Below are 72,089 nucleotides of genomic sequence, written 5' to 3'. Positions count from 1 at the left end.
TATTTGTGGGCTTTTAACGCTTTAAAACATTATTTTTTGGTGCATGTTATCATGATTTTATGTTAAAACAAGACTTTTCTTAATTTTCAAGAGAAACAATACCTTTGATAAATAATTAGGTCAATTAACACATTTTAAACGTTTTACAATTGAATTTTATAAGAAATTAAATCTTTTTAATTGACCTATTTCTACAAATAAAAAGAAATCAATAATAAAACATATTTGAGAAATTAATAAAGCATTTTATGCATTAATAATTGTTTTTACACTTTATTTCAATTGTTTTTAAAATAAAAATCATTTTTTTATTTCAAGATTTCTTCTTAAACTCTGATTCCAATTCTTTCATTCTCGAATTTCCTTTATTTTCCAATAGTTTAATATTCATTATTTAAGGTTAAATCATGTTGAATTCAATTGAATCTTTAATCAACTCAATTTAGTTCCTAATTTCCTTAATTAGCAAATCTTAATCAAGATTTGGTAATTTAAGGTATTTTCACGATTTTCAAATTTTGCTGAATTCCCGATTTTCACAAAAATTAAGTCATTTTAAGTGTCTGCTAATAAATAACAGAGATCTAGGAGATTATCAAAATAAGCCATAGGAAGATATTTCTCACGCAATTTGTCTTTCATTTGGGGCCAAGTGTCTATAGGTGTCTCTCGTCGGTTATACATAAAAAATTCAAGATTCTCCCAAAAAAATTTGGCTTGACCCCCTAGTTTCATCTCGGCATACTGAAATTTCTGCCACTCAAGCATGTTGTGCCATTTGAAATAACTGCTAAGCTTAGACTCCCAATCTATATATTCTTTGGGGTCCCTAGATCCCTCATAATACGGAACATCCACTTTGAAACTTCTTTGAATCTTTTGCCAATGATTGTCGTGATCCACACGTCGGTGATCGCGAGGTGGTGCCTGATCCTTGGGTGGATAGGGATCGTCAAGTTCTGGGCGATTCCCATTCTAACCTCGGTGCCTATCGTCAGGCGGATAGGGATCATTCCATAGTGGATGATTCCTATCACGATTTGGGATCCTCTCTTCCGGTAGATAATAATTGTCACGAGGTGGGCAATTTCCATCATGTACGGGGTTTCTATCCGCAAGTGGATAGGGATCGTTCCGCAGGGGACGATTCCTATCATGGCCTGGGGTTCTAGGCTCAAGTGGTTAGAAATCATCTCGACAATTTCTATTGTGGACTGGCATTCTATTCTCGGGAGGAATCAGATCGTCTCAATTAGGACGATTCTGATCACGTCCCCTAGATCTGTTCTCGGGTCGATAGGGATCATCTGGTACGTGATGATTCCTATCGTGATCCTGAGATCAAGGTTTAGGCGGGTACGGGTCTTCGCGATAACGGCGATGTCTATCACGAATGTTAAATGCAAGTCACAAGCATTTTCTATCACCTAAGTAAGGAAAAAATCATATCATTTAAATTTTACTGGTTAAATTCAAAAACCGTAAAATAACGACATTAAACACACATTTTTTGAGCTTATCATATCCCTTGGGGGATGCATCCAGCTTATTCAACATGTCCTCATGAGCATCCCACTACATACACTCGCGGTCCACTCACTATTGCTCGTAGTCCTCCATTTAGTGGAGTGATTGTGTGCATGTTTCTTATGGTCCTGTTACCTAGCGGGAGAGAGTCGCCACCACTGAGTTTCTTGGGAGAAAGCTTGTCGGTCGATGGACGAGGGGGGTCTAGGGATTAGATGTCTTCAAGACATCAAAGACATGTTTAGGAAGAAGATCGTGTGGCGTATGCGTACTACACACTCCCCATTGGGGAGTTTCATCTCAGCCAAGTACGTTGAATAGGCTCGTAGAGAGATGGATATTCGCGGCCATCACAAATGGTGGACTTGGCAGCAACATTGGCTAGCGATCGCCAAGGTCACATTTTGGCATGTCGACTGCTACGAGATTAGTGCATGGTATGATACATGGCTAGTTGATGTGCCCTTAGCCCGTCATCCACACCTCGAGCCTCATCGCCTTCGAGTGACCATGGCATAGCTGCTCTTGGGCTACATGCGTCACCTTTGGGAGTAGCATGGCCTCCCCTTAGACACGTTACCCCAGGCCCAGAGTACTCTCATCGGGACCACTCACGACCATCTTATTTGGACGCTTACCCTCGATGGGTCCTTCTCGTACCAATCTTCTTGGGAGCACTTTTGTGAGAAATCCCCCACCCAGCACTAGGGTAACCGCATTTGGCATCCGGCAATCATCACTTGCTTCCTTTGGAGACTCATGCATCGTGGCCTCCCGAATGATGATCGAGTGACTCGTATCAGTCACTCCCTCAGTTCGCATCGCCATTGTTGCCCTGTATCTCCCCATGCTGAGACTATGGGGCACCTTTTCTTCCATAGTGAGATAACCCTAAATTGGTGGCGCCAAATTACACATCATCGGTGCCCACTACAATGAACCCCTTCTACTCTAACACCGTTAGAGTGTTTTAGCAAGATTTTTCTCTCACCAATGCACTCTAAGCGGAGCCCATTCCTTCACGTCACCATAGCTTACTTACTATGGGATATCTTGAAAGGGAAAAATTCTTCTCATTTTGTAGGGACCCCAATGCGAGCACCGGATATCATGCAACGAGTCCAATTGTGGATATGACACAACCACCATCTCTTACAGCCCTACGCCTGCAGCTCAGCCCTCACATGTGATCTCCTTCACACTTGAGACATTACGGTGACCCTCACCCCCATCACCATTTGGCTACAACTTGTCCATTGGCACCCATCGCCAATTGGCAACCTGAAGTTGAATATGGATGGTGCGACCAAAGGGACCCCAGGGACTAGCTAAAGGGGGCGGTATCCTCCGCGATCACACATAGAGTATTCTCTTTGCCTTCTCGTCCTTTTATGGTATCCAAACTAACACAACAACTGAGGCTATGGCGATATATGATGGATTACTCATCTGCGAGGAACAAAACCTTCACGATATCATAGTAGAATCAGATTCTCAAGTGTTGGTTGGCATGCTTTGTGCAGGTTTATTTTCCTAGTGGCGGATGCAGCGCGTATGGAAGGACATCATGCGGTGCGGCCCTCGCTTGTCTAGTGTTTGTCACCAGCTGCGCGAGGGCAACCAAACGACGGATGCCCTAGCCAACCATGCGGTATGCATATGAAGTCCCTCTTCTCCTTTTCTCTCTTGGCAGGAACTCCCTCAGGCAGCTCATGGATGCTATCGCATTGAGTGCCTCGGCTTGCCGGCTCTTCACACGCATCGCACATTATTGAAGGAGGGCTCGCAAGACTAGCGATTAGCATGGAGCCCTAAAGGCAGGAGAGCTCACCATCTCGCATGATAGTCAGACCTACTGCACACCTAAATGTTGACACCTGCAGACAACGGCGGGGTGGACTGCACACACTCCAAGCATTGCACCCCCTACGAGGGCTTCACATACTCTTACTGTCACGAGTGCTCTTCTCATGGCCTTTACTAGATATCACTCATGTACCTTTTTCCTTTCCTGCACCATGGGCATGGGCAAGTAGGGTATGTGTGTAATCGGGACATGTGCACTCGCTCCACGCATATAGACTCTGATAAAATCTATGTTTAATAAATAAACAACTCTGGGTGGCGTCCAGGTCACAGATGGATCGGTCTACGGGGACAACCTTAGGGTTGGTCCTACCCGGCATCATGTTTTTTGACAAAAAAAAAGAAGAAGAAAAAACTCAAAGAACTGAGTCAAAGATATATTCTTCAAAATAAGCTATCTAGGGAATCTAATTCTAGAATTCAAAAAAATATTGTTATATAATACTTTAAGAAAAAAAAGTTTATTTTAAAAATTTTTATTAAATAAAATTATCTAGTTTGTAAACCAAAACTTTCTTTTAACTCAAGTTCATAATTTGGTCAGTACCTAATTTAAATTAAAATTACAAGGAAGGCAGAACAGGTTTTCTCAAAATCTAAAACTATAGAACAAAATAAATAAATTATCTTACTTCTAGACCTTATGTATATGATATTTAAGATTAAATCATTCTATCCAGAGCGAGCGTAAGAACTTAATCAGTACTAAATTTCAAAATCACAATCATAATAACCAATTATCAAGTGAATCTAGGCAAAGATAGTGTAATAACTGAATTCCAAAAGACTATTTTTAATTACTTTGAAAATAAACACAATTTTTATTTCAAAATTAATAATTAGCTCAGATTCTTGCTTAAATTGTTAATTCTCTCAGTAACTTTTTAAACTTAAAATCAAAAGGAAAACAAAAGAATATGAATGGCTTGAACTAAAGAGAGTGTAAAAACATAATCTATAATAAATTGTGAAAGATAGTGTAAGAACTGAATTCCAAAAAACTATTTTTAATTAATTTCAAAATAAACAAATTTTTTATAACAAAATTAATGATTATCTCAGATTCCAAAAATTAATATTTACTCTGAAAGATAGTGTAAGAACTGAATTCCAAAAAATATTTTAATTATTTTTAAATAAAAAATATACTATTAGGAAATTAGTAATTAGCTCATATTGTTGTTTAAATTAAAATCGCAAGTATAAGAACCAATCATTAAGTGAATCTCGGCAAATGTAGTGTAAGACCTGAATCATTTATAAATTGTGAAAACATGTTATCCCAAAATCCATAATTCTAGAATTTGAAAAATACAACTCGTATCCCCAAATATTGTTTTATAAGGTATAATAATTTTCTCAGTCCCTTTTTAAAATTAAAATCAGAAGGACAACAAAAAATTCTGAATGGCTTTAACTATAGAGAGTGTAAATACTTAATCTGTAATAAAAAAAAATTTAGAACAAGTTTTCCAAAAATCTCTTATTTTATACTTTTAAAAGTAATTATCATAAATTTTAAGGCCCAAATTTTTTTATTATTTAAAGTTTAATAATTTTCTTAGAACCTTGTTTAAATAATCACAAGGAAAAAAAACAACATATGAAATGACTCTACCCAAAAAGTTACTATGATACTATGATATGTAATTAAATTTATAAAGTAAGCTTCCCAAAATCTCAAATTCTATAATTTTTAAAAAAGATTATCTGATTTGAAACCATCATACTACAAGTGTTTTGAACACTAGCTCCCATCCTTCATGGACCCTATAAATCCCACTAATACGCCTAAAGTTGTTGTGCTTAAACGTGAATTTAATCATGGTTTTTAAGGATTCAAGGTTATGCAATAGAATTTATAATTCCATCGTTCATCAAATAAACAGTTTAAGGTGAAAAAAGGAGTCCATCCATTGGGAGAAGGATATGTAAAATCTAACAAAGGAAATCTAGGAAAACATCTAACATAGGGAAAATGACATGATATCTTCAGCAGGTTTGATTATAAAATGAGAAAAAAATTTAGAAACTTTAACATGCACTCTCAAATCATGTTGCTGCTCTCCCTCAATAATTTTCGTACAGCATAAACATTTTCCTCATGATGGGCATTTTGTTAGCCAAAAATAATAAAAATAAAGAAAGGGAGAAGAAACTCAATAGATGAACCCAAAAAATGCAACAAAATTTGACTTCAAACAACTTAGTATGTCCTTCCTGGTCAACAAGCTTTGGAGCAAATGCAAATGTTTTTCTACTCTTTCCTGGCCTCATTTAAATAATCCAACCATGTGGATGGAAAGAAGGTGAAATGAACAAACTAGCCTAAAAATCAGGTCGATCCAACAGTTTGATCCCAAGATATCGAAGTTAAGAAATTGCTGATTTATGGCCACATGATTTATTATACTCTTCTCTCCCCTCAAAAAATTGATTCTTTCCATGCATGTCATTCGCACAAAAATTTGCAACCATGATTGGTACAATAAGTTCCACCTTTAATGGTCACACCAATTGTACACCTATACTATGCACCAATCCGAGGCTGTTAGATAACAAAATAGGTAGATTGAGATATACAGAGAGAGCGAGAGAGAATATATAACTGATCTATAGCTGAAATGTGTCATATTTCCTCATTTTTATCGAGCCTGAGAGGTAGTAAATGCTAAAAGGCAAGTCAGTTACTAGTTAGTTCATGTTATTCTTGGAGCTGGGGTGCATTTATTGCAAAAAAGTCATTCTTTTTTAAAAATTTATGTGTGTAATCCTTCGCCATTTGCACGAATTTCAAGAAATTTTTAACCATGTGTCCTTACGAGGTTCCAAATATGCAAATCATCAGCCTTTAATGTGTCAGTTTGATCTCACAATTCACGAGATCAAAATGATGTGACATAGAATGATTAGGCTAACTAATCTTTGATTTTGTTTTCTGGATAAATCAGGACTGCCATGTGGCAGCATGACACATACTCTGAAATCAAAGAAATAAAAATATTTTAAAAATGAAAATAAATAGTTAAAATGCCCTTTACTTGGAATTATTTTCTCTGTGATATAGTTGCCAGAAATTTTGGGAAAAAATACAAGAAAATTCCAAAAAACTGATTTTTCCTTAGTTATTTCAATAGAAATCTTTATGACCAAAAAATAATTTCTTATTGGAATTGATGTCAGCGAATATGTAAAATTACTTTTAAAACTAGAAAATTATAAAATCACATATAACACAATTTTATGCAATTTTACTACAATAACATGACATGAAAATATTTTACTGGGCAAACTGTTGTCATATGCTTGTTATTTTCCTATCAATAAGCATGTTATCACTGACCCACAAGCTTGAATCTTGCTTAGGCCCCCAGTACTAGGACTAGGTAGAGTATCCATTTTGGCCCACCCCTTCTGCACTCTTCTCCATTGCTTCTCTCTTTCTATCATCCTCTCACACCCACTTTTGTCCCATCCACCCACCCAATTTTCATCTTATCTTCTTTCAAATCACCACCCCATCATATGTGAATTTCAGTAGGGAAGATTTCTCGACAGATCTTTGAGTACATGTTACTTCATTTGATACTTTTCCTTATATGGGACATCAGTTGAACATTACCCCCATTCAGTCACAAGACTATCGATCAAGCTAGTAGGCTCCATGACTCTAAGTCATTTTTCTGGAATTTTTGAGGGCTCAGAAACCCTCTATATCAGACCTCTTAACACCATCGATAAGCACCAACAATGAATTATTGGGGCTATTAAACCTATGATTCAACCATATAATATCCATACCTCGATGAGGAAATTTGGATTGGATAATGTCTACTACCACTCCTGAATAAAATAGGGAAATATGGACCAGAGAATACTAAGTGGGGTACTCGTTGAAGGAGGTAAGTACATTAATATGGATGTGTCATGAGCCAAATAGCCTTACGTAGTCATTTATGCTTCTCATACGCACCTATAATGCGAGGCCCTATGGGGGAAATTACGCAATATAATCGGTATTATCCTCGGATTAATTGATATTACATGATTTCCCATTGGGTATTTTAAAAACATAAAATCTGGGAATGATAAGGTGCCCAATCCCCTAGGGGTTGATCTATGTCGGGGTTCAATAACTTCATAGAGTATTTTACTAGAAAGGTCTAGACATGACAAAGTTAATCACAAGTTATCAATTGTATGTATGAGCAAATTGATCACTATTTTAATAACAACATTGTGGCGATGCAATGCTCCATCAAGGTTACACTTATACGTTCTTACTTCTCCAATCACTCTCTGATCCTCCTCATTCTTGAAGTTTTTTTGAATCATTCAATCTCCTCTCTGGTTTTAGACTATGTGACTTTAATGACCTATCATGTGTTACACATTTCAATCATACTCATTTTAAGAAAATATTGGCATACTTATGCTGCATAATTTATCTATGTTATTTCCAAATTACATCTCATGCATTGATTGATTCATTAAATTATTTTATATTTCCCATTATGAGTTTTAAATGCTTTACAGACTAAATTTATGATAGATATATTATCATGAAGCCATGTTTACTTTGATAGTATGACTTCAACATGTGGCATAAAATTTGTGCCTAATTGTTCTCTGAGTTAATCATGTTTCAGGAGTTGAATTGAAGAGGAAGATCAGGGTGGAAATTTGAGTTATTTTATTTCAGGAAACATAATGGAAGACCATGAGGACATTGAATAATTAAATGATTCGGAAGAATTAATAAATAAGGGGCACATCAGCCCACGGCCAGCAGAAAGAGAGAGAGCGCATTTCCTAAGGCCAACAAGCACAACAATCAAGTACCTAAGACATCACTTAAGCCACCTTTGCCACCAAGAATTGTGCTCAAGCAGGCCCACCATCAGCTCACAATAGGACATAGAAAACAAAGCACTGGGCTCGGTACGGAGCCCAGTGTATACACTAGAGAGGTTTGGTTTCTAAATTTGAAATATATATAATTTGAGATTTATATAGGCTTTTGGAATTCTAAATTTTCCAATACATGACTAATATAAGACTTTGTGCAGACCAGGTAGAGTAAGGCAAAAAGACCAGATCTCAACTGAACTGATATAAGAAAGAAGGTTTGAAAATATAAGAAATAAAGCAATAACAAGCTTCAAGCCAAGTTGACCCAAGCCCCTTAACTCAACAACCAACCTAAAACTATGACAACATTAAAATAACTCATGTTTCCATCATTTTACCTTCTTTTTACATGTTCATAATTGGTAAGTGTCCCACTTAGGAGGATGTCGTGGCCCATACACGTGATGAAGCTGATTGTTTGTGGTTGTAGCAAGGATAGCAGCTGATGAAAAGGATGGAGATCACCATTTAAGATAGGATCCATGTCTGTAATTTAATAGCACCCGTTGGCCCCTCCCATTAGATAGATCGGATGGCCAGAGGTAAAGTCATCCTTCTCTACCCATGGAAGTTATCCTCGTTAGCTAAGCGATATATTCCAGTAATGAGTATGTCATTTAATGATCCTATGGTGCTAAAAATATTACCCATAATGAATACACACTATCAACAGGCAATGAAGATCCCTCCTCAACCCTCAAATATTTTTTCTCATTAAAATGATTTTTTTTTCTTCAAAACTCCATGGGGCGCGATACACACCAAGTAGTTTGAACAGCCTGTTCATGTTTGAAATATATGTGGCCAGCAAGCTAATCACACATTCCACATCTCGTTCCATGTTCATTATTAGAACATATTCATTATAGTGCACATGTGATGCTTATAATGAAGTCCATGAATACATGATCGGACTTAGTGAAATATGAGATCATAATACGGAGATCACTAGTCTTTAATAATGTTTTCTAAACATTCCTATTCGAACGATACACGAGAAGGACATCAAAGTATCCGGATAGAATATCATTATCTAGCCTCACCATATGGTGAGTATGGTCGGTCACGTAGCCATTAGTGTGGAGACACTAAGGATAGATAGTGGGTGCTCTTTAGTGTAAAGAGTTCACTGAATTGATCCGTACGAATCCCTAAATGGTATTATACCTAACTCTCAGTCAGGTTGATTCATGTCACGGTTGTGTAAGTGGTCCTTAGACTTGAGGCACCAAAGACGTCTTGTGGACAGATAGTTATACTTTGGCTATGGCCAACGAGTCTCTAATCATGAGATTCTAAACGGTCTTAGTTCGGGTACAACAAGAAGTTCACGAAGATGATTGAGTGGTCAAGATGGGATCGTCCACCCTCGATATAAGAGGTGACAGCTGAAGGAAGACGATGCGATGAAGTCCTTGGCCAAGGCAATGAAATATCGGAGAAGAGTTATCCGATGATTTCCGAATGCATCAGTACTAACTTGGATGATCGATTAGGGTTTGACAGTTGACCATACCCTAAGTCATCCAAGGAGCGTCAAGCAGATGAGGGATTATACATACACGGGAATCGATGACGAACAGGTTCCATGAGTGAGTTGATACGCACTCCTTTGTATCTTCAAGGACACGAGGTGTAGCTTGGCACCCCACGTGTCGGAGACTTGACCTATCGATTGGGTTAAATCGATCTGACATTAATTAATCTAGATGATGATATAGTTAATTAATTTGGAAGGCCAATAAAGGTTATTGGGCCGTTGGAGTCGTTAACTCGACTCATACATGGGCCTAGAGGATCACACGCAAATGGTCTTTTGGATGTCGGAAGATATACTTAAGTTTTAGGGATTTTTATGAAAAATACCCACTTAGTATAAATAGGGGAAGGCCCTGAACAAAATTCACCAAGGCCAGAATTGTTCAGGGGCCTTTCCCCTTCTTCTCCCATCTCCCAACACCCCTCCCCCTTCTTGACATGATCTGGATGACGTAACAACGCCGATGGAGAAAGAACGGGGCTCGTCAACGAGAAGGAGGAGATCCGACGTGCCGAGGACCGTGTGGATACATCTAGAGGCTGCACACGTGAGCAGCTTGACGCGGCTCACTCTGAGATCCAAGAAATCACGGATATGATCTGTGGAAAGATACTTTGTTTAATGTTTTGTTGATGTCGTTCAATTCGTTCAAGTCTTCCGCTGCGAATCGTTTTCATTTATTCATCCATGTCAAGGCCTCTAGAACCCAATAGTTCATAAGTCATGACAGCTCTATGATGACTCGACAAGCTTGAGAAGGTGTCAAAGAAGCTCTAGGAAGACCAAGATCCACACCAACAAGAAGGAGAGGAGCTAGAGAAGCACGCCACGCCCAGGGGGAAGCAATTGGTTCCCCTGTGTTTTGTTCACTTAATCTAGTGCTATTCTGGTCTATTTCTGATATCCTTGTGGTAGAAGTAGTTTTTGTTCAACTAGATTGAAGTAGTTTTTGGATCAAATAAGTTAAGATGTCCTCATTAAGGCATTTCATCCAACAACTTGGATTAATATGAAATAATGAGGATTCTTTATTATTTTCTACTTAAAGTACCATAAATATATACCTAGATCTATCGATCTATCCACTTTGACTCTTTCTTTAGGAATTCAATACCCTTTATTTTCCAATACCACACAATTAATTATTAATCCCTTTTATTATACCTTTTATCGTTAATCATCTTTATTTTTATTTATTTTATTTTATATCTTATTTGAAATTAAACGAACTCTTACACTATATGTCTCAAATCTCATGATTCTATAAGTAGTCTCCATCTCTACATGTATCCATTTCCTCATTCTTAAAAATAATAATATAAAAATATTTACTGTCTTAGGAATGGTATCACTATTAGTCTGTCATCCCTCTTGATCCTAATTAATTTTATTACAAAATTATCTCAGGCCCTTTCTAGACCCAATTGCTCTTAGAACTATTATTCATAAATCCTTACACCCTAATTACTACTATCTCATTCACATTCTCGCTGAATCATAAATTAGATCTTTATCTAAGGACCGGCACTTATGGGGATGATCTCACTCACCACTAGACCTCCCCAGAGAGTTATATATATATATTTTTTAAAAAAATCAAATTAAATTTAAAATGATGAAAACTTACTTGACTTAATTTGATTCATCTTAAACCTGAAGATTTTTATAGCTTTGTATGTCATCATTCACATTGAGATTTCTACTTCACACATGGAGAGCTTCAGCGACCCTAATAAATTATGTTAACATTGAACTTTACAGGAATTTTATACTCCAATGGTGGAATAAACATGTACTGGGGAAGCATCCTCATGACATTTGGACCAACACATTATGGAAGCACGATGTTTGGTCCTATGTTGGGTTCTATCATTACATACCTTAAAAATTAATGATTGGAGAACTTTTTTGGAGATCGAATATGTGATTTCTTGATTCCGAAAGTGAGATATGTTGAGTTGTTAATTTTTCCAGCCTCAAGATGTATCATGTAATCCTTAGCAGCTCAAATATCCTCTTCCATCTCAGTGAACTTCACTATTGATCCACCATAATTGTTGTCTTTCCAATCACATTGTGATAAGAGAATGCCCAATGAGAGAAGGGAGGAGAAGTATGGGAACCTAAAGAATTATGGTAAGAGTGAATCATGTTTCATGGCTTTTTCCTATTTATACTTAATGGGATCTTAACCATTATGGCATAACCTAATTAATTATAGATATTAATTAACTAAATATAAATTTAACCCAATCAATAGGTTGGGTGTTGAGAATTGTCGCCGCCATAGGCTCAATCAAAACTCAATTGCACCATGAAATATTGAATTGAAAAGCTATGTGAAAACAAAAACATAGGTACAACTGAAAAAATCACCTTTGTTCAAATAGAAACTGTGATTCTCGGTTTTTCAATTGAGCATCTTCAAGCCATTATACTATTTGGCCTCTATACATATTTATGCACTCTTCATAGCTTTGGAGCTCGTCTTCTTTCCTTCAATGCATGCTTCCTGAAATCAAATTTCCTTTCCATATAGTCTCGCTAGAAGCATTACTCATGAAGATGAAGTGAAGAAAGGTAGGGAGACGAAGAAATCACTTGCATAGGTATCAGAAGAGATTGGTCCCCTATATTTATGCCCCAAGGGAAAATTTTCATTAAAATATCAGGGAAAATTTCATAAAAAACCCCATGCCTAAAAAAATTGAAGCGAAGTCAGAAAACTTAACATATATCCACCAACATCAAAAATTCTTATGCTTGTGGCCCTCTAGGCCCATGTATTTTTCTATTTAATCATTTCAGTAGTCTGCTAATTATGATTGGATAACCTTATTAAATAAATTTATTTACATATATGTGAATTAATGAATGATAAAATTAAGTCTATCAATAGGTTGAGTTGCCAACTCATGTGGTGACAACTACATCTCGCTAACTAGATGATATAAATGAGTACGCTAACTCTCTCCTTGTAGTATTTACCATCATCGATAACACCATATGTATAATCCTTAATCTACACAACTCCCAAGCACTCGGGCTATGGTTAATCGTCGAACCTAATCAGTCATTCTAGTTAGTATTAATACATGTTGAAATCATCAGAGGACACCTTCTCTGATATTTCCACTATCGTGGAGATGGATTTAACTTCATCTTCGTCCACGAGCTCTCTCCTCTTGTATTAATGGTTGAAAATCCTATACTGGCCACATAATCATCTTTGTTGGATTGTTGCCTCATTTGAGTGAGGATGGTTTCAAATTTCATCTAAGAGGCTCATAGGTCACAGTCAAAACACAACCGTAGATCCACAATGTGTCTTTGGTATCTCAAGTATGAGGATTACTTCCACAACTGTGACATGAGTCATCATGGTTTGTGTTCGCTATAATACCATTCATCGATTAATTTTTAAAAGCACCCACTATATGTGCTTAGTGTGCCTCGATACTAATGGGTACGAGATCAACCATACACATCATATGAGTGGGACTAAACAATGGTATTACTTTCATATATTTTGATGTCCTTGTCAACTATCCAATGCATAAAAATATTTATAACATGTGTTTAAAGACTATCAATCACCATATTATGATTGCATCATAATTCACTTAATCATTGCATGTATTCATGAACTTCAATTATAGGCATCATATATCCATTTAGAATGAATATCGTGTGTCATTAAATATTTATTGAAATGTGGAATGAGTGTTTGGGTTATTGGCCCCATGTATTTCCAAACATATAGTAGTAGGAGCCGTGAGCAGCTTGATATGGGCATGCGGTAATCTGAGATGCACTACCTCTACAAAAACATATCTAGTGGTTTCAAGAGGGTGATAAAAACACATATTTCTTTCATGAAACGAATTTACACAGATCTAGAACTCGTTACATCCTTGTCAATGACATATAATCAAGATGAAGATTGGTTGGAAGAGGCTGGCATAGAATACCTCCTTAAACTTTTCTTCTCATGGCCTATGATATATGCCTAAGAATATATTGTATAATGTACTAGGAAAATAGTGTCCTGAAGGCCATTCATATGCACACAATGATTAATGAGGTAGTATTCACAAACTAGCATAATCAATCAAATGTCATTATCCAACTTGACATGGATATAGAAAATAATAGAGTTGAATTTACATCCTTACTGAAGCATTCAGACACTTTTTTTCATTACAGAGAATCAAGTTTATCTTCTGGTGAATATAAACTCCACTGATTCTTTACTTCTTGGTGATTTCAACATCAGGCTGATCCTATCTCACCAATCTTTTTTTCCTTTGAGTGGAAGAGGTCCTTATTAGACCACTTTCACGTGTGATCATTCAATGCCTCTTCCATCTATATTTCTCAAAATGGGTGTCAAATTATCTCACTCTCTATTTTGTGGATCATGCAATATTCTTCCCTCATGATTCATAGAAAATCCATCAAGGGACTCATGAGTGTTCAAAGTATGAATGAGAGGGTATTAGGTCAGTTGTTAGCGCTTCTAGAACAGTTTTATGTGAGGCCCATTTATTATTGTAAAACTCTCACACATTATCTAGTAATACAAAATGTACTCACGAGGATGTGAATCCTTTGGCTATCTTTGACGTCCCATACTTTTTGGTCCAACATGACATTGCCATTTTGATGTCTCATTAGGAATGTTGGGAGATAAAATCAAAAGATGAATTCCATTTTGTATCCCTAGTGGGGCGCATTCAACTAATACATCATATCCTCGTGAGCATCTCGCATCACACTCTAGGGATGTACTCAGCGCACCCTCGTAGATCTATGATACATGGAGAACCCTTGTGAGAACTTCATGTGGTATGGAAAATTAGAAAGCACCTATTGCCATCGTTGGATCTCCTGCCATAAAGCGTGTTGAACAACAAACTGGGGGGGGGGGAGGGCTAGGGATCAGATGTTCTCAAGATCCCTAAGACATGCTTCAAATGAAACTAGTGTAGCATATGCAAACACAATTTCTCCATGGGGACTTTCCTTATTGGTTAAGTATTAAGAGTGGGTTCATTGTGAAATATATATTTAAGGTCCAAAGCGCTGGCATATTTGGTAATGATACTAACTAGAGATGCCCATGGTGGTTTTCTATAAAATTGGCCAAGACATGATTATTTGTTTGGTATGACTCCTAGCAGCAGGATACCCTTGTGGCTAGCTATACTATATTTATGCATTATCATGCCCTCGTTGAATCTCGCTTAGTTGCTAACAAGTATCATGGGACTCCTATGGGAGAAAAATGGACTCATGTTAGAATTCTTAGAAGAGGATCTATCAACTGAATTGGCTCCATTCACAATCATCTCATGTGGACTCACATTTGATGGGAATTACTCTTGTTGTTTATTTTGGGAGTACTTTTGAGAGCGTTTTTCCAAGTAAGCTTGAGGGGTTCATAAATGGAATTAGTGATTATCATACACATTTATTTCTTCCTCTAGCTATTTAAGCATTCTAGGCAAGGTATTGATGATCAAGTGGCTCATATCAATGATCACATAAGTTTATTGATTGAAACTATGGAACACTTTTTTTTTCATTGTGAAATCACCACAGAAGGCTAATGCTAATCTATTGTAAATTCTCTTCCAAACTACCCGAGAACCAACAGAGTGTTTCCTTAAGATTTTTGTCTCATTAACTCACTCTGTTATTATCCCTTAACTACATATCACCAAAGCCTACCTACCAAGGGAGATGTGGAAAGAGCAAAACTCTTATTTTTTTCAAGTTTGCTCACGAGTGCATAAGATGCCATGAGACATGTTGAGCAATGACTTCAGTGAACCCATAGCCTATTGCTAAATATGGCTCGTAGGTCACACTCTACTTGTGAGGAGTTGGAAACATGGGGAGTTCCAACCTAATTAACTTTCATTACAATCCAGCTATAGATCTTCCATTCACACCTACTACCACAATGCTTTCACAAGCTCAACATGTACTATGTGGCCAAGGATAATTTGGGAGAATCTTCTTCACTTTTTCCTATTCCTATAGAATTCAGCGCAATAATTGACGTGATGATTGCTCCAATATAAGAAGTGAAATCTCCACAATGTTGTCATAGAATTTGACTCATGATTATTCGTTGACATGATGTGTAGATTGTTGTTCCGACTAGCCTTTCTAGACATTTTGGATAGACATCGTGAGAAGCAAAGAGAGGCTTCCCGGCATCTGCCACATGCAAACAGAACTAGCTGCCGAATGCCCTCACCAACTGCACAATAAAATCTCAAACTCTCCTCTCTACTTGGTGAGACTGACTGTGAGTGCCTTGCATCTTGGAACTTCTAATGTAGAAGCCATCACCTACAAACCTCATAAGTGGCACACTGCTCGAAGAAAGAGAGGCGAGCACAAAAGACAACTCGCATAGGTGGAGCTCCTATGCCGATACTTCATGATGGCAATGACAGCTCACACTTCTCCTTCATGCGCCAGTGTCCACAGGGACGAAGACGATCTCCTATCATCCAATACATACTCAGCAACCCCTCGAGTATGACTGCTGCATGGATTTCTGTTTTGGAGTGGGCATGTACAAGTGCAAACTCTAAGCACGGATGGATCGGTCTACAAGCACGACCCGCACGTCATATCCGACACGTGTTTCTTGCCAATAAAAGAAACTTGCAAGCCCATCATCTAATATTCCTTTCTCTCTCTCCAGGGAGGATCATACCATACATATAGTTCAGGGACGCAGATGAGACAATCTTTTTGTCCCGGGACAAAAAAATAGTCACGTCCAAGGATATGGACGAATTTCGGGACAAAAATTTGTCCAGGGGACAACTGGACGGGACGGTTTTCGTCCCGTGGGATGAAAAAACCATCCGTCCGTAGGTCTCGAACGATGGACGGAAGGCTGCCGACGAAAAACCGCTGGATTGACATCCAACGGTTGAAATCTCGCCAAGTGGCCTCGCTATTACAATTTGCATCAAGGTCCTTGTATCTTTTCGCGCGTGCAAACTGACGCCGCTCAGAATTAATTGTATTTATGTCCATTTGCATTCTCTCTCCTCTATATTTCCCTTAAAAAACTTAGAAAAATCTATATTAATATATTCAAAATATAAAATAAATTTTTTTCATCCGAGACGAATTTCGGAACGAAAATTCATCCCAGGAGGAATGGACGGGACGAAAAGCCGTCCCGTCCTTCGTCCCTGAACTTTCTTTGGACGTCAGACAGGACGAAATTCGTCCCGTCCCGTCCATCGGCCACGTCCGGAACTATCACCATAGATATGGGCCTTTGGGCCACAATGAGGTAAATTGACGATACTGTAGAAAACAAGAACAGTATAAATACTTGGGCTGCAAGGTTTAAGCGATGGGTAGCCGCGCTTTTTCTCTCCTCTCGCAGTCTCCTGCTTCGTCAAGCTTTTCAGCTCATCCCCAGCAATTTCTTCGGGGCGCCCATCCATCGTTGCATTCTAGATTTCCTCTGATGGCGAAACGTTTCGCGGAAACGAGAACGAATGCGAAAAGGAAAGGTAGGAAGGCCTTGCTTTTGATTGCTGGACTTAATTCTACTCTCGCTTACGAGGGTCTCTCTCAAAATTTTCGACTTCTTCGTCTGCTCCGGAAATTTTGATTTTGCATTGCATACATTACTGTGGAAAAGGGGCCCTTTTTTTAGTACTTGCCGTTAGCGTGTTGAAAGCTGGTGTCTTTTGAATGCTCTCCAATGTTTTTCTCCTTAATTAGAACCAGGCGGGGAAAAAAGGCCGAAGAGGCGGGAAAAAACGGAGGATGATGACATCGTTCAGAAGATTCGACGGGGGCACGAAGCGAGTTTATCTGATCCTCAGTTATTGCTCAATTATACAGGTCGATACAGTTACCGAACCTTCATCATTGTAGATTTCTACTGCACCATCATTTGGCTTATTAATTTTTTTAATTCTGATCATATATCTGACAGCTTAAAGTTTTACCAGGAAAAACGATTACTGAAGAAACAGCTTCCACCAAACCACCCGTATATGAAGACCTGCTGGAAGCTCTTTCTTCCGGTAGGCAACGCCGTTTGGACTCGCATAAGCCGAGGTGCCCATTTGTCTGTAATTTTATTTTATTTTGGAAGTATTATTTTTCATCACGGATTTAAATTTACTATGGTTTTGCATTTTTTCTCTTGACAGAGTAGGAGAGAGAGAAGGGGCCAGCGACACAGAGGATGAAAATTCCGACTTTGAAGATGACACTGGTGAATTCGAAGAGGATAGTAGCAGTGAAGAGGGTACGTGTCTTACGAAAAATTTTAAATTAAGCATATATCTGCGTTGTTATCCATTTTTTGTGGTTATTTCAGTGACAATATAAAGACAGAATGTCTAGGTCAGGAGATTATCAGACCAGAGTTATACGTGACAAATTAGTATCATCATACTAACCGCCATTTAAACTTACCTTCTTATTGAAATGTTGCTGAGAAGTGGACGGAGAAAAAAAGATAAGAAGTAAATTTTGAAATATGAATTCTTCAGTGGCAACCGAGAACTAGACGGGTTTGAATCTGTCATCAAGACTATGCAAAAGCCTTGGTGAATCTTGTTGTGTGTTTCTGAAATCATGGTGTTTTGTGATTTTGAAAATTACCTGTAAAAGAAAATATGTATAAATTCGGCTTTGAATTATTCCATCATATTATTTTATGGAGATGTCATGGTATAGATTGTTCTGGGAGAAATGATAATCAGAGATTGATAGTTTAGTTTTTGCCCTTCTGAATTTGTGAACCGTTTACTTTTGCTTGACGCTATTACACAGTTAAGTTCAAAAGGTTCTACATATTTCTCTTCATTGGATCACCCTATCTGGTGAAATGGTTTCTTTTCTTCTAAAAGAAGGCTTTACATTTGAGAAATATTTTTTGATCTGCAGTTTGTACTCGTTACGTTACTCTATTTTTTGAGAAGCACTTTGCAACTCAGCTTTTTAGACTACATTGCCAGAACATGCTTTCGGTCATTTGTTCACCAGAAAGCTTGATTTTACTGTACAATTTAATTTTTTGCAAATTCAAAATTGAGCATTTCTCGCGAGGGATGATTATACATTCTCTTGAATAGTATTGGTGCTTCATCATTTTTCGGCCATATCTGTGGTATAATATCAATCATATTTTATGTCTGGCAGTTGTCAAGTTTCTCAATTTTATGACGTCACTGATTTGTGCTCCAGATCTGCCCAAAAGTAAAAGCGAATCTGCAGTGGAACGTGACGATGACGAAGAGACATCCAGTGATGAATTATCTTCCAGTGATCAGGAAGAGGGTGGCGAAAGTGATGGTGAAGGCAGTAGTGAAAGGTCTTAGAACTTCAGATATTTGCATCTCCTATATTTCTTTTGATTGAGCATGACATAATTACTCTGGTCTTTTTTTTTCATGTTGTAATATCACGGAATGATAAAACTTTCCAAAAAATGTGTTTCATAAATTAGATTTTCTCTTGTTGCTTTCGACGATTTGCTTTTTCCAGAACATAGTTTTCTGTTTTTTCTGAATCAATCAAAGTATGTTACGATTTCAAGGAGGAAAAGCTACACTTGTTCATTGTGGACTTGAGTTTGTTGCGACTTATACTAGTTGGAAGAAAGAGAAAGCGAAAAAGATATAGGGTGAATTTCTTAGTCTTAGTTGAGGCAAGAGTTGACCCTTGAGGTGTGAATGACAGGCACGCTTTCTTTTTCGTTATTGTCTCTTTTCTTGCTACACTCTGTATTCAGTTTATTGTGTGACTACCCTTATGAGATCCATTTAGATCGGATCCACCCTATTGGGTCCTCGGAGACCCCATCAATGTAACCCAGCGTAAGTAATGGGTATCTCTTCTTAATAGAAAAGTAAGCCATTTTTCTGGTTGAGTCTCGCTCTCTCTTGGCGGCTAGACAACAGGGAGAACAAGTCTCACCTGGTGATCCTTCCCCTCACTGATCAGCTGGAAGTTGACAGTGAAGAACTTCAGTCCTTTGCAATAGAACCCAGTAGGTCAATCCCATTGTATCTATATTCCTCCTATATTTTTATTTGTCGATATGTTGCTTAGGTCTCCCTCTCTTGGTTTTGCGACCTGTGAGGTGTAACAATCTGATACGTCTTCAGAAGGGAAGCATTATCATACCTCACTTGTAACTGTGGTTTCAACAGTAATGATGCTTTCAATAGCCAAAATATCCGACGTACCACTGAAAAGAGAATTTGAGTGAGAGGAAGATGAGAGGATAACGGAAATGGCAAGAGGATGCAAAGGATTGTCGACGAACGGTCATTGCTCAGCGGCGGACGATGTTGGGCCTGCGGGCACAAGAGGAGAGGAATTACGACTGGTCCAAGGAGAGGGGAGGATACCCTGGAGAGAATCGCAATGAAATTTCCTGCCCTTACCTCCATAGAGGCCGGGCTTAAGTAGAGGCTGAGGTGGTCTGGGTGGGCTTGTCTGAGTTGGGCAGCTGTCAGGCCTTCTTCCGTTTGCAGACCCGATGACGGATCATATCGTAGTCCTAATAAAATTTCTCTTTGCTGTGTATTTTTTGTGTAAGAATACTTTTCAGCTGACTATGATTTAGAGTTCTTTCGTCCTGTCATTCTGTAAAATATTGCTATTGTTTTGGGGTGGTTCTGATTTGATCAGTCTCAATGGTCTACATTAGCCTTTTTTCTTAGTTGAGTAATTCTTCTAATTTTTTCAGCTCTTCCAACGATCATTTTGGAGTCACACTGAGTGACGAAGATGTCAGTGAGCTGATGAAGAAATGTTGGAAGTTTAAATGGGAGATGCCAATGATTGATTCAGCCTCGTCCAAATGGGTCGGAACTGGAGAAAGCCTTTCAAAGGTACAAATTTAACAATTTTCTTAATCTGTGTGCTTTTCTAATTTATGTTATCCAGATATCTGAATTCTTAAAAAAAAAACGTTATCCAAATTGTTGATTGTACAGATTTCTGGAGGAATAATAGACTGGAGACAGAGTAAGATGAAGGAAAAAACACAAAACAACAACTAATTCATATGCGATAAGGTTACATTTAAATACATGCCCTGTAACGGCTAGTTAACGGCTAGTTTTTACTAGCCGTTACTTGCTCGATAATGGGCTTACCCGATAAGGGTTACTTACCCGATCTGCCAGCTGAAAAGATCGGGTAATGATCTTGTTAGCCCAATACAAAATGACTTATTTACGCCTTGAAGACCGACTTTATACACATATATTCAACACAAATATCTGAAATCAAATCTCTCATCATATTTTATTCAATTTTGTAATGGTCGTGAATATTTTCCTTTATAATAAAATAGATGGATAACACATATGGAGGAAGGAAAGAACGCAAAAAGGGGATGGGGGATGATATGGGTTGAGGCACACAGAACCAGCCCCATGAAACTGGGGCATCTGTTATGCACCAAAGTTTGTGCACAAGTCCATCTGAGCACTACATGTGCCATAGTGAATACATCAGCAAGTTCATTTGAGGATGCAGCAACAGGGAAAAAAAAGACAATCTTATTCTTAACGTCAAAGTGACGATAAACTTTTGTATGGTTTCTCTGCTCATGGAGAACCGAGCTGGAGCAAATCTAGCGCAATTTTATTAGTGAAATACATCTTCATAGCTTGATGTTTTGGAAATCCCAGCTCCTGAAGAAAGTAATGAAGCCATAAAATTCGCATAAACAGGTGCTGCAATACAAAACTTCAAGACAGGAGCAAAAAATGACTGACAACTGATTTTTTCCCCTCTAAATTAGGTTTCCCCAAGAAAGACAACAAGCTTAATGTCACGTTGAGGACTCTCTCTTTGTCACAGTAGAGCTCCGTCGGCTAGGGTTTTTGGAAAAGGAAAAATTTTCTTTTTCCATTGGCCCCTATAGTCTTATGGGGTTACATAGTGGACCCAAAAATAAATGAGCTATGTACACTTAATCTGACAAAATGTACTTAAGAGAAATATAAAAAACAAAAAAAGGACATAAAAGAAACAAAGCTCCAGACGAGGCTCTCTTGTTGACAATCTGGACTTGAATGGTCACTTACATATAGATGATCTTGTCAACTTTGGCAATGTCTGAGGAGAGAGAGGAGGTAGGCTGGTAGACACGGACTCCCCTGGCCTAGGACACAAAGTTAGCGCTTGGAATTGCATAATTTCATGACATTCTGCCTTCCTTAAATGGGTTGGCTACTAGAATCTTGAAGAAAACACCCTACTGAAGTAGGGAATGACCACTATACTCTGCAGTCTGACGTATCTCAGTACCAAGCAAAATAGACAGTGAGGGATTAATTCTTGACATTTATAGCAAACAGTGTCTGATCAGTGAGCGTTGACTATCGAATGATCTGAGGAGAGTTAGGAGGTAGAGCGGTGGGAGGAGCCCATGCCCTTGTAGCACAAGAATAGAAAAGTGGTTCTCTAGAACAGTCATATTTTACTTAACTCTATCTGCCTTGATTAGACAATTAGAGAGAGACTATTTTGCACAGAATCCCTATTAAATTAGGGAATGCTTTTTACCTTCCAATCTGACACCCCTCAAGATGGTGATGAAGTTGTTCATTGCCAGCTTGAAGGTTGTGAGGCAAGCTAGAGAAAGTGAAAAGAAGAATATGCCGATGATGTGGCACCTTCAATGGTGTGGTAGTGCCGTCTGATGTACCAGTCCTTGCTGATATGGGCTGTCTGCTGACATGGCTTGACCACTTTCGCAGCTTCTCTGCCGTCAAGGCTTCTCTGCTTACGTAACTTCTTGTTTCCACAGCTTCTTTGTGTTACATGGCTTCTAATGATGAGGCTCTTGCATGACTGCAACATGTCACTGTCATGGCCTTGCTGCAAATGTGGCTGTTGCTGCACATCTATGACACACAGCTACACCATTCGGACATAATTTTCTGCTTAGTATTACTCTGGCCTGGATTGGCACTCTCTGGAGCTGACTTGGCTCTCTGTGGTGCTTCATCTCCAGTCATATCAGTGGACAACACTATGGTTGGACTTGCAGGGGTAAAAGTGTGATAATGTTGTAAGTGTAAATGTCGTACAGTGTATATTTTAGATAAATGCATTTTGAGATATTGTTTAGCTTCAGAGCAGTGTGCTATGTGCACAAACAGTGATGAGGATTGCACCCACCTCTTCTTTGAGTGTTCTTTTGCCTGAGCGGGGTCGATGTCTTTTCAGAGGAGGCCTTTTGGGGCTCTATACAGATTGGTGGACTCAGGGGGTGAGAAGGGCGGGTTTTGACACCTCCCCACCCTCACCAACACACACACACCAAGCTGGAGCATAAATATTTCTAGTCCCCAGCTTGTCTCTGAGCTGACAAAGGAGTGTACCTGGTATCCGTTTGGTGTGCAGATCATGTCAGCTACCTGATCTGCTGATTTCTCGTATTCCAACTGAATAATCTTCCAATCAATTTTCTCCCTGAGAAGTGTCTATCAATCTGCACGTGCTTGGTTCTGTCATGCTGCACTAGGTTATGTGCAATTTCAATTGCAGCTTTGCTATTACATTACATGATTGGGTTGGTCCTGTTAGAGTTATTCTGGTTTCTTCGAGCATATTTCTGTTCCGCATAGCTTCATACATTCCTTTAGTCACTTACCTGTACTCTGCTTCATCACTTGGGCGTGCCACCACAGGTAGTTTTTACTTATCCTGGTGATCAGATATCCACCTATGAATGAACAGTAGCCTGTAGTAGATCTTCGGTCGACCCCGAAGCCCCCACTATCTGCATCGGTGTACATTTCAAATGAATTATCCAATCTTGCTTGAAGTAAAGTCCATCTGTCTCCCTGGGATGTTGCATAAATTAAAACAAACGTTATGTTAGGCTGGGCACGGTTTAAATAAATGAGTTTGCCAATTGACATCTGATTTTACTCTCGATTCTTGGGGATCTTCTTCATTTTGCCCAATTTTCATTTGGATCAATAGGCATTGATGATGGTGTACACTGAGTCTTGTTCATTTCTCTGAATAGTTGAAGAATGTATTAATGTTGAGAGATAGCAATACCTTCTTTGGAGTAGGCCACTTCTATACCCAGGAAATATCTAAGCCTTCCCAGGAACTTTATCTCAAATGCTTGAGATAGCTTTGATGCTCAGTTGGTGATTTCGACCATCATCATCTCCAGCGATAATTATGTTGTCAACATAGGCAACTGAAATAGAAACTTTTCCCACCTCAGAATTCTTGATAAACAGTGTATGGTGGGCATTGCTCTGGAGATAGGCCTTACACACTTTATGTCTAAGCTCCTTCTCATAGTACCCAGGTAGCAGTTGGATACAAATTTCTTCATGAAGGTCCCCAGGAGTAAGGCATTCTTTACTTTTCACTGGTACAAGTTCCAACCTAAACTGGAAACCAATTCAATAGGAATATGCACAGTATTTAGTTTTGTACCTGGCAGAATTAGCTTGCTATAGTCAATACCATAAAACTGAGTGTAGCTCTTGGCAATGAGAGATACTTTGTATCTCTTCAGAGACCCGTCTGCTTGGTACTTAACTCTATACTTCCAGTTCTGGTCTTCCATTGTAGAATGCCACGTGGTTGGTATCATTAATAGAGTTCCGAGATATCAGGAAATATTATAACTTTGGAGCAAAGTGTTGATGTGTGATAAAATTGGACATAAGGTATTTTCTCCTTTGGACGCATGCTCTCTTCCCTTTTCGCAGTGCAATTGGCCATTCTGTCTCTTTCCTCTCCATTATAATTTGGTGAAATGAGATTGTGTCACTCCTCGGTGTTCTCACATTCTTTTTCAGTAGGTTGGCAGGTTAATGAGGTAGTCGGGTCTTCAGTTTGCTATGGGCTTTCTTCAGAATGGACAAATGATGCTGGGTTCCACTTCCAGGCATGTAGCATCTCTAAGACATGGATAGGTGTCTTCTTATAAAGAAAGATCTTCAACTGATTTACCCGGGAAGAAAATTACTTCATGGTTTCAGGAAATGGGGTATCTGAGAAAAATTTATTAGTTATTAGATGGAAACATTTCTAGCCTACTGGAGTTGACCCAGAGTTGTCAACTTCTGACCAAAACAGTTTGGCCTAGAGAGGTAGTCTGGTAGCTGAGAGAGGGTACTAGAGAGTCTATACAAGTTAACAATTGCAGTTTTTCAAGAATTTTGCCATGGGATGGGTAATATGGAGATACTTAACAGTGCATATCTGTTTCTACTACCTAAAAGACAAGGTGCTGAAAGAATCGAGGATGTCAGACCAATCTCTTTGTCAAACTCCATCTAACTAATCATTGTGAAGGTTTTGGCGAATAGGCCGGGAGAGGTGATTGGTTAACTTGTAGGACCCTCACCGTCAGCATTTATACAGGGTCGCTTGTTGGTGGATAGCGCATTTGCAGCAGGTGAGATCATAGCGACATGGAAACGCTGCGGGACAAAAGCTTTCATGTGGAAAATCGACTTTGCCAAGGCTTTTGACACACTAGACTGGGGTTTCCTTTGGGCATCTATGAAAAGGAAGGGATTCCATAAAGAATGGGTCACGTGGGTGAAAAGGTGCATAACTACACAATCCTTCTCAGTATTGATGAACGGAAGGCCAGAAGTCGGGAGTATACAACCACAAAGGGGAGTGAGGCAAGGATGCCCACTCACACCTTTACTTTTTGTGTTAGAGGTAGGTGCACTTGCCACATGCACTAACCTAGCATGTTCACACGGCCTCTTGAGGGGTTACTGGCATACCATTACTGCAGTACACGGACGACACCACCGTCTTTATTGAAGGCTCTGTGGAGGAAGCAAAAAACCTATCCACACTACTCGATTTGTTTGCAGATTTCTCAGGGCTACAAATCAACTGGGCCAACTCAGCTTTTGTGAGCAGCAGCATTTCTCATGAGGAGGAGACGCAGTGCGTAGATGCATTGGGAACATCAATTGGAAGGCTTCTTATGAGATACTTTGGCCCGCCACTGACCACAGTGACGATGACTCAAGTGGACTGGCAACCGGTGGTAGAAAAGGTCGAGAGGCGGTTAGAAGGATGTCAAGACAAGTTGTTGTCAAGAGGGGGCAGGTTGGTGCTATTGAGGGAAATTTTCTCAGCAATTCTCATATTTCACCTCTCAGTGTCCAAGATGTCAGCTGGGATTGGTCAAAGCCTTGATGGCTTGATGAGATGGTTTTTTGGAAGGGAGACGGAACTGACCAAAGCCGAGGATTGGCATTGGTATTATGGGATACTGTATGCAGGCCCACCAAACAAGGAGGTCTGGGAGTATTGCATACTCAGAGTATTAACACGACACTATTAACAAAATGGGTGACGAGGATCATGCAACCAGCGAGGACCTAGTCACCCAAATACTATGGGACAATTACGGTCGAGGGTTAAACTGGGACAATAAATCAGCCCCAATTAGAGGGGCATTGCCATTCTAGAAAGGCCTTAGACAGTTTTTCCCTCAAGTCCGAGAGTACTACTCCGCCATTCTAGGGGCCAGTTCTGTATTCCACTTCTGGGCAGACCACTGGTCCACAAGCAGTCCTTTGCGGGGAGCATTCCCGTGGCTATTCGTGCTCGCCCAATGCCCTGAGGCCACCCTGGAAGAAAGTTGGGACAACACATGGAGCCGTAGTTTCGACGGTGCCTTGTCAGACCAAACACTAGTTGAATTCTTGGGCATGCAACAAGCTTTGAACCAGATTCTATGACCAGGAGAAAAAGATGGTTTGGTTTGGCAGAACGCCCCCTTTTCAGTTCGCAAGGCATATGAAGAGCCACCAGGGAAACGAGGATGACCACATGACTACCCAGGTGTGTCGAGCCATCTGGCACCTAAAAGTCCCACTAAAGGTAAAAAATTCGGGTGGTTCTTGCACCACAAAAGACTGGTGACCCGTGTTTTTCAAAAGAGGCTGTACCCAGATGCATCGACGACATGTACACTTTGTATAAGTGGCGATGAAGACTGCAACCATCAGTTTTTCGAGTGCCCCATTGCCCACACGATTTGGGCCACTCAAACACACCTGGGTGTGATCACAACATCAGCCAAGGCGTTCTGGGAATCCATATTGAGAGTTATTCCTAGACGAAGAGAAGAAAGGAGCAGAGCACTGGCAGTGCTCTGGGGAGTATGGCTTCACCAAAATGAAGTGATCTTCAGGGGGAGGAGGCCTACAACCGATGGGCTTGCCCATGAGATCAAGGGACTTATGGCATCATGGTTCCCCTGAGAGGCGGACAGAGCGGGGAGAGGATGATGGTGCATGAAAAGGCCTATAGGGTCCGATACAAGTACTCCCTAGATGGTTACCGATTTTTCGGGTGACTGCCTTTTATTTCTTCAAGAAAAAAGAGAATTGCAGTTTGCCTCTAGTGTTGCGAGATGAGATGCCACATGAAGACATGGAAAATTATGGAGATGTCTGGGTAGAATCTTCCTCATCTTCATTTTCCAGCGATCTATGTGTTGTTTTCATTTCCTCTCATCTGCATTCTTCTATCTCTTTTTTCTTCTTGACAGATATCAGTTTGTGTTTCTGGTTTTTCTCCAAGAAAATTGTCTTAGTTTTTTTACATCTCTATCTTCAAATCTATGCTCAGGATATGGACAAAATCGATCATTCTGGGCTTCTACCAAAAATATACAACCATTGGCTAAAAGAGTATAAAGGTTTTGGGAGTGGTAATTTTCATTCGTTGAGACAAAGGCAGTTCTTCTCTCTCTGTAAGGGTTCTGGTTGTATTTTCTTCTCTCATATTCATGTATTTAAGATGTTTATGCATTCCGTGATAAACTCATTGTTACATCTAATAGGTTAGAAGGAATTGCATTTGTTTTAGCATACATCTGCCTAATGTCATTCTATCCAAACAAAAATTCCAGTATGAAGATTTTCTCTTACAATGGGTTTATTGGGAGCATGTATTAGTCATTTGTGTCAGCCGCCTATGATGTTTTATCATGTATCTGTATTTATACGTGTTTGTATTGTCTGTAGACTTATGTCCTTATCGGATATAAGTGAAGCGGATCCAGGCTATCGGGTCCACGATAGCCTGGATGACTGAAACGCCCAGGCTACTTATAAAAAACCCTAGGGCGCCGTCTGATGCATTGAGTTCTACAGTTCTACTCTTAATGTGAGTTTCTTCTCTTTGTTCTTCCATTCTCTACCCTAAATCCGGATTAGGGTTAGGGTTTAACATGGTATCAGAGCAAAGATCACTGGAGACCTTGCTCTCGGTCGGTTTCTAGCTGGCGTTTTTTTTTTCTGCTTTGGGAGCTTCTCAACATTGAAGCTCGTGGCTTCTGGTGAAGGCTTGGGAGTTCCAGTCTACAGAAGGGTTGTATTTCAGATGGCGGCTACAACATCTGTTCCAGATAAGACCTTGCAAATCTCGGAGACATCTCCTCATCAGTTGGTGATACAATCAGTTCCGGAAGCAGTGAAGTATTCTGGCCTCAATTTACTTCATTGGAGCAAGTATGTAGAGATGATATTGGAAGGAAAAGGGCTGAGTCATTATTTGACCAAGGAAGTTAGCTCTTCAGATGCGAATTTCTTACAATGGGAAACCAAAGAACTACACGCAAGCCCATGTCGCCAAGGGTGTGAAGGCTGAAGAAGGTCAAGAAGCTGTCAGTACCTCCGAAGTATCAATGTCTGAATTTCTTCAACTCAAAGAAGAACTCTAGAAGTTGAAGAACATGAACTCTAATGCACCGAGCTCATCCATGGCATGCTCTGGTAAGAGCTTGGCACTCCTCAGATCTACCTCTATTTCTCCAAAATCGAGTTGGCTTTTAGATTCTGGAGCATCCAGCCATATGACCCCTCATCGATCTAATTTTTCGACATATTTTCCTAGAAGTAACCTACCTAAAGTGTTTACACCAAGTGGTGACAGATTACCCGTAACAGGGATAGGCACTGTTTCTATTCATGGGTTGGGATAGATACATAATGTTCTCCATGTCCCACAAATTCAAGCTCAACTTTTTTCTCCTCAACGCTATGTGAAAGATACATCAACTATACTAACTCTGAGTTCTGATGGTTGTTTTGTATGGGACAAGAAGTTGAACCGAAGGATTGGCTCAATTGAGGAGCGAGATGGCCTGCTTCACGTGGCAGATTGCTCGCCCACAGGATTGGCTGTCCGGGGATCGCATCCGTCGAACGACACTGAGCTGCCATTGTTGGAACAAGTTAAATTATTTCATTCTCGTTTGGGACATCCATCTTTTGATCTTTTGGGAAAGATTTTTCCGTGTTTTGCGAAGAAGTGTGACCTTTCTAAAATAGTCTGTGATGCTTGTCAATATGCAAAACATCGCCGAGCAACTTTTAATCGCCACAGTAAGCATCAAAATGTACCTTTTAGATTAATCCATAGTGATGTTTGGGGGCCAAGTCCTACGACCTCTCCAAAAGGTGCACGGTGGTTTATTGGATTTGTGGATGACTGTACTCGTTATACGTGGGCATATCTGTTGAAGCACAAATCAGAAGTGACTGAAATAGTCAAAAGCTTCTGCATCTTAGTGCAAACCCAGTATCAAACACAGGTTAAAATATTCCGATCCGATAATGCCAAAGACTACTTCAACAATAACCTCTCAAAATTCTTCAAGGAACGTGGTATAATTCATGAATCATCGTGCGTGAAAACACCTCAACAAAATGGTGTTGCAGAACGCAAGATTGGTCATATTGTTGCTACAACTCATGCTCTTCTATTTCATCAAACGGTGCCCAAATATCTGTGGGGTGAGGCCTTATCAACTTCAATTCATCTTATTAATCGTCTCCCATCCAAGGTGCTGGAATTCAAAAGCCCAATTGATCTGATGTCCCAAGCATTTCCTAATGTGATGTTTCTTTCTGGACTCAAGCCAAGGGTCTTTGGGTGTGTTGTATTTGTCCATGTTCATGATCCGGTAGATAAATTAAGTCCGAGAGCTTTGAAGTGTGCTTTCATGGGCTATTCTTCTACACAGAAGGGATATCGATGCTATCATCCTCCAACAAAACGGTTGTATGTATCTCTTGATGTTACTTTCCAAGAACAAGAGAGCTATTTTGGTGATTCTCCTCTGTCAGACGAGTGGTTAGTAGATACAGTAAGTACAGACCAGCCGGTGAATAAAGACTGTCAAGCCATAAATATGAACTATTCAATTCCATCCTCTACTATTCAATCGTGTGCAGAAGCTGAAGTCTCATCTATTCAGTCACTACTGGAAGTAGGTGACCAGATGGGAGACCCTCCTGGGGGGGAATCAAGCACTCCTGACAAAACGATAGAAACAATCTCTGGCGAAGGTCTAGAATCAGATTTGGGGTGGCCTATAGCTCTCCGGAAAGGACGGCGAGCATGTACTCAGAATCCTCAGTATATATTCTCTAACCTCGTCACCTATGAAAAGATACATCCTGAATATCGAGTGTTTTTAGCTGCAATTGATAGTGAAACAATTCCACAGACGTGGAGTGAAGCTTCACGTGACCCAAGGTGGCGAGAAGCCATGGATTTGGAGATGGAAGCGTTGGCCAAAAACGGGACATGGGATATGGTGCAACTGCCGGATGGAAAGGAACCAGTTGGGTGTAGATGGGTATATACCATTAAACACAGGGCTGATGGATCTGTTGAGAGATATAAGGCTCGCTTGGTGGCAAAGGGATACACCCAAACGTATGGGATTGACTATGAGGAGACCTTTACGCCCGTTGCAAAGTTGAGTACTGTCCGTATTCTTGTGGGGGCGGCAGCTACCTACAATTGGAAGTTACATCAGTATGATGTTAAAACCGCCTTCTTACATGGAGATCTAGAGGAGGAAATATATATGCAAATTCCTCCCGGATATTATTCTAATTCCCCAAAGGGTTGGGTGTGTAAACTCAAAAAGACATTATATGGGTTAAAGCAGTCACCACGAGCTTGGTTTGTAAAATTCTCCCAAACTATGTTGAAGCTGGGATATGAGCAAAGCAGCGGGGATCATACACTCTTTGTTAAAGCTAATGCTGACGGAAAACTTTCTGCCCTTCTAGTATATGTTGACGATATTATTATCACAGGAGACGACGAGGCTGAGATACAACGATTAAGTCAGAGGTTATGTGAACATTTTGAAATTAAATCTCTTGGACTGCTCAGATATTTCCTGGGTATTGAGGTAGCTTATTCTCCTGATGGTATCTTTATTTCGCAACGCAAATATATTTTGGATATCCTACGCGAAGATGGAATGGAAGACTGCAAGCCTTCAAATGTTCCTATTGATCAAAATGTTGTGTTGGGACTGTGTGAGGACTCACCTTTGGTGGACCCACTGAGATATCGAAAACTAATTGGGAAATTAATTTATCTGAATCACACTCGACCAGATATCGCTTATACTGTTAATCTATTGAGCCAATTCATGCAAAGTCCTCGAGAACCTCATCTGAAAGTTGCTCATAAACTGTTGGCATACTTGAAGGGGACAGCTGGACATGGCTTATTATTTCGCCATGGAGGGCAACCAATCTTGGAAGCCTATACTGATTCAGATTATGGTGGTTCCGTGGTAGACAGTCGATGTACTGGTGGATATTGTACGTATTACGGTGGAAATCTTATTACATGGAGAAGCAAGAAGCAGAGGGAGGTGTGTCTTTCAAGTGCTGAAGCAGAGTTTCGAGCCCTACTTAAGGGGATTTGTGAAGTTATCTGGATTCAAGGCATATCGGAAGATCTTCATATTCCACAGAAAACAGCTACCAAAATCTGGTGTGACAGCAAATCAGCAATCGACATTGTTAGTGATAGACTATCCCTCATGGGCTAATGGGCCCTATTCTATAAGCCCATTAGCCCTATTATCCTCTCTCCCTCTTAGGGTACATATACCCTTACATGTACTCTGTTCAAGTTATGTCATTATCTTCTTCTTCTCTTCCCCAACATGGTATCAGAGCTCCAGAGCTCCTTCCCTAGGGTTTGACATCGCCCACCTTCAGCCGCGCCAAGACGCAGCAGCCGCGCAGCCCGCAGCCGCGCGCAGACGCACAGCAGCCGCAGCCGCAGCCGCTGCAAGACGCACAGCAGCTGCAGCCCGCAGCCGCCGCGCACGCACAGCAGCTGCCGCCCGCGGCCGCCGCGCACGCACAGCCGCCGCAGCCCGAGGCCGTCGCGCACGCACAGCAGCCGCAGCCGCAGCACTCCCGTAGCAGCGCCGTAACAGCACCATGCCGTTCACCGAGAACGACTTCCTGGAGAAGCCACTGTCCTACAAGGTGGCTCATCCGCTTTCGTCGGTCCCCGAGACGACACTCTTACGGGGCCCGAATCTACTCCTGTGGATGCGCTTCGTCGAGACCACCTTGAAGGCGCCAGCTCTTCAAGCATTGCACTGAAGACCCCCTTACCATCGACCACCCACATTATGCAGCGAGGGACGTTGAGGACCGGTTCATCCTCGGCTGGATGTATGCGTACACCCTGGCTCCAGATGTCCGCAACCGTCTTCCGCATCAGAAAACGGTGAAAGGCTTCTGGGATCAGGTGCGCTCTTTCTGTGGCCGGGAAAGCGACTGGTGGCGTCTTTATTCCCTTGCAAGTCAGGCCAGCAATCTCCGTCGAGTCGTTGGCGAGCGCTGAATATGCACGTGCCCACAAGAAGATGTGGGATGAAGTGGATTACTACCTACCGCCCGACGATCCGACGTCCAAGACGTTCCAGAATGTGCTTCTTCTGCGGATCATGGGCTTCCTCAATGGCCTGAACCGCGAGTATGATGACGTACGTCGTCGTGCCTTGCACCGCAAGGAAGGTCCTCCTGCCCTCGAGGAGTTGGTGAAGGAGCTTCAAGAAGAGGAAAGCCACTTCCTCCTCCATGGGACTCCCTCCTCCGGCCCCGGGTGAGTCGACTGCACTACTTTCTGCCCTCCCTTCAGGCGGCAAGGCACCGTCGATCCTCCTCGCCCACCTCCGCGCTCCTCCAGCTGGGACGACGATTTGCTCGTATTGCGGCAAACCGGGCCACGGAAGAACAAGTGCAAGAAGCGCCTGAATGACTGGCGAAAGAAGAAAGAGGCAGAAGGCAAGGCCATGGTGGCCCATTCTGATTCCTCCTCCGCCAGCCCCTCCGCAGTGACTATGGACCAGCTTCAGGCAGATTTGGCCCGCCTCCGTGACCAGATGGCTGCCCTGCAGAATCCGTCCACGGCCTACTTCGGTGGCTTTGGTGCGTCTTCCCTTCCTTCATCTTCAGATGCATGGTACTGTGGCCATACGGCCTTCCACTCACCTGTCGTCTCCGATACGACTTGGGTCCTTGATTCGGGGGCTACTGAACACATGACCCCGAGCAATGCCCGGTTTGTATCATATGAGCGACATCGTGGTGGCCGCACTGTCCTCACGGCCGGGGGTGGACGTCTCCGTGTGGCCGGAATCGGGGCAGTCTATGTGGACGGCCTCGGTGTGGTCCACAACGTTCTCCATGACCCTGACCTGCGGGCCGTGCTTATGTCTCCGCAGCGCTTAGTTGATGCTATCTCCTGCTCCTTCAACCTACAACCTGACGGCATGTTTCTGTCTGACAAGGTGGGCCGGACTACACCGATTAGGCGGGAGAACGGACTGCTGATGCTGGACGATGGAGGCCGCTCCCAGTGCTTCATGGTGCACCGGACTCTTCTCTCGGTGGCTGAGCAGCGTCGGGGACGCCTTCTGATGGAGCATCAGCGACTTGGACACCCACCTTTCTCCACTTTACAGCGTCTTTTTCCCTCGTTGTGTTCGGGCGTGGACCTTAAGACTATGCTTTGTGAACCTTGTCAGTTAGCCAAGCACCGCAGATCCTCCTTTACTTCATCCTCGTCTCACACATCGACCCCGTTGTTCCGAGTCCACAGTGATGTTTGGGGGCCGGCACCGCAGATCAGTCTGAAAGGGCACCGCTACTTTCTATTCTTTGTGGACGAAGCTACCCGCCATACGTGGGTCTACCTCCTGACTGCAAAGTCGGAGGTTGCGCAGAATGTTCGACACTTTTGCGCCATGGTACAGACACAGTTTGGTCGAGGCATCCAGCGTTTTCGTTCCGACAATGCTCGGGACTTCTTCAACGCTGACCTCGCCTCCTTCTTTGCCGACCGGGGCATCCTCCACGAGTCCTCTTGTGTGGCCACGCCCGAGCAGAATGGCATGGCTGAACGTCGCATCGGCTATGTTACCTCGACGGCGCGGACATTGCTGTTGGACTCCAAGGCGCCGGGGCGTTATTGGGGAGAGGCGGTTTTGACGAGTACTCACCTCGTTAACCGTATCCCCACCCCACTCCTGGAGTTCTCCAGCCCCTTGGACCGGATGACTGTGGCATTCCCGAATGCTTCTTTGCGGACGGGACTCTTGCCTCGTATCTTCGGCTGCACCACCTACGTCCATGATACTTCTCCCACACGCACGAAGTTTGATGCACGCGCACTCCGGTGTGTGTTTGTGGGTTACTCTTCCCTCCAAAAAGGGTACCGGTGCTATCATCCGCCTTCTCGGCGGTTCTTCATCTCGGCAAACGTCACCTTTGCCGAGCATGAACCCTATTTTGGGGACTACTCTACCTCATCACGCCTTCCGCTGGATGAGGCTCCCTCGGCCCCCCCCTTGGGGCCAAGTCCGATCGTGGAGTCCACCACTCCCACTCCACCCTCCTCACTTCCGGATCTTTCTCCCCTTGATTCCTCTTCCTCACTTCCTCCTGCGGGGTCCTTGGACGTGTCCTCTACCTCTTCTTCGTTACCTGCCCTTCCCCTTTCGGCAGCTCTCCCTCTCCCATTGGTCTCCGTTCCTCCTTCCGACCCCCCATCCTTGTCAAACCCCTGTGCGTCACCCTCCTCCTCTCTCGGTGACCAACCCTCGTCACCCCCCCCTCCCGGGCTACCCCCGCCCCCCGGTGAGTCTCCTACGACTCCCGGTGTGTCGTCTACTGCTCCTCCCAGGGAGTCCCCCATTGCTTCCGCTCCTTCTCCTGTCGATGGTGACGATCAGTTGGGGTGGCCTATTGCTCTACGGAAAGGGGTCCGTCAGTGCACTAAGGCCCCCCTCTACCCTCTCTCTCATTACCTCTCCTTTGACCGGCTGAGTCCTCCCTACCGGTTGTTCCTCACCCGCATCGAGTCGGATCCCGTTCCTCGACGCTTAGCCGATGCTATCGCTTCTCCCCATTGGAAAGCGGCGATGGACGAGGAGATGCAGTCTCTCCTCAAGAACCACACGTGGGACGTCGTTCCACTACCTCCGGGCAAGAGGGTAGTGGACTGCAAGTGGATTCATGCCAAGAAGCATCATGCGGACGGTACTCTCGAACGCCTCAAGTCTCGGCTTGTGGCTCGGGGGTTCACTCAGTCCTATGGCGTGGACTACTTCGAGACGTTCTCTCCCGTGGCGAAGATGGAGACTGTCCGGCTTCTTCTGGCGCTTGCAGCGCACTTCCACTGGGCCATCCGCCAGTTCGACGTCAAGAACGCCTTCTTGCACGGCGACTTGACGGAGGAGGTGTACATGCAGCAACCCCCGGGCTACTCACTCGGCCCCCCCGGTCACGTGTGCCGACTGCGGAAGTCCCTCTATGGACTCAAGCAGTCCCCGCGCATGTGGTTTGGGAGGTTCTCCTCTGTTCTGAAGACCGAAGGGTACACTCAGAGCAATGGAGATGCCTCTCTCTTCTTCCGTCACCGCCCGAACGGTGTCTCCATTCTTGCCGTGTACGTCGACGACATCCTTATCACGGGATCTAATGCTGCCGAAGCTGTCCGCCTCAGCACTGCCTTGGCTAAGGAGTTTGAGATCAAGGCCCTAGGCCTTCTTCGCTACTTCCTTGGTCTTGAGGTAGCCTACTCCCCGTGGGATCTTCGTCTCGCAGCAGAAATCGCCGTCGACTTACTGGCACTGACAGGGATGACCGATTGCGCGGAGAGCACTCCCATTGATCCCAACGTGAAGTTGGGCAAAGGGAGGATTCGCCGTTGACGAATTCCCACCGGTATCAGCAGCTGGTGGGGAAGCTCCTCTACTTGACGCACACTCGCCCGACATCGCCTTCGCCAACCTGCTTAGTCAGTTTATGCACTCCCACGGGAGATTCACCATCAGGCCGCCCACCGGGTCCTTGAGTACCTGAAGGGCTGCCCGGAAAGGGCCTGCTCTTCCTCGCAGCACTGACCAGACAGTGAAAGTCTACACTGATGCTGACTTTGCCGGCTCCGTTGTGGATCATCGGTCTACCACGGGCTACTGCACGCTTGTTTTTGGCCGTCGTCAGCTGGAAAAGTAGCAAGCAGGACAAAGTCTCCGCTCTAGCGCGAAGCTGAGTACCGCACTCGCCGATGGGGCCTCTGAGGGCCAGTGGATTTACGGCATCCTTCACGATCTTCGCGTGGAGTATGCTGGCCCGATTCACTTCTTCTGCGACAACAAGTCGACGATCGCGTTGGCCAAGAACCCTGGACAACAGGGCCGCATCAAGCACATGGAGCGCAACCGCTACTTCTTCAAGGAGCGAGTTGACGCAGGGATCTTTGACCTGGACTTTGTTGCATCCGCCGACCAGGCAGCGGACGTCCTTACCAAGGGACTCTCCCGCCCTCTTCTTCAACGTGCCGTCTCCAAGCTCGGTATGGAAGATATCCATACTTCACTTGCGGGGGGGTGTTAGTGATAGACTATCCCTCATGGGCTAATGGGCCCTATTCTATCAGCCCATTAGCCCTATTATCCTCTCTCCCTCTTAGGGTACATATACCCTTACATGTACTCTGTTCAAGTTATGTCATTATCTTCTTCTTCTCTTCCCCAACAGACATGGCTCATAATCCTGTAGTACCAGATCGGACAAAGCACATGCGTATTCGAAGACATTTTGTTCGACAGAAAATCGATGACAAGGTTGTGCAGATCAAGCATGTTCCATCGGCAGATCAAGTAGCGGATATTCTTACAAAAGGACTATCTGGAAAAACTTTTCAGCGGCTATTCTCCAAGCTGGGGATGTGGAGCATCTACTTACCCGCTTGAGGGGGGGTGTCAGCCGCCTATGATGTTTTATCATGTATCTGTATTTATACGTGTTTGTATTGTCTGTAGACTTATGTCCTTATCAGATATAAGTGAAGCGGATCCAGGCTATCGGGTCCACGATAGCCTGGATGACTGAAACACCCAGGCTACTTATAAAAAACCCTAGGGCACCGTCTGATGCATTGAGTTCTACAGTTCTACTCTTAATGTGAGTTTCTTCTCTTTGTTCTTCCATTCTCTACCCTAAATCCGGATCAGGGTTAGGGTTTAACAATTTTTTTTTGAAAAAAAAAGAAAATCATCCGAGAGTGGTGATCAACCTGATGCTATTAAAATAGGTGAACATTTAATACACATGATGACTGAAATGGCCTCCCCTTCATCACCTTCAAAACCGGTATGGCAAAAGCGTCTCTGCATCATAAAGAATGCTGTCCATTGAGACTGTTGATAAGGTCCTTTCCAGGACTTATCACTCCAAAAAGGCACGACGAATCAACCATCCATGTGTCTTAATCCCACATGGATTGTTCAAATTAATGCGGACTGGCCATTATCAATCCTATAATCAGACGGAAGACGGTTAGGCAGGGACTTCTGAACATCCAAGAAACAGCTACTTGTCATCAACTGGAGCAGAGAGATCCTTCGTCCAGAAGGGGAATCACTAATTGTTTCTTCTCCTTCTGCCCCTCAATCTCTCTCATTTTCAAACCTTCCCCATCCCATCATTGTATTGCCACCTAGTTCTTGATTTATTTTTCTTAGTTGGAATTGAGCAGTATTCATTCTTCTTGCTGATTTCTGGACCATGTTGACCGCGGATCGGCTCAATCGTGGCAACTTAGTCGGCGCCATTACAGCTGTATTCCCCTTGCACAGTACTTCATGGCAGCGCAGCCAGATAGCCCATAGCACTGCGAGAATCCATCCGTATTCCGTCTTCCTCCTTGATCTGCCTTCTCTGATAGAGTCCCTTAAGGCGTCATCAGATGAGACATCCTCCTCTGGGATCTGCTGCAGTGTCCTTGTCGTCTGGGCAAACAGACATGCACAGAAGATATGAAACCAGTGTTCCTCACCCCTTGTGCACAAACCACTTTCTGATCAGGCATCTGGGAATATTCTTTTCAGAGGGCACGTGTCACAAGTCGAGGCTCATCAACTAACAATAAAGCTGCACATTTATGGGAATTTGTTAGTCATTTTTAATAGTTTGGTTTAAATGTTTGGCTAAATCCTTTGGGATTTACACCGAAAGAAACTTCTCTTTGATTGGACGTCAATGATTTGTTTACTGTTCAAGAATTTCAGTACATCAATCCTGATACATGAGACATTATAATTTGGACCATTCTGCTCCAGTTTTCCTACTACATTAATTTATCCTCTGCTGTGTCATTATGGCACTTGCATCAAATGATGTAGTAATGATTATGCTAGTTCTTTTATTATCCTCTTTTAGTGCAAGTATTTATTGATGATTACAATTTTTCGTCCAAACCTTTACAGGTCATAGCTATCGGGATATCATGCATTGTAACAAGAAGCCATTCTACTTCAAGAGGAGCTCACATGAGGATTCTGACATTATGGATGCTTATATTATGCATGGTGTAAGTTCAGATCTTTCTTCAGGGTCTTTCATTATCTGAAATCTGACTTTGTTATCTGAAATATTGTGAAGTTACTTTAGATTAATAATTGTTTAAAGAATGAAGGCTCTCTGGCATCAATAACTTCTTGGATTGTTTTCCTCTTTAGGTAAATCATGTTTTCAGATCAAGAAATCTTGTAATAAAGAATGATGCAAAGCTCATGAAGGATGAAAGTAGTGCAAAGGAGGAGCTTCTCACTAGCAACGCTCTTTGTGATCAAGGGTTTACTCGTCCAAAGGTAATGTTCTGATTTTTTTCATCTATGAACCAATTGAATTGAGTTAAGCAAAGCTTGATTCTGTGGTTGTCAAGTATTATATTGGGTAAATTTGTCAAGTATCATATTGGGTAAACAAACCAGTACATGGGATGCTATTTTCTTTTTTCGTAGTTGTGTTTTTGTCATTTCTTTACTTGCTGGATAGTCATAATATAGGGCCATCATAAATTATTTGGAGAAATATGGAAATAAATTAGATACCTTTGTGTAGTACAGAAAAGGTTGGTATCCAAAATGGGGCCTTTGACTTTAAAGTTATTTGCACTCATTTGGTTTTGGATTCCTGTTTTTTTCATTCTCTTAGCGGGCCATGTGTCTCTTAGTCAAACTCAGATGACTAGACAGACTAATGGACCATGCCCAAATTCATTGCAATATGTATTTAAACAACTCTCAGTAAGTAATGATAATGTTTGTTTGTGTGTAAAACCATCATTGCTACTGACGGATGAATCAGGCTCTCTTAAGAGCTTCCGAGAGCTCATAGTTTTTTGAAAAATTACTGATAAAAGCGTCTTATCAAAAGTCTAATGAACTTTACAATGCCATACTTTCTTCAAATTGTTTCCAGTTGTTTTCTGACCATGTGTCAACATTCCACACATAATTTTATGCAGGTGTTATTCCTATTGCCCTATAGAAGCTTTGCTTTGCGTCTGGTGAAAAGACTCATACATCTCACGCCTTTATCTAAAAAGGTAATTTTGTTGTCTTCCCGTTGGGCCTCTCTTTTTGTTCACTCTTAAGCTTGGTTTATTTTTTAGAGTTGTGGAAACCGATGATGATTCTGAGTGCAGGGTATTTGATTCATCTTTTTGCCTATGACTTCATGTGACACTTATCAGGATTATGCGATTAAGTGATGAAGGCTATAGGCAAATAATTTTCTGAAACTCTCCAATAGTATCTGTTGACGAATATGGGCCAGGCCCAATCAAGGATGCATATGGGCCCCAAATAATCTTACCTGATTTACTTAAAAGTAAAATCAAGTAACGGCTAGTCAAACTAGCCGTTACAAACTAGCCGTTACAAGTAACGGCTAGTATCAATGTATATAAACGACTCTTGTATTTTTGGCTTGAGTGATGTTTTTGTTTTCCTTCTATCTCTGTCTATCTAGTTCTCCCTTTTCTCTCAAACATCAAGTATTCTTCAGTATCAATTAACAATGTCAACCAAATGGATGTCGAAATCCAAATATAGTTCAAGATTTGACAATGTGGCTTGAAGAACTAAGGAAATAGTGTAGATCTTGATAGCTCCTCCTCTCAGGTTGAAGCTCCTTCTAGATCTTGGGCGATTCCTCGTCTCAGGTGAAACTCCTCCCTCCAGACCAGCAGGCGAAGACTCTCTCCTGCTGTTCCCGCCTTCTCGACTTCTAACTGTCGAGCCACAGCTTCAAGAAAATGAATAATGTCCCATACCTGGGTCGCCCCCGTTATTTATATGGGTGGGACACTGCCCCATCTGTCTGGGTCACTTTGACTGGTCAACAGTCCGTTGACCAGATCTGAGTCTCCTCCTTTGGTACTTCTTGGAATAGAGTCTATCATTTTCTCAGGCCACGATATTAACTGTTCTCGGCTGTCTGAATATTTACTTTTGTAGCAGTCAAAGTAGTGAGATGTCAATTGATGTTATGTACTTGTTTTATTTTAGGTACAGTTTAATATGATATCAATGTCAGATGTTCATATGTTTATTTTGCTCATGGTCGCTCTAAATTATGTCATTGTTTGGTGAAACATAGTTAAATAATCATGTAGAATTGTAATTTTCTCTTATGTCTCAGTTGGTATTCCAATCAGCATTTGTTTTCAAATTCAATGTATATTTTCCATGGCGAAGTGTTAGATGGCACTTGACTCCATATTGAAATCAGGGAAAGGTTGAGCATCTTAGTAGATTTCTTGCGGAGTTTGGAGCTGCCGATGGCAAAGATGACAATTGTGATGATGTGATCCCAGATGGTGATCACGATGTTGGGAATATGAAGTCTAGAAAATCTACCAAGCCTGAGGATCACGAAGTCCTTTTTGGTGGGAACAATGATGACTGTTTCTTAATCGGCATTAAGTTCACAAGGTAATTTTTCTCATTTTGCGTGTGACATGTGCAAAGTTTTTAACCTTTTTAATATTTTTTATTTCACGATGGGTTTGTAAAGCATGATGAGGTTTTAGAGAATAGTGGAAGTCTTTTTTAATGCTTATTGTGCTTTTTATCGAATGCAAACTTGAGTGACAAAAACAAACTTGTATTCTCTAAACACTATTTTATGGTGGGGGAGGTGGAGTTGATCCACTTCCACCCCCCCAAGCTACTCTACGTATTCTCGTTGAATCTTCCCCGATGGCTACAATCCCTTGCCTTCCCTCCCTTGGGGGTAGGGGAAGGGGCTACATCTATTTATAGAGAACTATCTTAAGGATGAAAGGCAGAAATCCCCCTGGGAGGGCTTGGGGATTGTATCAATACTCCCTAATTAGTACCAGCTTGTCCCCGAGCTGGCTTCTAGTTTTTCTTTGGACTGGTTGACCTGGCTTGGGATTGCTAAGTGCTGGGCTGTGCCATGGGGCTCTGTGGGGATCTGCAGGCTGACCCATTAGGGTTTTCAGTGGATGGGCTGGCAGTATTCCACTGGCTGGCCTGCAGAGGTTCCATGAGGGCTGGCAGCGGGGTTTCTGGGGTGTCTATTTGGCTTCCCCATGCTGGTCAACTCAGGTAGATCATCAGTTGGCCCGTTAGGGATTGCCAGCAAGGCACAATTCTGAAGGTTCATCTATGGTTCGTGCAACCGGCACAGGCATTGCGTGCTGTTTGCAAAACCCTTGTAGACAAGCGTCATGGTTTGTGGTGACAATAACAGCAGGCAACAGCTGAGACGTGGCAACGGCACGGCGACGACGGGCATTGACACAGTGGCGGAGCAACATGTACGTGGCAATCTTGCCATTGTGATGGCAATGGCATACTTCGGGGATTCCGGAGACGTGGCAATGTGTGATGGTGGAGAATTGACTAGGCCCTGATACCAGTGACAGACATTAATGTAGGTCTTGATCAATGAGGGAAATTCTTGAAAAATGTAATGTACGAATATCTAGATATATTGAGAAATAGATTGATACAATCTAGCTGTTGCAGTACAGGCAGGGATCAGCCTTAACAACTTGCCCCTTGCATAGGGAGCATATCCTGCACGGTCGGGCCCTCAATTCTCTTATTTCTCCCTCTTGTTTCCTCCGTCGTGGATCATATCACATTCGTCCATCCGTCCTTTCATTTGTACTGTTAACCCTAGGAGGGGGAAGTGGATCAAGAGAGATGGAGTGAGAAGGAAAATAGAATAATGTACCAAAGATGTTACAAGAAGAGGGTATATATATATACCCTAAGTGAGAGAAGAGAGATAAAGGGCTAATGGGCTTATAGAACAGGGCCCATTAGCCCGATATAGGAATATATCACTAACACCCCCATGGCGAAGTATGGATGTCTTCCATACCGAGCTTGGACACCGCACGTTGGAGAAGTGGACGAGAAAGTCCCTTGGTGAGGACGTCCGCCGCCTGATCAGCGGATGCAACAAAGTCAAGATCAAAAATCCCTTCGTCAACACGCTCCTTAAAGAAGTAGCGATCACGCTCCATGTGCTTTATCCGTCCCTGCTGGCCCGGATTTAAGGCCAGTGTAATCGCTGACTTGTTGTCACAGTAAAAATGGATGGGACGGGAATACTCCCGAAGATCGTGAAGGATCCCGTAAATCCACTGACCTTCGGATGCCCCATCGGCGAGCGCGCGGAACTCAGCTTCCGCGCTTGAGCGGGATACCTTGTCTTGCTTGCTGCTCTTCCAGCTGACTAGGCTGCCAAAGATGAACGTGCAGTACCCGGTGGTGGATCGGCAATCCACAATCGAGCCGGCGAAATCTGCATCAGTGTACACTTTCACTTTTCTGTCCGAACTCCGAGGGAAGAGCAGTCCCTTCCCGGGCAACCTTTAGGTATGCAAGTACCGGTGGGCGGCCTGGCGATGAACCTCTCGGCGAGTGCATAAACTGACTAAGTAAGTTGACTGCAAAGCTGAGGTCGGGCAGTGTGTGTCAAATAGAGCAATTTCCCCACCAGCTGCTGATACTGATAAGGATTCACCAGTGGAGAGTCCTCCCCTTTGCCCAATTTGACGTTGGGATCAATGGGAGTGCTCACCGGAGCACACTCAGTCATACCAGTCAGGGTGAGCAGGTCAACGGCATACTTCTGCTGCGAGACGAAGATCCCCCGGGGGGAATAAGCCACCTCAAGGCCAAGGAAATATCTGAGGAGGCCGAGAGTCTTAATCTCAAACTCCTTGGCCAGGGCAGCACTGAGACGGACAGCTTCGGCAGCATCGGAACCCGTGAGCAAAATATCATCGACGTACACTGCCAGGATAGATACACCGGTCGGCTGATGACGGAAGAACAATGAGGCATCACCGTTGCTCTGAGTATACCCTTCGGCTTTCAGAACGGAGGAGAAACGGCCGAACCACATCCGAGGTGACTGCTTCAGTCCATAGAGGGACTTCCGCAATCGACAGACGGTGCCGGGAGGACCAAGGGTGTACCCCTCGGGCTGCTTCATATACACCTCCTCCTTCAGATCGCCATGTAGGAAGGCGTTCTTCACATCAAACTGCCGAATCCCCCAATGGAAGTGAGCTGCCAATGCCAAGAGAAGACGAACCGTTTCCATCTTCGCCACCGGGGAAAAGGTCTCGAAATAATCCACTCCATATGATTGGGTGAACCCCCGAGCGACGAGGCGAGACTTGTACCGCTCCAGGGTGCCATCCGCATGATGTTTCTTGGTGTGGATCCACTTGCAATCCACCACCCTCTTGCCAGGAGGAAGGGGGACCACATCCCACGTGTGGTTCTTGAGCAAAGATTGCATCTCCTCGTCCATCGCCGCTTTCCAATGAGGAGAAGCGATAGCATCGGCTACACGGCGAGGAATGGGATCCGACTCGATGCAGTGAGAAACAGCCGGTAGGAGTACTCAGCCGGTCGAATGAGAGAAAATGAGATAGAGGATAGCGGGGTGTGCGAGTGCACTGACGAACCCCCTTCCGAAGGGCGATTGGCCAACCCAGCTGTTCCTCATCATCGATAGAGGGCTGAGCGGAATCGTCCGACGGAGGATGAGCGGAAGCGAGAGGTGGGGGAGACAAAGGTGCGGGAAGGGAAGTGGAGTCACCCGCACAAGGGAGGATAGGATCATCCTCGGATGGGAAGAAAGAAGCCAACTCACCGGGAGGAGAGGAAGAGGACTCACCCGAAGAGGGGAGATCCTGTGAGGACGGAGCTGGAGAATCCTGGCCAGTGAGAATGCCCGGGGGAGGAGGCGGCAAGGGTGCCGGAAGCGAAGGAGGAGTGGACAGCACGTCCAAGGACCCCTCAGGTGTCACCGACGGAGAAGAAAGGACATCAACGGGAAAAGGATCATGGAGAGACGAGGGTGGCGTTGGAGCAGTGGGCTCCACACTCGGAACAGGCCCCAAGTGGGGAGCCGAAGGAGCCTCATCCAACGGGAGGCGGGATGAGGAAGAGTAGTCCCCGAAATAGGGTTCATGCTCGGCAAAGGTGACATTTGCCGAGATGAAGAAACGCCTTGTGGGCGGATGGTAGCACCTGTATCCCTTCTGGAGGGATGGCGACGAAGATGCACCTCAGAGCACGAGCATCAAACCGTCCGTGATGGAGAGGTATCGTGGGCGTGGCGGTGCAGCCGAAGACCGAGGAAGGAGACCCGTCCGCAGAGAAATATCCGAAAAAGTCGCATTCATCCGGTCCAGGGGCAGGAGAACTCCAATGTAGGGAAGGAAGGCGATTGATGAGGTGGGTACTCGTCAAAATCGCCTCACCCCAATACTGCCAAGGCACCTGGTAGTTCACCAACAGCGTCGGGCGGTGGAAGTGACATACCCAATGCGGCGTTCTGCCATACCGTTCTGCTCGGCGTAGCTACACATGAAGTTTCGTGGAGGATTCCACGATCCACAAAAAATGAGGCAAGTGCGGTATTGACGAAGTCGCGGGCATTGTCCTACCGGAACCGCTGGATACCACGACCAAACTGAGTCTGGACCATGGCGCAGAAATGTCGGACAGTGGATGTGACCTCTGACTTCGTGGTCAGCAAATAGACCCACGTATACCGGGTGGCCTCATCCACAAAAATCACGAAGTAGCGGTGCCCCCTCAGACTAGGCTGCGGGGCCGGTCCCCAAACATCACTGTGAACCCGATACAGCGGACTCTTCGTATGCATTTCAGAGGGAGTAAAGGAAGATCGACGATGCTTGGCCAACTGACAGGCTTCGCAAACAACACTCGATAAGTCGAGTCCAGTACATAAAGAAGGGAAAACTCGCTGCATAGTAGAAAAAGGAGGGTGGCCAAGCCGCTGGTGAGCCAACTGGAGACGTCCTCTACACTGCTCGTCGGCTGGTCGAAGTGCCCGGTGCACCAAGAAAGTAGAAGAGCGCCCCCCGTCGTCCAACAGTAGCAGTCCATGTTCCCGCCTAATCGGTGTAGTCCTTCCCACCTTGTCAGACAGAAACATGCCGTCAGGTTGGAGGTGAAAGGAGCACATAAGGGCATCAACAAGCCGTTGTGGGGACATGAGAATGGCCCGCAAATCAGACACATGGAGGACGTTGTTGACCACACGAGGCCATCCACAAAAACTGCCCGATTCCGGCCACCCGAGACGTCCACCGCCCGCCAGAGAACGGTACGTGCGGCTCTCACGACGCCTCTCGTACGATACAACCCGGTCATTGAAGGGGGTCATACGTTCGGTGGCCCCAGAATCAAGAACCCACGTAGTATCAGACACGCGAGGTGAGTGAAGAGCCGTATGCCCACAGTACCACTCAGAGGAAGGAGAGGGCTGAAACGCACCAAACCCGCCCGAAGTAGGGCGTGGACTGGGTCTGGGTCTGAGTCTGAAGGGCAGCCATCTGGGACTCCATTTGGTCACGAGACGAGTGAAGTCAGCCTGGAGTTGATCGATGGTGGAAGCGGAACTGCTCGTGCTGGTGGGCGTGGCGGCAACCAGGGCCTGTCCGTCGGCGACTTCCTTCTTCTTCTGCTTGTGCTGGAACCGGGAACACCATGGAGTTTCCAGCAGCGGTCACGAGTATGCCCCACCTTCTTGCAGTAGGTACAACTGGGGCGAGTCGTGGAGTCGGAAGGTGTCGCCAAGAGGGCCGCCGAGTCAAGGGCCGGCGCCGACGGAGTCCCATGGAGTGCAAAATGACTTTCCTCCTCTAGGAGTTCCGGGAGGAGCTCGTCGATGGTCGGGAAGCCTTCTTTGCGATGTAGGGCGTTGCGCGAATGTCATGATACTCGCGGTTGAGGCCATTGAGGAACCCCATGAGTCGCAAAGAAGAACATCTTTCCAAATTTTGCACGTCACATCGTCAGGCGGTAAGTAGTGATCCACTTCGTCCCACAATTTCTTGTGGGCTAAGGCATAATCGGAGATGCTCATTGTGCCTTGACGAAGGTTGTACGCCTGTCCCACTAACGCAAACAGTCGCCAGTAGTCGTTGTCTCGACCACAGTACGTCTTCGCTTGATCCCAGAACCCCTTCACCGTCGTCGGGTAAGGAAAACGCTGCCGAAAATCATGGGACAGCGTATGCGTGTAGAGCCACCCCAGGACAAACTTCTCTTCCGCATTCCACGTGGCGTAGTGGACATGCGTCGGTTGGAGCGGAGCCTCGGTGCAGTGCTTGAACAGGAAACGTGATTCCAGGGTGGTTTGGACGTAGCGGGTCCATTCCAGTAGATCGGGCCCAAGAAGAGTAGATTCGGGACCGCTGGGAGGGGACTCACAATTTTGTAGGAGAGAGGCTTCTCGAGGAAATCGGCATCTTGAACGGCATGATGTCAAGTTTTGGGTGCGGGACGGCAACCGGTTAGAGGGGCGACCGGCGTCGGAGAGGCAGACGGCCAGAACAGGGCCTGGAGGACGTAATGGGGCCGTCCAGGGGGCGGATGACGGAATGGATGACGAAAACAGTCTCGGGATGACGCACAGATGAAGAGGATGACGGAAAAATCGTCCGGATGACGGTTCGGACGGGTCGGTTGACGGTTCGGACGGTGATCGATCGGATCGGATCGAATGACGGGTCGGACGGGATCGGATGACGGTTCGGACGGGATCGGTTGACGGATCGACTCGGGATGACGCGCCGGGATGACGGTTCGGCGCTTGCTGCGGCTGCTTCGGCTGCGGGCTCCGGAACGGCCGTCAGACGCCGGAAATCGAAGGAGGAAGACGGTATGGAAGATTTTGAGGATGAAAATCGGAAGAGGAACGATTTTAAACCGAAAAAATGACTGGAATGAAGAAGAAATTGCGGAAGCGGAAGGGGAAGTTCCGCAAGAGAATGGAGACGAAGTTCCTTGTGACGAAGATAGTCTGCGCGGGGAATGTTCGTCCGGTAGAGGGATCTCACTCCTTAGAGAGCCATTGGCTCTGATACCATGTTAACCCTAGGAGGGGGAAGTGGATCAAGAGAGATGGAGTGAGAAGGAAAATAGATTAATGTACCAAAGATGTTACAAGAAGAGGGTATATATATATACCCTAAGTGAGAGAAGAGAGATAAAGGGCTAATGGGCTTATAGAACAGGGCCCATTAGCCCGATATAGGAATATATCACTAACATGTACAAAGCTTCACTAAAATCAAACTACTCTCCTCAATAGAAGGAAAAAAATAAACGTTTCGATTTATGAAAATTATGGGACCTTCTCCTGGGTATTTCCACTTGCAACATTTTGTTTATGTGACCCTCGAGGAGCTTAACCTTTCTTCCCTGGGTAATTGTCAATTTTTAAAATCTATCCAGTGATCATGACTAATGCTCTACCCTATCTGCAGGAAAAGCATCAGGTTGTATGGTGATTTCTACTCGTGCGATATAATTGTTGCATCTCCACTAGGACTGAGTAAGGTTAGTTCTAACATGCTTGAGGTTCTCATCCTTTTTTTGTTTTTGGTTGAGAATGTGAAGTTACTAGCGTATGTAATTAGCATCAATTTTGTTTTGTGTAATTTTTTTAGTTATCATTAAATCTAATTTTTTCTTTTGTCATTCTAGTAGATGACATTCGTCACAGGATGCCTAACCATTCCCATGACCTTTTCTCTTTTGCTTCTGATGGTTTGTGATGTTATTTCAATGTTGTAGAACTATGGCACACATTTGTGTTGTTTAATTTTTCTCATAACGAGGATTAACTTATTGTTTTAAGTGTTGAACTTCAGAAGTGAGATAAAGGAGAAATGTAGAAGAAAGCTAGGAGAGAAAGAACAAGGCATAGATCAGGGCAGTGAGAGGAGCCCTACTGCCCTGGGAGCTGAGCTGTCCTTGAAGTTGAAACCAAAAATCAAATTACTAGAGGTTTTCCTACCTTTATACAAGGGTATGTACTTGAGAAAAATTACAATGATAAACCTACTTCTAACAGAAAGTGACAGCTACATTGTTCGGAGTTGCATCTGATCGTCTGAATTGAAAGAATTAGATAAACATCAAGTATATGGTCTATCCTTTTTGTGGTGGATTTCAGTTGGCCTGGAAGACTGATAGATATCTAGTACTATGTGATGTGGCCCCATAAACACATTTTATAACCAATCCAACATCTTATAACCTTCCCATTTGTAATCCCTATGGCCCGTTTTGTAAGGCACATAGGGTCCTTCCTCTTGATGGCTAATAGGGCCTTAACATGTGGCACATAAGCAACCCCCCCTATATAATGTAGGGTTTCTGCTTCATCAAGTTCAATAAAATCTTGTTTCCCATGGAAACCTTTATCACTCTGCTGGTCATTGCTGTTGGCGGCAACTGATGCCTCTCTCTGCGTTGACATTCTCTCCTCCTGACCTGAAAATCTAATATCAAGGATGAATAACATTGATTAGGCGCGAAAAATCCAAGTTGAGTTTCCCTTCCCTCTTCCCATAGGAATAAGGCCCCTATTATTGGTATCAGATCCAGGGTCTTGGCATTTTTCTCATATCTACTGTGTTAGACGATGATGACAAAAATCATTATCGTCACCTAAGAACCATCATCCTCATCGCCTTAGTCAACATTGGCATCATAAGCGATTATGATGATTTTTTCATCATCATCGTTGCAGAAGAATGACGATGACATTTTTCTCATTGTCTCTTGTCATCCGAGTGAGGTTAATTAGTAAAAGGATAGTGATAAGGGGTAATGACAAAACAAAATGGCCATCTCCATTGTCATCTTACCTGCCGAAGAGAGATGATGGCGTTGACAATATCATCATCACCATCGTCATCCTGTTAAGGAAGTGTGATGGAGAGGATGACAACTCCATTTCATCCTTTCATCTATGTTCCCCGTGATGACAAACACTATCAGTGTCTATGCTTGTAATTCTGTTAGCCGATGCCCTATTTCCTATTTCCCTATTTCTCTATTTCGAATTTCCTATTTCTCTCTTTCTATTTCTTACAATTTCCTGTTTCTCTCATTATTGGGCCTGGCCCATTACTAATGTAACTGTTACTGGATCTGTATTTATGCAGATCCTGCAAGTTAATGAGATGAGGCTTTTCGCCTTCCTCTTCTTCCAAACCCTAGCCGCCAGGAGTGAGAGAGGGAGATTACAGGTTCCAGAAGGGATCCTGACATGGTATCAGAGCCCTAATCCGGGGCATTCTGCTGTGTTCTCCAGCTGTGATTTCTGCCTGCCTGGAGCAAGGAGCGCCTGGCCATGGCCAATGTGGATATGACGACAAGGTCTGGAGTAAGCCAAGCTTCATCAGGAAAGATGGTGTCTCTTCAAGACCATGAGAGAGCTCCACAGTTTACTTTTCCCAAAGTTCCTGAGTCGGTGAAGTATGATGGCTTAAACCTACTTCGCTGGAGTCAGTATGTCGAGTTGATTCTTGATGGACTGGGTCTCCTTGACCACCTCACTAGGGTGGCCAGAAGGCCGTGGCGGCAGCCGCTGTTGCGGCCAGGGATGTGGCCGGCAGCGGCCGCCGCGGTTGTGACCGGTGGCTACGGCCGTGGTTTGTGGCCAGGCGGCCGTGACTGTGCCCGTGGCTAATGGGCGGAAGGCTGCGGCGGTTGCGCACTACGGAGAGGGTGGTCACGGCCAGGAAGGATGGCAGAAGTGGTGGTAAGGTTCCACCGAAGACGGCGGCGGCGGCGGTTTTCGGCGAACTCTAGGGTTTTTTTTCTCTCTCTATTTTCAGAGTGGCATTTTCAGAAATGAGATGAAAACTATAAGAAAACTAAAAAATAAGGAAAAATCACATTTTCTTTAATCTCTCTTCTCTCCTCTCTCCCTATGGGCTGGCCCCACCTTTTATAGGGGCAAATATGGGCCTTGCACCTCAGAAATAAAGGGGAGAAGACCCAATTAAAAGTGATTAGGGCCCCCTAATAGGAAGGAGAGACAAATTGACACGCCCACACATGCGCTAACACTCGCGCAGATATGGAGGCCTGTACGTTGGTCTAAACAAATGCAAACAATAAAAAACAAACAGATATGCGGGTAACATACATGGCCTACTAAACAAGGAAAATGCAAGGAAAGATAATGTCAAACCTTTATGGCCCATTGACAAGGCCGGGTACTCTGAATGCTAGGTCTCGCTCCTGACCCCTCGCAGGATGAACTGGTTCGATAGGATCTTCAAAGCTGGATGGTCCCCCATCACACGCCCCCTAGCCATTTTGGCCAGTATACCCATCTGGTGTCGCCGCGCCGAGAGCCCTAGACATGCTGCCTAGATCACATGTACCACCGAATTACTATCTAGCTCCTCGGGTCCCTGCTCCAGCACCAACACTAGAGCCACAAGACCCTTATGAGCCCCAGGACGTCCAACGACATCAACCAGCCCATCGACACTATGACGATGTTGATAAATACAGTAGACGACAAGCTCACTAAGCCATGATTCAGAGGAGCATTTGAATCAAGGTTCCCATCTACAAGGGTACGTGGAATCTGAAGGATTATATGGATTGGGAGTCTGACCTAGAGAGTTACTCGTGCTACTAACTTGGTGCAGGGAGAGCGGTCCGTGGACGAATATTCAACTGAATTAATGGCCCTTTGGCGGGAGATCGACCACTACAGGCCAATTCTGAATTCTGAGTCACCAGAATGGCAGTATGTGATGAAGGATCATCTCTACAAGTTTCTCATGGGCCTCAACATGGAGTATGAGGCATTGAGGAGCCAGATCTTGCACAGAGAGAGAGTTCCAAATCTTGAAGAGGCAATCAGTATCGTTCTAGATGAAGAGATGAGGCTACAGCAGCTGGTGGAGCCTGGAAAGTTAGAGGCTACAGCCTTCTTGACTAAGAAAAAAGATGGAGTTCTTCCACGCCCTAATGTATCAGAGACTAAAAACAGCAACTCCAACCAGCAGGGTAACCAATTCAAAAATCAGCAGGGACGTGTGAAGAAAGGAGATGAGAAGGATTATCTATTCTGCACCTACTGCAAGCGCTGGCGACATACTCAAGACATGTGCTGGAAGCTGCATGGGAAACCAACTCAACAAGGGAAGGCTTATACAACCGCTCATTCACAAACTGAACCCCAAAAATCTTCAGCAGTCGAGTGTGTGAAGCCTACTTCTTCAGGCCAGCTGTGCGAGCTGGAGAAGTTGGAGGAGGATTTTGAAAAACCGAAGAGCATGTTGGGCTCCACGTCACTCGTCCACTCAGGTGAGGCTAAGGCCTACTTTGGTGATGCACATATTTTTTCTAAGTCAAGAAGGACATTATGGGTCATTGACTGTGGGGCAACAGATCATATGGCCCCCGATGTTTCTAAATTTCTTAACTATAGACCTATTGATGGTTAAAGGAGGGTGTTAACAGCTGGAGGAGAAGCATTGCAGGTTACAGGTATTGGTGATCTAGAGGTTCATCCTCTAGGAAGGTTGAGGAATGTATTACATGTTCCACTGCTGAAGGCGCACTTAATTTCACCTCAGCGTTTAGTTAAAGAGCTTCCTTACAGATTTATACTTGACAATGATGAATGTTGTTTCTATGATAAGGTGGTGGGCCAGAAGACTGGACGTGTTAAGGCTAAGGATGGATTGCTGTTTTTTGAAGAAGAAGGAACAACGTGTTCTCCACTCTGCAGTCTGTCCGGAATGGAAGGGAGAGAGCACATGAAGCTGCTTAAATCTTGCTTTATCATTCCTGTTTTGGCCATCCTTCTTTTGGCTTGTTAAAGACCTGGTTTCCTTCTCTATTTAAGGATGTTAAGGTTGAACAATTATCTTGCGATGTCTGTCAACTGGCAAAACATAAAAGAATTTCATTCAATCATATTGGGAGAAGGAGTGGTACCCCACTTTATCGCATTCATAGTGATATATGGGGTCCGAGCCCAACAACAAGTATATCTGGTCACCGGTGGTTTCTTATATTTGTGGACAATGCCACAAGATTTACTCGGGTGTATTTGCTCAAGTCCAAGATGGAAGTTGGTCAGACTGTTAAAGTCTTTATGGAAATGATAAAGAATCAATTTGGGGTCACTGTGAAAAGATTCAGATCTGATAATGCACGCGATTACTTTAACATGTTTTTGTCCCAGTATTTTCAACAGAATGGGATCATTCATGAATCCTCCTGTGTTAACACCCCCCAGCAGAATGGTCTAGCAGAGAGACGTATAGGCCATATTTGTGGGAATGGCAAGAACATTATTGCTTCATAATCATGTTCCCAAGAGTCTGTGGGGAGAATCTGTTCTCACCTCAGTCCACCTGATAAACCAGACCCCTTCAAAAGGGCTTCTTTATCGAAGTCCACTGGAACTTCTTTCAGGGATGTTCAAGCAGGTTGATCTGAAGACGGGACTCAAGCCCAGAGTCTTTGGGTCGGTGGCATCTGTTCATGTCCACAATCAAGGGCGAGGAAAATTTGACCCAAGGGCCATTAAATGAGCTATGGTTGGCTACTCATTCTCTCAGAAGGGGTACAAATGTTTTCATCCCACAACTGGTAAATTCTTTATTTCAGCGGAGATGCAGTCATATTTCCACAAGAGCAAACCGAAGCCATCAGGAAGTGACAGTACATGGTTAGAATGGATGCCCTCAAGTGTTGAAGCAGAGAGCCCCCAGTCAGGAACAAGTACATCTGAGAAACCAAGCTCGTCAGAAACCAAAGCTGATATTGGCCAGATTGAACCTGTTGAGATTATATCAGTGGACGATGGCGTCAGAAAAGTTGAAGAAGGTAACTATAATCCACAACCTGAGCCTGAGAAATCAAGTGACCAAACAACTCCAGCAGATCAATATTATTGGCCTATAGCCTTTCGAAAGGGTGTAAGAAGCTGTACCAAGAAGACTATTTACCCAATGTCCAATTACTTGGCCTATAACAGATTGTCACCTCAGTACCAGACTTTCCTGAGTAACCTGGTGGATGTGGTGATCCCACGATCTGTAGAGGAGGCCTTGTCTATGCCAGAATAGAAAGCAGCAATGGACCTCGAAATGCAGGCCTTGGGAGACAACCACACATGGGATCTAGTACATTTACCTGCGGGAAAGAAAGTTGTGGGATGCAAATGGGTGTATTCACCAAAATACAACTCTGATGGAACATTGGAGAGGTATAAGGCTCGGCTGGTGGCAAAAGGCTTTACTCAGTCATATGGGATAGACTATTTTGATACATTTGCACCAGTGGCAAAATTGAATACAGTCAGGATACTTATTGCACTGGCAGCTCCTTTCAGCTGGGGAATATTTCAGTATGATGTGAAGAATGCATTCCTGCATGGTGAACTTGATGAAGAGGTGTATATGTCCCCTCCACCTGGATATAATCTGTCTACTGATGGACAAATGGTGTGTAAACTGAAGAAGGCTCTATATGGACTAAAACAGTCACCTCGAGCTTGGTTTGGGAAGTTTACAAGGTTGATATCATAGTCACTGGCAGTGACATAGAAGAGACTAGAAGACTGGGTCGATGTCTATCTCAGGAATTTGCAATTAAATCACTTGGGACCCTACGTTATTTCCTGGGAATAGAAGTGGCTCACTCCAAGGAAGGTATCTGCCTTTCACAACACAAGTACATACTCGACTTGTTGAAGGAAACAGGCAAGACTGCCTGCAAACCAGCAACTAATCCCATTGACCCCAATGTGAAACTTGGAAAAGGAGAGGACAGTGCACCCGTTAATCGAGAAGCTTATCAAAGACTTATTGGGAAGATGATTTATCTCAATCACACATGCCCGGATATTGCCTTTGCTGTGGGAGTATTGAGTCAGCATATGAATGATCCAAGAGAGATTCACCTGCAGGCAACTCATCGAGTCTTGGCATACCTGAAGAGGACAGTCGGGCAAGGACTTCTATTCCAACGGACTGGTAATATATCAGTAAATATCTATACAGATGCAGATTTTGCAGGGTCAGTGATTGGGGGAAGTTTGGTAACATGGAGGAGTGAGAAACAACAGGTTGTTGCGAGATCGAGCGCAGAGTCAGAACTCCGAGCACTTGCCCAGGGCATATGTGAAGGACTGTGGATTAAGTGCATCTTGACAGAGCTACGAATAAAGGAAGAAGACCCAATTAAAGTGTATTGTGATAATAAGTCAGCAATTGCCATTGTTAACAACCCTGTTCAACATGAGAAGACCAAACATATTGAGATTGATTGACATTTTATAAAGGAGAAGATTGAAGCTGGTATTGTTACTATTGACTATGTTGGATCTGCTGATCAAGTAGCAGACATCTTTACTAAGGGACTACCTGGCCCGGGAGTACACAGGCTAGCCACCAAGCTGGGCATGACTAACATACATACCCAACTTGCGGGGGGGGGGGGGGGGGTTAGCCGATGCCCTATTTCCCTATTTCTCTATTTCGAATTACCTATTTCTCTCTTTCTATTTCTTACAATTTCCTGTTTCTCTCATTATTGAGCCTGGCCCATTACGAATGTAACTGTTACTGGATCTGTATTTATACAGATCCTGCAAGTTAATGAGATGAGGCTTTTCGTCTTCCTCTTCTTCCAAACCCTAGCCGCCAGGAGTGAGAGAGGGAGATTGCAGGTTCCAGAAGGGATCCTGACAAATTCATCTGAAGTTATTCATCTCATAGAAGAATGGCTTTAAAGAAAGGCATGACGTATAGGATGGATGAAAAGGAGCAGCAGTTACCAGCATCAAGACACAATGAGATCAAGTAACCAGCATCACGACACGATAAGATCAAGTACCCTATAATTGTGGAGGTCCATTTCAAATCTACTATATTCCTATAATTTTACTTTCATACATTTATATGTGCTACTACATCCACAGAACGAAGAGTATTGTTTTCTGGGGCTGTAAATCGGGTAACAGTTTTTATTACTCATGTAGGCAAAGCTTTGGCTTTGAAATAATTTTTCTGAATTCTAGGTTTATTGTCGAATGTTGTGACTTTTCAAGTATTACTTTTCAGCTTAATGCTCACTAAACTATCGCCTTTCTCTGCTTTTCCGTGAACAATAATAGTCAAATATGTTCGTCTTTTCAGAAAATTGCAGAAACAACTAGTGATAAAGAGAAGGACGTCGACTATCTATCTTCAATAGAGGTATGACTCTCTATTGTAGGCGACTAGTTTCACTCGTAGTTTTACAATAAACAAGACTGATTGCTTAGAAATCTACTTCATGCTTATGAATTTGATTGATAATGCAGATATTGATAATCGATCATGCTGATGTGATTTCCATGCAGGTTAGTCATAACCTTTTGTTTAGCCAGTTCGCATTTACCGCATGATTGGGATTTCTTGAGTGCGTTTGATTATGACGTGCAGAATTGGGACCATTTGATGACTGTAGTCGAGCAGCTCAATCATTTACCGTCTAAACAACATAGGACAGACGTCATGCGTGTGAGAAATTGGTATGTTGATTTCTTCAAAACAGAAATCTTAGACATAATGTCTGATGATTCTTTTTTTATTTTTTCTCTGTTGTTTCATTGGTACCATTGGCTAGTACCCTACCTACTTTGTCCACGTGCAAATGATTAAGAAGGATTATCTTTTTATTCAATTAGGTATACAGAAGGGCAGGCGCGTTTTTATCGGCAAACTATACTGTTGAGCTACTTTCTTAACCCTGGTAAGCTGATCTTGACATTCTTTAATGTTTCTCGTAGTTTCTGGGTGAGAGATTAAAATAATTATTTTATGTGATAGATATCGTTTGGCACCCTTGTAGTGATTCTATCTATTTGAATAGAAGAATTTGAACGCATGGCCATAACCTTTTAATATCATTTTTCTCCTTTGTTACCTTCCTTTTGTTGTACACGGCATATATACTCTATAAATTTGCCTCCAGGCATCGCCTCCCTTTTCTCCCATGACTATAGCCATGATCAGGCAAAAGACAAACTTGATTTCAAAACAAAGGGTGCCTCGATTTTATGTAGTTAGATGGGCCATGGGATTATGAGCCCATTAGTTAGACGAATTCCCATAAGGCCTTATAACGACCCTGTGAATTGTTATAAGCCTTATAAAATTAAAATAAGGGACGGGCCAGGCTGACAATAATTGATACGAAGACTTTCTATTCTAATGACAACAGTTTCAACTTTCTATTCCTATTCTAAATATCGTCCCAGTAATTTATTAACTTGAATATTTCTTGAACAATACCATTCAATAGGGCATTGAAATGAAATACTTTGCAAAATATTTGATTGTTCTAAGCTTATGCCATTACATAATTCATCTGTTTACATGCCTAGAGTTGCCTCATTCTTTTCTTGGGGATGAATGTATGGATAATGAATTTTGATTTTTGAAGTGACTCAATGTTTTATGATAACTAATGTTGTTATATCATCTATTCACAGATATGAATTCGCTGTTTAATCATCATTGCTTAAATTATGCGGGCAAGGTATTATTTCCCCTGCATATAGTTCTTTGTCACGTGCGGCTTAGTTGACATCGTTTTCTCAGGTCAAGACGGTGTGTCATCAGAAGGGAGTGCTTTCAAAAATACCGCTTCCAATCAAACAGGTATAAAGACCCTTCCTTCTTCAGTTTGAACTAGAACCAGAATAGTTGTACTTACCGCTTTGCTGCATTTAATAAAATAATAACCGAAATGTTATTTCGACATGCCTCTTGGATCATATTCTACCTTCTTTGCTCAAGATAGTGTAAACTATTTCTTTAGCCTTATTCTTTTTGTTTTTCTGCCATTATTTACTTCCCTGACCTCATTTTATTTTAGGTCCTTTTTTTGTATATCTATGGCTTTCACATTTCTTTGGCCCTGTTGTATCAAATTCTAGGTGTGTGAGCGTTTCAATGCAAGTTCTATTGAAGGGATTGATGATGCACGATTTGATTATTTTGTAAAGAAGGTCCGTAAAAATCTCTTTGTTCCTTTCCCTACTTTCTCTCGATATCACTTCTGCTGTGACGGTGTTAAATAAGTTAAACTTTGAGTTATGTCATGCATTAAAATCGCGCTGTTCCTTTCTTCTTGCAGGTGTACCCAAAGATAAAGGATTCAATTCAGGTTTTTTTACCCTTTGATTAAAGATCGACACATTGTTTAAGAGTTCCTTATCCACGTTCTTTTTACCTAACTATAGAAAAAAATGCTCCACCCAGGGTGGCATTATGCTCTTCATAAGTTCTTATCTGGACTTTGTGAGGGTGCGGAACTTTCTGAAATCCCAGAATGCATCTTTCTGTTTACTTGGGGAGTAAGTCTGACACCTTTTAAAAAATTTGGATACTTTGTAGCATTAGCCAAGAGCTTCTTGAAGTGGAACTTTTTTTTGTTTTGCTCATCTCTGAATTCTGTTTGCCCAACTTTCGGTCTATGAATTTTAGGTATACAAAGCAGAGCGATATATCACGTGCAAGAGTGTGGTTCTTCCAAGGGACTCGCAAAATCATGCTCTACACTGAGCGAGCGCATTTCTATCACAGATACAAGGTTCGTATTTTCTCAAATTTCAGAATTTTTATTCGGAATTATGGCAGGCTTATTATTTATAACTCTGGAATCGTGGTTTTGTAACTCTGGCTATATAGATTCGTGGGATCGAGCATTTATACATGTATTCTCTGCCTGAGAGGAAAGACTTCTACCCTGAGGTATACTCTCCTCTCTCTCTCTATCTATGTGTACACTGTTTTTAATGCATATCTCGCTGTCTTGTGTGACCCAGATGTTGAACATGCTCGGAGAGGCCAAGAGTGCAGCATGCACTGTTCTATTCTCACGCTTTGATTTTCTGAGGGTAAGTGTTGAGCTCCTTAGTAGGTAGGAATTGAGAGAGACAGATGGAACGGAAATGAGAGAGGGGAGAGAGATAGAAAGAGAGCTAGAGCTAGGGAGAGAAGAGAGCTGGGAGGCAGGATGAACCACTCTGTCACATGAGTCGAGCAGTTTATGAAAAATAAACCTAACTCAATCATATTTAAGGTTCTGATATAGTCTATGATTGGGGATTTCCGTGAAACCGAATCAGATGAGAGAGGTAGCGATGAAGATATTATGGAGCCCAAATTAGCATCTTTATACAAAGGCATACAGCCCAGGTTGGATACTGTGAGCCATAAAGAGGATCTCCTGATAACTTAATTCCCTTTTCCTTGTATTCTAAGTCGTGACCTTATATAGGCATCCAAGACTCAATGTCCAACATGCTTTGTAATAAGCTCACTTAAGTTCTTACAAGATTCCTTACCCTTTTTATAGGGATATGATCCTTCATGTGAAAGTATAGGAAAGGCCTTGCTTTTAACAGTAAGCGAGCACTTTGAACATCCATATTTACATTAAAAAAGAATGAACACAAAAAGAAAGTTCATATAATTTAAGCCTGATACAAAATTGAGGAGAAAATCGAGTAGTTTTTGGCTGATATATCTGTTTTTTCAGCTGGAGCGTATAGTCGGTACAGCAGCTGCGAAGAGGATGGTGTCATCCGACAAGTCTATGTTTGTGTTCTCGTGAACCTCATTAGCTGGCCAATGAAGACAGTCCACTCTGTCGGAGAGAGATGGAGGGATTATTGAGGTAGTTTTTTCTCTCATGCTTTACCAAATTTTAAGTATATGCAGGCATGAGACTGTAGTGAGAAGTGGTTCGTTCAACTTCTTGAGAAGTTCAAATAATTAAGTGTAAGAGTAGTACGATTATCCAATATACATTCCTCCTGGTCCTATGATCATGTCTGACTCGTCAAGTCCGCCACTGTCAAACTTTGTAAATTGCAGAGTTGTAATGCTGTGCCTAAATATAGCATAACGTGGGAAAACTTGTGACTTATTATTCAGTGTGTTACAGCAATATGGTATTTATTTGTGCTAGCCCCGACGTTGTGATTGAATCAGTTAGCTTTGCTTATACGATATCATAATATGGCTAAATAACTCATTTTATTTCAGCTTTTATCGCAGCATTAGAAGGCTAGTGAACTGTTTGCTTCGATACAGATGTAACATTGTATTTTTTTTTTTAGTTTTGAAGCATAGAAAAGTGAATATCTCATTGTGTTGATCGAGAGATTCAGCCTGATGTTTTGCCTCATAGAATTGTTTGGATGCTAAAGTGAGACGCCATACATTTGGGTTTCAATAGATTTATCATTTGTTTTTAACTACGTGATAAGATTAAATCATGTTACCATCCAAATATTACGTATACGTGCACTGCCAGTTTTAAAGATTTTATGTGACTTGCAACATTTCACATTTTATGGATAGAAGATGCATATAATGTCTTTGAAGAACGTGTAGTTGTGTATTTGGTAGAAAGAAAGAAAGAACCAATTCAACTTCCGGTTCTTTTCATTAAGCCGTACAGACATGTTTCTGCAGATATTGGTCCAAAACACAAATACTAAAAACTCACTACCACCTAATCATGCACCAGGCATGTTATCTATGGAGTTTGCCCAAATCCAGATTAGCCAGATAGTCTAAATCATGTTAACCTCTTATAATATCCAATTTATCATTTCATTTGAAAAATATCGACTTCACTTTATTCAAGAACCCGTAGCTTTCTGGAAGTTTAAAAGTCATACCGATTCAATCAGCAAAATATTTTCTGACCATATATGCGTTTAAAGAAATAGGTAACACCTAAACTAATATATTTCTAATCTTATTTTATTTAAATAAATTATAATCTCTAACTGTGTAATGAACATAACAGTGGGAGAAACTGGAAGCAAAATTTTCATATTTATACGAGTAAAAGTGATTTTCATTTTCAAAAACACCTCTTGATCTGTCCTAATTACTTTCATGCCACAAAGTGCTTTCCTTAGGTTAAGTTAGTTTTATATCTCATTTATTTATATTGGTCTGTGTTGAAATCACTTCATTTTTCTTGAACAATGAAACTTGGAACAATGATTGGCAGACAAACGAAATGATGACTGGGCATATGATGAGATATCACAATGTCATCCATCCCACCTCATATGTCCATCACGTCTTTCATCATTTTATCATCATCTTTATATGGTGGACAACAATGAGATATCATAAAACTAGGACATATGTATTAAAAACATGTTATAAGGTCTTCTATTTGTCTTAGAATTTTAACTTTTATAATATATTTTAATTATAATATTAACTTTTATAATTTAAACTCTTATGAAAAATTTTAATATTTTTATTTTTCGATTTTTCTAAATTTTTGTCATTTTTTCGTTTTTTTTTGTTAATTTTCATATTTTTATTTATTTACAAATTTACCTCTTAAAATTCATCTATGTTTAAAATCATTGTCCTATGGCCTGGTTTGTTCTCATAAACCTGTACTTTACACCCTATGATATGAGGGGGTTCTCATAAACCTGTTATCATTCTTTTTGTCCCTATATTAGAATAAAGTGAGATATCATAAAACTAAGGTCTTCTAGAGATACAGACTAAAAAATGGTAGTCAGAGATAAGTAAAGAGAGAGAGGGATGAATACGAGCATATATATATATACACACGCTCTTCTTCCCCACACCAAGTAAAAGTGTTATTGATACAGTGTATTTTGAAACTAATAAAGAAAACTATTCCAAAAAAATTATCCCACTCCATTCTTATGCAGTTTGAGATTCCTTAGAATTTACTCTGAATTTTATATTTTATTAAAAAGATAAAATCAAGGAAAAATATAATAGTTTGCTTTTCCATTTACTGATTTTATTTTGTTTTCACACATATCCGAAACACACATCAGTGACTTTTTCCTAGTGTTGAATATTGATTTCCATTTTCAGGTTATTTCTATCTTTGTATTTTTCGTAAGCTGTTCAGTCCATGATCTAAAAATTGACTAATAGTTTCTTCTTTATGAAAACACCTTATGATGGCAACAGATACATCAAATCACAAATTCTCTTTATAATATTTTTAGTGTGAGTGATTATGCGACAAAATTCATCAGCTAATTATGCCTATTTTCTATCAAATAAAATCATTTACATATTTTTAAAATTTTTTAATTTTCATAAAATTAAAAAATCTCAAAAGTATACATGGACTATAACTGATTTCAATTTAATCCATTATTTTTCCAACAAAATTCTTACTAATTTTACTCAAAATCAATCACTCTGTGGTTGTTGACTTTGTGGTTTGCTGATAAAATTAGTTGATACTTATACACACATTCAATTCATACCTCGTGCAGGCCATGAACGTTACCAAAAGAACTCATATCTTCATAGTTCATGTAGATTCTAGGGACTGAATAAATAAACCATATAATGTTGGATATATAACTTGTCTTTTTTTTTGAGATAGTTCAAAATCTGTTAAAAACGTTTTAATATTTTCTTTGGACTTGTAATTGAACCCTTACTGAAAAAATTAATCAATATTTTAGATTTGCATTCAATGGTTTAATGTTCATTATTCAGATTAAATACCTATTTTTTTTATAAATTCATGGATAATTAAAACTTAACAGAAGAGGAACAATGTGAACCACTGATACCTCCTACAGATGTAACCGACAGAACAATGTACATATTCTTTTAAATGAGTCTTGGTAAAGTGGTTGTGAAGATATGTGGAAGCAGTAATTTTTTACATAAATTTATATCAAAATGTGTGCAGGATTTAGACAAAATTATGTGGTTCATGGTCTTTTATGGAATATAGAGAAAAACTTAAACAAATAAATGTTCATAGTTCCCACTATCCTGAATGAATGATAATTGATCATATGGCAATTGATGTAATGTAATAACATATTTTTGAAATGAGTAAAATTATGCATTATTTTGAAATTACTTAAAGGATTCCTATAATATCAGTGAAATATAGCATTTTTATCGAGGTTATAAATAAAAAATGAATGAAAATTTTTTAGTAAAGTAACATCAAATACGTTTTTAAAATTTTCAGTTCCTAAAACTTTATGTAATATATCTGAAATATAACATAATGATATTTTATATCGAAGTTTAATGGATTTTTTTTAATCATGATGGTGATAACGCTGTTAAGGTTAATCTTTATTAATGATTGCGAATATAATAACTTCAGAGCTCTTCTTTTATATGTTAGCCATTATAGTATAATAATATATAAATAGATAAAATAAATAAAAGTAATCTTAAAAATTAATTCTAAATATAATTTTTATTTAAAATAAAATTGGCAGTGTTTTAAAAATAAGTTCAAAAAAAATGAAAAACTTTGCTTTTTGTACTGAATCTCAGGATTTTTCTCTAAGATTATAGTTTTTAAAATAAATGTTGTTTATAATAAGTCTTAAATTATAATTAAATTATTCATAAATTAGGATTTTTCTCAATTATATTTTATTAAGCTCGCATAGTACTGGCTGAGTTTAAATTATGATTAAAGTAAATTCGTTCCAAATAAATTTCATATTCTAGTGTTCTCTTTCTTTTAATATTACATCAAGTATTTATGCACTAGGTGAACCCTTCAAAACATTGTTGGATTTTGTTAAGCTCATGAAAAAGTTGGTTAAGAAATAAATATCAGGCATTAAAAAAATGATACAAAGTTTCTGAGGGAAACGAATGTAATTAATACTTACTCCAATATGAATTTTTAATGTTCTGTATTAGTTTTAACTTTTGAATAAAATCACGCTTTTAGAGTAAACAATTAATTTTGTGACAGTTGACCATTTAATCGACAGGTCAGATATCCAGCTATTCCTCGAGATATTTATGACATGTTGTTAACCAGGATTTATGTTGTTAGGCAGATATTTATGTTAATCAGACACCATTTGGCTAGGGAAACATGATGGTTAATATGGACTTATACACCTTCCTTGTATATTTAAATATAATTTTAATGTATTATTTTATAAGAGCTTGAATATAGATGGATTAAAAAATATATTTGAACCAGATGATAACAGATATCTCAAAAAGATTTTAAGGAATATTTTAAAGTTAATTCATGGATGAATTAACTCTATTTTTTATCTTTTATGACTTATGAAGTGAAAATCAAAGTTTTAATTATGCCAATGTGACATCGATTCAACTATTTTGTGTTATTTTTATCTCTCATATTAAATGCATTTGGATGTTGGCTTTGTAACAATTGCAACCTTTGTTAATCCCCTATAGGAAGATGTATACTTAATTACAATGAGAATAATCTTTTGGATAATCACTCTGCAAAGAGCAAGAATCAGATCTGGCCTTGTGCAAAAATTTACAAGCTCTTTTGATAATTTTTCAACACCATGTTTGTTTCTAACATCATATTTGATCCATATGATTTGAAATAATGTTTTTTGGTGTAGGTTTTTATGATTCACAAGGAGGATAATCTTTTGGAGATATTTTATAATTTTTTTTGTTAGAATGAAAATATTGTTTTTATGAACATCAATTAAGAATACATAGGCTCTAGAATTCTACCATTTGAAAAAGGATTGAATAAATTACAGGGAGGATAATACTGTGACTAAAGATTCACACCATAAGCAACCTTATCGTGAAGATCATCCTTTTAGATTTTCGATAATTCTTTTTGAAGTTTTATTGGAAAGAATGTTCATTTTAAATATTCATATAAATGCATATTGTATGATTGAATGAATAGCAGGATAACTAGGAGAGCATTCAGAAATTGAAGAGAAAAGGAAATACCAAACTTGGGGGATGATTTATGTCACATTCATTGAAGGAATCATCATGAAAGCAAATTGTGCTCATTATTCAAGTTCTCCTGATTCCTTGTAAAGTTTATACATTAATTTTGGTTCAGTTTTCTGAATAATACATGAGAGATAAGGAGAAAACATCCTGAAAAACTCTGAAAAGATATCAAACGAAGAATCTGAATTTTGTTGGTCTTCAAATGGTGAAAAATGCAATACTTCGAAATATTAAACATAAATCTGCATACACGAGGAGATGTATAGAAGCGACATATATTGAATCCTCTTATTATACTTGAGTGAAGATTGAATATGTTTTTATTGATATACATTCATTGACGATTTATTCTTGACTATACTTTAAAATATATTCAATTGGAATTCAGTGTGTGTATGTGAGTAGTTGGATTAAATAAATGGAGATAATTTAAGTGTATCCAAGTAGACTTTGGGGTTCAACTAGATGAAGGGTTTGGGGGAGAAGAAGAATACCCTTTGGGGCCAAGTTGAAGGGGATCAAGCATCACCATTCCGTGAATGACTTTGGGTGTAGAGAATGACATAGCTTCACCAACATTTTATTCTTTGTATCATTTTTACATCTTATTTCCAAGTATTATTCTTGGTAGCATTTAACTAAAAATAGTTATAGCTCATCATCACCTCAGGCTGGATACACTGAACAGCATTAAGGACTAGCCTAATCAATATAATGAACAACTGAGTCTACCCTATCCTTTATATCATTCACTTGATAGGTAGAACGTATTTCACAGGGTTAACTATATTATAGTAAATTAATTTAAGGAACCTCATTCACCCCCTCTTACGTCATAACTTAGCCATATAAGTTAACAAATATAATAATATATCCATTTGCATTTTTTTTCATTTTCACATAATAAAAAATCTAGAATAAGTAATTTTAAGTACACATATCGATTAAATTTAAAATATTTACAAATTAATGGTAATTTTAACCCATTCCTAATTAAGCCAAAGTATTTCATTATGATTGAAAGAAAAATGTAATTAGAGGTGTTTAGATAATAAATATATATATACTGAGTTAATTTTTTCTCTTCTTGAAAAAATTGGGTGGCCATCTACATCTCTGAAAACATCCATTCATGCAGAAAAAAAAACCATAGAAGTGCATAACTTGGCCTCTGGGTAAAAGGTTTTTACAAAATCAAATCACGTATTATTCTATATATTTTACATTTTTAAATTACATATTTAATTATAAGTTACAATTAAAATTATAAACCTCAGTATTAATCATTTTAATCATTCATCACATGGTAGTATTTCTTTTTTAAGGTTCATTATCTGTCATTTTTTTGAGATTGACACCAGTTCAATCACTTGAACTCAACAAGAAAAGTTTTTAACTCCTTAATTTGTTATTGCATTAAAGGGAATAGGTGAGAATGTCGATTTTATGAACTATTGGGGCAAAGAAATGGAATCCCAGATCACAACCCGACCCAAAAAGAAGAACCCAGGACATCACCTAAAGGATTTGGAAATGTAAGGAGCTACCAAATAGTATTGATCGTCCATAATATGTGTAACAAAAAAAAGGGAGATCAGGAAAATGTCTAGGCCACTGCATCATCTTTGTCTTTTATTATAAGAAGTCGTTTTGATTATTGTGACATCACATAATATACAAGAACAACAACAAAGTTTTAAAATATACATTTTTAATTTATCGTTCCAGATTTATCAGAGAGGAGATAATACATGTTTTCATGTGGTTAAGGAAATATTGAACCACATCTTAGGACAAGCATCAGACGGAGGTTTGAGCGTCATTCTTCCCATTCAGAAGCCTCCTCCTCCATAGGTTTGATTCAGAACCCATTGTCCAAGTATCCACCATTTGTTTTATGTTCCAATACAACTTTAAGCACCTTATAAATTCCTTTACATGTCAACTACCCACATGATGGTATGCCACTTGCTGTGGACCCAAACTCCCCATGATTCCCAGGCCTGCAGCGGCGATACTGCACGTATGTATTCTATGTCTGAGTTATAAGGATGCCACATGTGCATCTATGTATTTCCAGACCCTAGCCGTGACATCCAATATATGCATTTACACACACAACCCATCCACACCCTCCATGGACTATACTTTGAAACTAGACCAAAGGGTCCCTATCCTAGAAGGTATCATCATGGAAAATCCTATAAAGTATCATCATAAATTCCAATCCCACTACTTAGAATGATTATTATCATGTAAAATAGACAATGGACCTTAAAAAGGTCCATAAATATAAAATGATATTTGAATTTTTAATGTCAAATAAATAGTTGTTCTTATCGGGTAATATATGTCAACATTCCATATAGTGAGACTTGTTTAGTTAAAGTTTGTAGGCCTTGCTAAGGTCAAGGAACTCTTCAAAAAAATAAAACTCCTTAAAATGCTTTTAATCATTTTAAAATGTGGTAATGTGCATAGAATATCATTTTAATGCAGATATACTTGTGAAAACTATGATAACAATGTAAGAATTAGTATGCTATTCCAAATGAGGATGCTGGCTGTGATGAATTCTAATCGGACCTTGGAAGATATTAGAGGAAAAAATAAGGGTAGATTTGAAAATGGGATCATCCGGCATACTATTTCATAATCTATCGCAAAATTGCTTGTTGTTTTATATCACAATATATCGAAATTATTTTTGACCAAGGTAGATTATATTTCACCCCTAACCTTGGGGTGAAGTGTGGTTCAGCTTTTAAGGGTGGTGGGGGGCGGGGGGGTAATTGTTGCTAGTCAATGGATTTGGTTCTAACATCAAACCAAAACAAATATAACTGTCCAAATCCCATTCAACTGGTTTATGGCCTCTTGTATTTCGCTAAGATGTACAATTATTCACATAATCTTGATATCTTCCATCTGAAATACATGGTAAATAATAACGGTGTGGTCTAAATGCATTAGTAGATATCTTCTTTAAATCGTTAAGGTTCCATGAAATTACTAATTAAAATGAGTTCAATGCATTACATAAAAATACAATTAGACACAATAAGTGATATCAATATCTTTAATAAATGTAAAAAAGATGTGAGTATCTTTGTTTACTTGAGATGTTGCGTCTAAAGTTGGGAAAATTAAGTATTTCCTTAGTTTTATTTCCTTAGTTTGTTGTATTGAGATCTGTGTCTGGTCATAGTTCGTGATTTCAGCTGGTGTTTTAGATGCCTTTTCCTAATTCTCACTTGTATTTTACTTCCATCTAGTGTTTAAACCAGTGTAGAATGCTGATACCAGAGATGTTCGCTTAGGCAACACACTGCATTAGATCATTAAGGGTTGTGCCAGTTTAGGCCAAAAATATTTAGAAAATAATTCAAGTTATGAAATTATACATTCGACTATCATATGATTAATAATTATATCTTCATACTACAAAGCTCAACTTATTAGCTTTTTAATGTGTCTAGACTAGTGAAACTTACAGAAAGGGCTGTATCACATCGAGATGTCATTTTGTTGTCCTGCTAAAATGAGATGGGGAATTATTTTCATGCTGAACCTTACAGAACTGATTTTTCAGATAACTTATTTCAGTTCTTCTCTAAGTTGTACATTTCCTATATAAGTTTATTTTAACTGCTTGTGCTTGGCGTTTGGGTTGTTTGTGGCTGTCGTGAGGGGACGGTAGGAATTGGGATTTGAGATTTTTTGCCACGTGCCCTGGACAGGACGTTATTAAACTTTCAATAAATGTCATAAATAATTTGCAATTAATTATCTTAGAATTTTTGTCCCTGGGACGGGACGAACTTTCAGTCCCGTTCTCGCCGACCGATTTTAATGCCATATCAGAATTCTTGGTGGGCCCCGGATTTTGCTGACATCAGCAGATCTCCGTGTCGGGATCGCCAGCGAAAACGCGTCCGCTCCGTCGTCTTCGTATCCGACGGTTGTCGTCAAACGTACGGGCTGACAGACGATCTGACGGTCCAGGATCTTCCACTGCGTTTCCCAACGTACGGAGGATTACCGGTCCACGTGTCAAACCCACGTCAGCCTAACGTTCTCAGAGCCGACTGGACTTCTCCTGGGTCCCTCACTGGTTTTGCATGCGGTGCGTAGCGCTACGCACGTCAATCTCCCCACCTAACAGATTCTGACGGCCGACGGAACAACAGTTTCGTTCCGTCTCACCCAACGGATGACGGGCTGGATGACGGAAAACTTAAAAGTAGACATACTCATTTTCAGAAAGATTAAGAGCAACTTTATCAGAGTAGTTAGTATTTTAATCAGAAGTTCTCTGGCAAGAATGCCAGGCTTTTTTAGGCGATATTACGAAGCAAATAAGAAGAATTAAAGGGATGGCTAAAAAGTATTTAGTCCGTTTTCATGGGTTTTTTTTTCATCTGCACACGGCTCGGGAATCCGGGAAGTGCTGCTGCGCATTTTTTTGCGAATTTCATCTAAAAAACTGCAGTCCAACTTATTGTGCATGGACACGGACTGGGCGATTATTTCAGCAGTGGACAAAAAACTCGTTCCGTACGCGAGTTTGGACAAATGATGGGACGTAGAATCGTCTGCCGATCTCTGGACGGGACAATCTTTTTGTCCACGAAGGAAATAACCATCCCATCAGGGGCCTTGGACAGTCTCTATGTCCTTTTTGGGAGCCAATTAGGAGCCTGAGAGCTCTAGTTGCCCGATGCACATGCTGCGTCACTCGTCAAATTTTGAGTGACCCGATGCTTATGCACAGACGGCATACACACTGCTTCGTCCTAGACGCCGGTCATGACGAGAATATATTGGATGGGACAGAACGTAGATGAAAACATTTGGGTCGGGACGAACTCGCGACCGGACAATTGGGACGAACCTCTAAAAATTGGGGCACATGTATAGTGCAGGGATGCGGACGGGACGGTAAATTTGGTCTGTGGATGAAAAATTGTCCCCTCCAGGACTTTGGACAATTGACGGGACAAAGAATCGTACGCCGTCGCCGAACAGGACGATTGCTCCGTCTGCGGACGAAGTAACCATCCCACCTGGGGCCTTGGACGGGGGACAGGGGACGGGACGGTTATTTTGTCCTGTGGGAGTATAGTACACACCTGACAGGTCCACCTGCCTGATGCACGTGCTGCGCCACGTGTCACTTTCTGAGTAGTCTAACGCTGACGCACTCCCTGTTTCGTCCCAGGTCACTGGAGGGGACTAGAATTTCTTAGACGGGACGGGACGTGGACGAAAAAAATGGGACGGGACGAACCCTGAACGGGACCATTTAGACAAACTTTGTCCAGTCCCGTCCATCGTCCACGTCCCAGATGATCCTGAACTTTAGACACAGAGTACGACAATCTTCGTCCCGTCCTGTCCTGTCCTGTCATTCATCCCCGGCCTGGACGATCCTGCACTGCAGTCCAACTGCAGGTAAATCACCGCTTTCCAACCGACCACGAAGACAGAAAAGAAAGATTTAAAAGAACGGGAGAACGGACGACGAAACGGACACCGTCCCGTTCGTCATCTGGCACACGTTGTCTGTGGCGATGCGTACGTGCACGCCACCCCTCTCCTCTAAAGAGAGAGAAAGAGGGAGAGAGAGAGAGAGAGAGAGAGAGAGAGAGAGAGAGAGAGAGAGAGAGAGAGAGTATATATATAAGAAGAGAGGAGAGGAGAAGAGAAGAGAATAGAAGAGGAGAAGAAGGGGGAAGGAAATCGGAAGGAAGGAGGAAGAAGATGGGGTGGGGGGAGATGGAAATCGGGCGAGGGGGGATGTGGGACGGGGTGCTGATCGGGATCACGGCGATCATGATGGGGCTGACGGCCGCGGCGGTGATCAGCGGCGTGGGGCTGCCCTACCTGCCCTACCTGTGGCCGGATCTCGGCTTGGTCTTCACCCAGAAGAAGAGGCGCCAGGGGAAGCGCCCCGTCCGCGTTTACATGGACGGCTGCTTCGATCTCATGCACTACGGCCACGCCAACGCCCTGCGCCAGGCCAAGGCCCTCGGCGACGAGCTCGTCGTCGGCATCGTCGGCGACCGCGACATCATCGCCAACAAGGGGCCCCCCGTTCTCTCCATGGACGAGAGGTAGATCTGAAAGTCTTTTTCTTTTTTCATTTTTTCTTTCCAAGAATTTGTGTTATCAATTGCGCGATCTGAAATCTGTCCGCTGCGATCTGTCCCGTGTTTCCCAAGCGATCGGTTAATAGATTTAATCTTGTTAGGCGAAGTTGTTATACCCGAATTTCTTTACCCAGTGTGCGAATTCGTTGTTTAAGGATGAAATTTACGAGAGTTTGATTCTTTGTTCGACGCTTGTACCTTTAATCTTTATGTTTGTGGCCCAGTTTCTGTGGAGTTTTAAAGATTGAATTATTTTTGAAATATTTTCTTGGCGGGCTCTCAGAACGGTGATCTGTCCCATTTTTCTCAGAACCCTATCCGGAAACCATCGATTTCTGGAATTAATCTAGTTGCGCAACGTCTTATCCCAAAGCTTACTGTAAAATTTGTGCGAATCTCTCTGTTTTCTGATGCAAGTTATAGGGTTTTGATTCTTGGTGTGCTTGCCCGTTTCTTTTTTGTTTTTCTTTTTAATTTTTTTCGTGGAATTGTTCAGATTTCGTGGTCTAGTGGGCTCCCACCACATGATAATTAACACTGTACCGTTGGAATCTTTCAGGGTTCTCCTCGTCAGCAGCCTAAAGTGGGTGGATGAGGTCATCACCGATGTTCCTTACGAGATCAACGAGAAATTTATGAACGTTCTCTTTGACGACTACAAGATCGATTACATAATTCATGGAGATGACCCGTGTCTCTTGCCTGATGGATCTGACGCGTATGCTCTGGCAAAAAGAGCTGGGCGATACAAGGAGATCAAGAGGACCGAAGGCGTCTCCAGCACTGACATTGTTGGTACTCCCTTTCTCTCACACTGATCTATCCTATGATCGTCTTTCTTCCTCACCCATTGTTGCATCCATTTTAAAGTTTCTTCACGCCAATGATTTGATGCTCACTTGAATTTTTTGCCTGTTTATCTTCATGGAAATAGTTCTTCGTAGTATGCGTTAGATCAGGATATCTGGGCTTGGCTGTATGCATGAATAGTTATCCCCCACAATATTTTTCGACTTTGTTTAGCTTATTGTAATTTTTCGTTTTCAGATAGAATTCTAAAAAATATGGAGAACATTGATGATCTCAGTCACAAGAATAATAGTGTGGGAAGGCCAGACGCCAAAGGGGAGCAAGCGCCGCACTTTTTCCCAACATCTCGTCGGATAGTGCAATTCTCAAATGGCAAGGTAAAAACTAATTTATTTATCTAGGGGTAATGTTTTTCCAAAATGGTTGGGGTGGGAAAATGTATTTTTTACGTTTTTTTCTACTTTTTATCTCATCCTTATGTTTACTGTGACTGACAGGCTCCCGGACCAAATGCTCGGGTGGTATACATTGATGGTGCCTTCGATCTATTCCATGCAGGCCACGTGGAGGTCCAGTGCTGTTTGAATCGATCATTTTTTGAATATTTAAATCGCCTTATTCATTTGTGTCAAAAAATATTGAGGAATATCTTTCCTTCTTGAACCTTACCATTTTTATTTCACCTTCCATCTCCAGATTCTTAGAATGGCAAGGAAATATGGAGACTTCTTACTTGTGGGTGTCCATCCCGACCAAACCGTGAGGTGTTAGAATTACCCTTCTCCTGAAAATTCTCGCTGTCAAAAAAAAAAGTATTATTTACCTAGATTTTTTTCATTCTTACAATGCGTTGATCATCAATCTTGTGTATCGTTTACCATTGAAATGTTCAAATCTTATTGACGTTATCTCAT

At 41.7% G+C, this 72,089-nt stretch overlaps 2 protein-coding genes across 4 annotated transcripts in view; both read left to right on the top strand.

Moving 5' to 3' along the window:
- The first annotated feature begins 17,230 nt into the window (after positions 1-17,230).
- NOF1 (U3 small nucleolar RNA-associated protein) lies at positions 17,231-59,369 on the top strand. Of its 3 annotated transcripts, XM_078582620.1 has the most exons (25): positions 17,231-17,400; positions 17,615-17,737; positions 17,848-17,956; positions 18,052-18,149; positions 19,094-19,220; positions 20,604-20,748; positions 27,518-27,641; positions 38,502-38,605; positions 38,754-38,885; positions 39,545-39,625; positions 40,813-41,015; positions 47,882-47,954; positions 55,586-55,645; positions 55,753-55,791; positions 55,874-55,962; positions 56,119-56,183; positions 56,926-56,972; positions 57,035-57,094; positions 57,373-57,444; positions 57,573-57,602; positions 57,698-57,792; positions 57,923-58,028; positions 58,127-58,189; positions 58,264-58,335; positions 58,980-59,369. In XM_078582620.1, the coding sequence occupies exons 1-25, from the start codon at positions 17,238-17,240 to the stop codon at positions 59,052-59,054; spliced, it is 2,355 nt and encodes a 784-aa protein (XP_078438746.1). In that variant the 5' UTR covers positions 17,231-17,237; the 3' UTR covers positions 59,055-59,369. The 3 variants fall into 3 exon arrangements, 2 of the variants coding, with proteins under 2 accessions (XP_078438746.1, XP_078438748.1); XR_013582969.1 differs by lacking the exon at positions 58,980-59,369 and having other exon boundaries at positions 57,679-57,792; XM_078582622.1 differs by lacking the exon at positions 55,753-55,791.
- Positions 59,370-69,973: 10,604 nt separating this feature from the next.
- PECT1 (phosphorylethanolamine cytidylyltransferase 1) overlaps positions 69,974-72,089 on the top strand; it is a 3,652-nt gene continuing 1,536 nt past the window's right edge. The window contains exons 1-5 of the mRNA XM_078582797.1: positions 69,974-70,329; positions 70,925-71,160; positions 71,413-71,552; positions 71,673-71,744; positions 71,872-71,939. Of these exons, the coding sequence (XP_078438923.1) occupies positions 69,977-70,329; positions 70,925-71,160; positions 71,413-71,552; positions 71,673-71,744; positions 71,872-71,939 (869 nt within the window). The 5' untranslated portion in view covers positions 69,974-69,976. The remainder of the gene's footprint in view (positions 70,330-70,924; positions 71,161-71,412; positions 71,553-71,672; positions 71,745-71,871; positions 71,940-72,089) is intronic.

The sequence above is a fragment of the Wolffia australiana genome, chromosome 11, assembly GCF_029677425.1.
Source record: "Wolffia australiana isolate 7733 chromosome 11, ASM2967742v1".
Taxonomy (NCBI): domain Eukaryota; kingdom Viridiplantae; phylum Streptophyta; class Magnoliopsida; order Alismatales; family Araceae; genus Wolffia; species Wolffia australiana.
Note: the sequence above shows the minus strand (reverse complement) of the source record. Positions and strands in the feature narration are given on the sequence as shown.

What these genes read in the sequence shown, in the direction of transcription:
- NOF1 (XM_078582620.1), top strand. Translation starts at nt 17,238, where the DNA reads ATGGGTAGCCGCGCTTTTTCTCTCCTCTCGCAGTCTCCTGCTTCGTCA. An exon ending in ATCGGCATTAAGTTCACAAG is followed by an intron (nt 41,016 to 47,881) that starts GTAATTTTTCTC and finishes CCCTATCTGCAG; the next exon opens with GAAAAGCATCAGGTTGTATG. An exon ending in GAGCTACTTTCTTAACCCTG is followed by an intron (nt 56,184 to 56,925) that starts GTAAGCTGATCT and finishes ATCTATTCACAG; the next exon opens with ATATGAATTCGCTGTTTAAT.